This window comes from Aythya fuligula, chromosome 4 (genome assembly GCF_009819795.1).
Source record: "Aythya fuligula isolate bAytFul2 chromosome 4, bAytFul2.pri, whole genome shotgun sequence".
Classification (NCBI taxonomy): Eukaryota; Metazoa; Chordata; class Aves; order Anseriformes; family Anatidae; genus Aythya; species Aythya fuligula.
Genome location: NC_045562.1, coordinates 62,912,903 through 62,984,991, shown reverse-complemented (window position 1 = coordinate 62,984,991; position 72,089 = coordinate 62,912,903). Strand labels below are relative to the sequence as shown.

The 72,089-nt window shown below is 38.6% G+C and overlaps 1 protein-coding gene across 1 annotated transcript; it reads right to left on the bottom strand.

Annotated features, from left to right (window-relative positions):
* Nucleotides 1–47,220: 47,220 nt before the first annotated feature.
* HS3ST1 (heparan sulfate-glucosamine 3-sulfotransferase 1) lies at nt 47,221–60,198 on the bottom strand. Its single transcript, XM_032187009.1, has 2 exons — nt 60,056–60,198; nt 47,221–51,742 (listed from the first exon to the last, which is right to left on the bottom strand). The coding sequence occupies exon 2, from the start codon at nt 51,612–51,614 to the stop codon at nt 50,652–50,654; it is 963 nt and encodes a 320-aa protein (XP_032042900.1). The 5' UTR covers nt 51,615–51,742; nt 60,056–60,198; the 3' UTR covers nt 47,221–50,651.
* Nucleotides 60,199–72,089: the final 11,891 nt, after the last annotated feature.

Genomic DNA, 72,089 nt, shown 5'->3' with positions numbered 1-72,089 from the left:
AACAAATGGCCATGGACAAGAAGTGAATCCAAAGTTAATGTTTATCTGGCTTATCTGCCCAAAGACCAGATTCTGATCTGATGCCCATTTCATGGCAGTGAAACTAAAGAATTTCTTCAAAGAAATGAGTTCCAAATCAGTACCTCTGGTTGCAGGAAGGGACTGGAAGACTGGGATAAGTACAATGGGGTCCACTCTGCAGACTCTTGTTCTTAGGAAACTGGGGCTATTTTTTCATTTGATTAAAGGCAATCTCATGGACTATAGAATCCATGTTTCATTTTAGAGGATATCATGGGGAACAAACAAACCAAAAAAAAACCTGTTTCCCAAATATTTGCAAGTGTAGGCAGTTAAAAGAATGAAGGTTTTAAAAAGGAAAGGCTTTTTTTTTTTTTTTTTTTTTTTTTTTTTTTTTTTAAATGAGATTTGGAAATAGCTGGAGAGTTGGTGAGATGGAATGATAAGAAGGCTAGTTTAGAAAAGTTAGAAAAGTGCATACACAGAGTAGAGCTCCCAACCCAAAAGGGACATCAGAGAGCTATACCAGTCAAAGCAAGAAAGACCAAGTCTGTGTACATGTGTCGTGGTTCCGCTCGAGTGGGCAGCCAAGCTCCACCACAGCCGCTCTCTCACTCCCCCTCCTCAAAGAGGAATGGGGAGAAAATATGTGAAAAGGGCTCAAAGGTTGAGATAAGGATGAGAAAATCACGCAGTAATTATTGTAACGGGCAAAACAGACTCGGCATGGGGAGACAGTGAGATTTATTGCTTATTACTAACAAGCTAGAGAAGTGAGAAACAAAGGAAAGAAACCAAAAGCACCTTCCCCCCCCATTCACCCTCTTTCACCTCCTCCCCCTGAGCGGTGCAGGGGAACAGGGTAATGGGGGTTATGGTCAGTCTACAGCACTTCTTCTCTGCCACTCCTTCTCGGTCACTCTCATCCCCTGTGCTGTGGGGTCCCACCCACAGGATGCAATCCTTGATGAACTGATCCGGCGTGGGCTTCCCACAGGCAGCAGCTCTTCCAGAACTGCTCCAGATATGGGTCCGTATCACGGGGTCCATCCCTCAGGAGAAAACTGCTCCAACCTGGCTCCCCCACGGGCAGCAGCTCCTGCCAGGTCACCTGCTCCTGCGTGGTCTCCTCTCCACGGGCTACAGGTCCAGCCAGGAATCTGCTCTGGCAGGGGTCTTCCACAGGCAGCAGTCTCCATCGGTGCAGGGCCACCTGTTCCACTGTGGTCTCCTCCACAGGCTGCAGCGTGGAACCCTGCTCCACAGTGGTACTCCATGGGCTGCAGGGGGACATCCTGCTTCACCATGGTCCTCACCACAGGCCGCAGGGGACTTCTGCTCCGGTGCCTGGAGCACCTCTCCCCCTCCATCTACAATGACCTTGGCCCCTGCAATGCTGTTTCTCACTCCCTTGACTCTCCCGGCTGCTGTATGTGGTGCAGCGTTTTTTTCCCTGTCTTAAATATGCTCTCACAGAGGCGCAAAACAACATCGCTTATTGGCTCAGCTCTGGGAAACAGTGGGGCCCTTCCCAAACATGGGGTAGCTTCTAGATCTTTTTCACAGAAACCACCCCTACGGCCCCCTGCTACCAAAACCTTGCCATGTAAACCCACTACAACATGTAAGTGAGGTATTATAAAAGAAGAGATCTAAAGAGGTAAATGAGTAAGATAAAACAAAACAAAACAAACAACAACAACAACAAACAAACAAGAGTGAAACATCATGGAATGCTTTCTTCATGCATAGGCTGTACTGCAATTAACTATTGGGTCTGCACTCTTTGAAGTTTAGTTTGTTGTTGAATTCATGGTGTTTTCATAATAACAAAAACCAACCAACCAAACAAACAAAATTACTGGCCTTCCAACCAAGTTAGTTAAAGTGTGTGACTGTGCTTTTTTGCTCACTGTCAAAACAGAAAACCTGTTCTCATATTTATAAATCCTCAAGCATATGCTTACAGCTACTTTCTCCTGAGCTCCATGTCTTCCTTAAGAAAGGACCTGGAAAAATCTATTTTCTTATAATTGTAGAATAACTTAGGGTGAAAGAGATCTGACAGTTGTCTCATTCTGTTGGAAGCAGGTTCATCTAGGTCAGATTTCTCAAGGGTTGTCCAGGTATTTTCTGAATATCTCCAAGGATGGAGATTATGGGCAACCTGGTCCAGTATTTGACCACCCTTATGGTGGAAAAGCTCTCCTTTATATGTAAAGGAGTTTCCTGTTTTCCAGTATGTTTTCTTTGCCTCTTGTCCTATCAGTGGATACTCGGAGAATAATTTGGCTTTGTCCTTTCTGTATCCTATTAGATAGTTGTAGACAGTAAGATCTCTCCAGCTTTCTCTAAATGAATAAAGAGTTTTCTCAGTCTCTGTTCATACTTGTTGTAGGTCTTAGTCCAGGCTTGTGTGTGACAAGATCAGGTGTGACAAGGACTGAGTGCACTACAGCCCAAGCTGCTAAATCTGTCCTGAGTTTAACTTTTCCAAACTGTAGCTGAGGTAAGTTTCAACCAAAACTCAAAAACAATCAACAGGAAAATGGACAGAAGTATATTCTCCCATCCTCTTCTCTGTTGTTATGACATTTCCTTGGCATGTTTCTTTTAATAATACAGACATGCCTGAAGTCTGTTCCCAGAAACACAATTTAAATTTACACACTGTTAAACGGCTACAACTTTCCCTGGCAAGTTCTTGGCCCAGACCAATATTTATGTTCCCAAATATTTGCCAGGAACTAACTGTTCAGAAGTTAGCCTAGGCCAGGGACCATTATCCATAGCTAGTTAAAATATGTCAGATTTGGCAACTCCTTAAGGATGCCTTCCTTAGATCCCAAGAACTCTCTATCCCCCCTGTGTAAGAAAGTGAGCAGGAAGGGCATAAAACAAGGATGGCTGAGCAAAGACCTGTTGGTTGAACTGATTTGCAATAAAGAAATGCACAGGCAGTGGAAGCAGGGACATGTGGCCTGGGAAGAGTACAGGGATGCTGTTTGGATATGCAGGGATGGGACCAGGAAAGCACAGATGGAACTAAACTTGACAAGGGATGCAAAAAATAACAAGAAGGGTAGGTACATTGCTCAGTAAAGAAAGGCCAAGGAGAGTGTGCCCCCTCTGATGGACGATAACAGCAGGAGTGAACTGATAACAGCAGACATGGAGAGGTTGAGGTACTCAACAACTTCTTTGCCTGTGTTCACTGCCAGTCAGGCTTCCTATATCTCTGATTTCCCTGAACCCATAGGTGAGGCCTGGGGGAACAAAGTCCCTCACACTGTGAGCCTCACCTCTGTGCCTGGGAAGATCATGGAACAGATCCTCCTGGAAGCAATATCAAGGCACATGCAAGACAAGGAGGTTATTAGAGACAGCTATCACGGCTTCACCAAGGGCAAATCATGCCTGACCAATCTGGTGGCCTTCTATGCTTCAGTTGACAAGGGAAGACCAACCGATGTCATCTATCCAGACTTCTGTAAGGTCTTTGACACGGTCCCACATGACATCCTGACCTCCAAAATGAAATGATATGGATTTGATGGGTGGACCATTCAGTGGATAAGTCTTGAAGATCACACCCACAGAATGATGTTCAATGGCTCTATGTCCAGGTGGAGGCTGGTGATGACTAGTGTACCTCAGGGGTCTATACTGGGCTTGGTAATGTTTACTATCTTTATCAGTGACATAGATAATAGGTTCAAGTACACCCTCAGCAAGTTGGCATATAACACCAAGCTGTTACGCACCAAAACGGTGCAGTTGATACAACAGAAGGAAGGGATGCCATCCAAAGGGACCTCGAAAAGCTGGAGAAGTGGGCCCACATGAACCTAATGATGTTCAACAAGTCAGAGTGCAAGGTGCTACCTCTGGGTTGGGGCAATCCCAGACACAAAGATAGACTGAGAACTTATTGAGAGCAGCCCTGCAGAGAAGGGCTTAGAGAAGTTATAGTGGACAAAAAACAAAAAAGTGGACATGAGCCAGCAGTGAACACTTGCAGCCCAGAAGGCCAACTGCATCCCGGGCTGCATCAACCAGAGTGGCCAGCAAGTCTAGGGAGGTGATTGCCTGCCTCTGCTCTGCCCTTGTAAGGCCCCACCTGGAGTACTGCAGCCAGGTCTGGGGCCCCAAGCACAAGAAGGATGTGGCCTTTTAGAACAAGTCCAGAGGAGAGCCATGAAGATTATCAGAGAGCTGCAACACCTCTCCTATTTAGGCAGGCTAAGAGAGCTGAGGCTTGTTCAGCCTGAAGAAGAGAAGGCACTGGGGTGATCTTATTGCAGCTTTTCAATACTTAAAGGGGGCTTATAAAAAAAATGGAGAACACCTTTTTGTTCAGACAGACAAGGGGTAGTAGTTTTAAACTAAAAGAAGGAGATTTAGATTAGAGTTTCTGAGGAAATTCTTCACTGTAAGGGTGGTGAGGCACTGGAAGAGGTTGCCCAGGGAGGTTGTGGTTGCCCCATCCCTGGAGGTGTTCAAGGCCAGGTTATATAGCGCTTTAAGCAAGTTGATCTAGTGGGTGGTATCCCTGCCTATGGCAGGGGGATTGGAACTGGATGATCTTTAAGGTCCCTTCCAACCTGAGGTGTTCTATGATTCTATGATATCATTACCCAGTTATAGAACGATAAGTGTTTAGTGACAGACACAAAAGCTATTCTATGCCAGCTGGCCTCAGTGCTAGTGACTGGTCCCATATACAGTTTATTTGTTAGCAGAGACGTAACACTTGGCTCTGCTACATGAATTCAAGGTAGCTTCAGTCCAGTGACAGAAATCTCTGTTGAAACTGCATTTAAGGAGGGTAGTTAACAGGAGTATGTGGGAGTCGAGTGAAGTTGAATTGGCATGATTAGGAAAGTGTACTTCAAAAAGAAATTAAATACATATATATATCTTTATGCTTCCTTTAAGGCTTGTTTCCCCCCAAGAAAACTCTCTTTAGATTGGGCCAGAGGAAAACAAAAGAGAGATGGAAACAGTTGAATGTAGAAGACTTTGTGTTCAAAGGGATTTAGAGCTTTCAACTTTAGTTTCTTACTCTGTTATCAGTTTGTTAGCCATTAGGTTTCATTGCTTTTGTATTTCAAACCAACTTCATGGAAAATCATGCTCCTGCCATTGTCAATCTTGATTCTCAAAATGCTTGGGGAAAACTACATCTGATTTGCTTGCTTTTCTCGTTACATTCAGGTTATATTTTGATATTGACACTATGCAATTGAGTGTTCTACAACCCAGGCACTGATAACGAAACCATCTCATATACTATTTGCACAGAATTCTGGAAAACATTGCAAGAAACAAGCAAATATCAACCTGATATGTATCAGAGCTGATTCGGTGTTCAGTATAAAATCTGATCCCATCTCCTGGTCTGATCTGATAGCTAACCTTGCTTTGAGCAGGAGGTTGGAGTGGAGACCCCCTGAGGTCCTTTCAAGCTTGGATGATTGTTGATTATGATAATTATTAGTTGCACCAAAGGTCACACAAATAACATAACAAAGGAAAATGGCCTATCACTTGGGTTGATTTTATGAGCTGTCTCTTATGAGTGCTAAGTTCTCTTAACTCCTACTGATTTTGACAGAAGCTGAGATAACTCAGCAAGATGTGGGATAAACATGGAAGAGTTCAGTCCAGTAGACAAATCACAAACAACACTTCTTCTAATTTCAGACTGGGTCTGAAATTGCATGAAGTTTAATGAAGCATCAAGCTCTCCAGATAAGGATTTGCCTAAGAGCAGTTCCATTTGTGGTAAATGGATAACATTGTTCAGATTGATTAAGAAGAAGTTATCTGGTGGGTTGAGCATCTCATTCTCAATGAATTACCAAGCTGAGGAGGCAGGGGGTAGTGGAGAAAATATGGCTAAATAAAATGTTTGTAATGATGGGTAGGGACCACCTGATTACCATGGACAAAACAAAACTTTTCTGTACTTGTTAGATCCTGAGACAGAGATTGAAGTAACTGAGAACCAAATTTTTTATTTTTATTTTTTATTCTTTTTTTGCTACTTCCAGCTTTGTTGACAGAAGAGATATTATAACATACCCAGAAAGAATTAACCTTCCAGTATCCAGCTTTTAACTCAGAACCATTCAAAAGCTGAACTACAGGCAAGTCTGCAAAATAGCCTGGGTACTGTCTATGTCAGAAACAGTCATTTCAACTAGTAATACTTATTGATTGTAGGAATAAAATAAAGCACAGAGTTCAGTAGTTGGAGGAGGGCTGCTCTCCCTCTTCATGTTGGTTATTCTTGTCACTCTTCTTTCTCTTCTCAGTTTTGATCCTACCCCTATTTGTGCAGCTGCAGAGTGATCTGGATCAGAGAACTGATCAGATTAATTTTTTTTTTCTTTTGGCTGACTTACTTTTAACTTGGCCCATTCTCTGATTCACTGCTCAGCTGCACAAACAGATACTGGTAAAACTGAGTGAGCAGTGCTGAGATAAAGTATGAACAAGTCATTGGAGGGGGACAAAGGTGAAGCAATTAAAGATGAAGAACTGCTACAGAAAACAAAATATGGTGGAGTCACAGACTGAAAATTTGATTCCTTGGCAGTTTAAACCAAACTAAAGGTGAGCTTGCAATGTCCTACCTTCTGTTTTACAGCAAAACAGTGTGACCTGGCTTGTGACGTTAGCTTATTCTGGTGGCTCATATTGTAGTCATGCAAGGGAGGAGAAAAAATGCTACAGACCAGATTTTATCAGATATTGTAAATTCCCACGGAACCACAGTTTTTGTCATTAAAGTGACTTTTACTTGACATCAGGAGAAGGAATTGTTACCAACTGACAGAGTACAGGAAATGTCACTTTTCTATCCAAAGAGTTGACACAGTCCTTAATTCTGAGTTTCCCCCTACTAAATATCTCCTATTTAAATCTGAGAGAAGTGAAAAATAATGAAAATTTTGATTAGATAAATTCAGATCAAAAAGAGATATTTGGACTTTTGAACAAACTGCTTAGCTCTTCAGCACATCGGTCCAGTCTGTCCCAGTAGAAATGGGAATTCATAAAAACTTTAAGGACAATATTAAATCTGACATCATAGATTTTAGAAAAAAAGAATGAAAAATCTTTCAGTAATCCCCAATAACCAGTACAGCAGAGATGGCAAACCTGATTACTATAATAAAAACCACAGAAAAACTTCCAGTGCTGAGATAAGTCCAGCTGGGAACCAGGAAGTCCTGAGAATTTGAACAACCCATTTCCCCACCGGAAATGAGACAGAGCTGTCTCAGTTGTTTTAAGACGTGCAGAAAGTTGTGACCAAAGTTGAGGTTACTATTTGTTTTATCATTAAGAACATATAGAGGTTTGAGGTGGCGGTATCAGAACCTTGTTCTAATTCTGCAGCAGCTGACAAAGAAGCCAAGCTGGGGGGAGAATAGTTAGTTTCTGCAACATCTGACACACAAGATGCATCACTACAGTTGTCTGATTTCAGCAAATTGGCATTCTCCAAAGGAAAACCATTGATTCAGAACATTTCCAGTGACCACTAATTAATGGAACACTGTCTTCAAACCTAATATTTGTGCCTTCAAAAGTAGGTTGACAAACCAGGAAGATCTAAACAAATATGTCTGTGCTGAACCTTTTCATTAATCAAGGTCTGAAATATCTTACTTATCACAAGAGATTAAAACTGTAAATTTTTTTTTTGTTGTTATTTTTTTTTTTTAATTTTGTAGACAAATCAAACTGTTGAACAGTGAAGGGTGATAAATTCAAACCACAAACATAATGTGACTTTTTTCTTTTATTTTCTTTCTTTCTTTATTTTTTTTTTAAACAAGGTAAGTAATAAATCACTGTAGCAGCTTATTCTGAGTTAGAGGTTTTCTTCATCACTTGGATCCTATAAAGACTGGCTGTGTTCCCAACAGATGTTCCTGCACATCCAGTAATGCATTAGAAATATCTACAGGTGAAGGAAGATCTCCACTTACACCTCCTCCCTACCCCTAAATCCTTCACCCTTGCTAGAATGGTCTGTTTTCTATGATATGACTTTTTGATTGGGTTTACAGTGTAGCTGAAAGCTCCAGGCTGGGACACAAGCAGAGCTGCTGCTGCTTTGCTGGCACTGGATACTGGGCTGCCCCTGCAAAGTGCAGGGATGGCTGTGGCAGCAAAAGAGCAGAGCTCTTTTCAAGTTGCTTCCCTTTCCAGGATGAAAGTCAAAGGAGGAATGTGGCTCTGTGATGCTTTTTACCCCAGATGGGATCATTGTACTCCAATTGAGCCCTAAAAGTTGGTAGGAGGGTTAGTATGAAGACTTAGGGAGGAAGCTGAGACTAGCACCAAACTTGACTTTTTGTATCATAAATGATGTTTTAGTGTATGAAAAATTACTAGGTGTTGTTAACAGCCATATCTGTCAAATTCAGTAAGTTTTATTGATTTACTCTAGATGAGGAACTGTCCCTTTTGTTTGTTTGCTTCTGTGGAAACAGAAAAGCAGTATGTGTGATAAGGACATTTACAACAGTGTATCAAGTTAGGTGCAAAGACTGAATAGCTGAGACATGAGAGATCAATGCAAGGAGACTAGTCTTATTTAAACCTCTATTAATGTTCTGGGAACTTGTAGTCTCTTAATGAAACATCCAGGGAATAAATTAAAAGTGATAGGAAAAAGAGCAGAAAGAAGTAGTCTTCCTTCTAGGAGAAGATTAATCTGGAACACTGCTAGCTAAAACTTCCCAGGACGTATAGGAATATATCTAGTCAGTGCAAGAAAATTAAAAAAAAAAAAAAAAAAAAAAAAAAAAAGAAGAAAAAAAGAAAAATTGATCCTAACTAACTTGAAAAGGGAATGGGTTACAAATTATTTCTTAGTTTTCAAATAGATGAGTGTGAAAAACAAGCAATCTGTGTTAAGCCACTAGCTAAGTAAAAGTCTACCAGGCTGAATAGTGTTTTGTGCTTTCAGATTGTCAGATTGATTTATTTTATATATAATTCCAGTAATTCTACTCTTCCCCCGCTTTCTCTCAACCTCACCCCCTGCCACTCTTCATTCTAATTTTCACAAAGGTAGGACATTTCTCAGAGGCTTGAATTTCAGGCAGATTTTTTGCTGAAGTCATTATCTCTTTAATTTCATTCCTACTATTTTTCCAGGGAAGTATATCTAAATTTGTAATGTCGCATGTGGTATTCTGTTTGCTGAAGGCAATCATTCTCGTGATGAATTTGTATGTGTGGGATGAAAATATGCACATCAGCTTCATCAAGTATTCCATTAAAATTGGGCCACAGAGCTCAGCAAAACACAGCAAGGTATGGTGGTGAATTTATGTAGGATTGCACAAATATTTGGGTTTAGATGCATGTTGGCAAGCAATCAATTAATTTTATAAACTGTAAGCCTCTTTGTATGAAAGGAATAGAAAAGAATCTCTCCTCTCAACAGACTTTTGGAGAGTTATACAGTGAGCCTGTGAAAGTGGAAGTAGTTTTGTAACTACTAGCCCTAAGACTGAGGTGTTAGTGGACAACAATGCTGTTTTGTAGCAGCTCATTAGATTGCAAAAATTGTTTTCATTCCATTTTAGAATCAACTTTATATTTTATTTTATTTTATTTTATTTTATTTTATTTTATTTTATTTTATTTTATTTTATTTTATTTTATTTTATTTTGAGAAGGGAATAGCATATAATATTATTTATTTATTTATTTATGAATTAGACAGGTTGGTTTTTGTTTTATTCCTTCTCCTCTGTGGTATGAGACCCTGGATCACAGAAACCTCCAGCTGACAACTTTGTTGAAACAGATTTGTCAGGTTTTCATTTTCTTACAACATTCCAGCAGCTGCACTATGTGGGTGGATGGTTATTAAATGTACCTCTCCTACATGGATGCTCCAAGGAGACTTCAACAGTTCACTTAAAAGGAGGGGACTCTCTTCTGCTGTGTCTTCTTCAGAGACTGTCAACATGAGAAGAAGCAGCTACCACACTTACAAAAAGAGATAAAAAGGAAGTGGATAGATTGCTGTCCAAAAGTCTCAGATGGAAATATTTGATTCTTCACTTTTTAAAATAATTATCCATGCTGTGTTTGCAGGTTGAATGTTCCAATGTAGCTGTTAGAAATGTCATCATATTTTAATATGCAGAACCGTATTAATTTTCATGGGCTGAAGTTCAGTACGCTTCTTTGCCTTTCCTGTGTTTTGACCGTGTCTGCCTTGTCTTTCTCTTTTCTTTCTCTGGGCTTCAGTTCCTCTTCTTTCCCCTTCCTGCTCTCTTTCTTCCACCTCATATCCCATATTTCAGGTTGCCTTTGGCCATCTGTATTTTCTTGCATTCCCAAATGTGGCATTCTCCCTGGAAATGTGGAAATCCTGCATGCTGTGTTCTGAGTACTGGCAACAAAAAAGAATTTACTCAAATTCTGCTCACTGAAGCACCAGCTCCACACAGTCATTAGGATTTGAGTAAATTTCACTTTGCTGCCAGCACTCAGAGCAAAAAGCTGCATCAAGAGAAAACAAAAATAGCGGTAAGCTCTAAAAGGATTTTCTGAACAAAAATTAGTTCATTTATATAGTGTACCTTATATAATTTCAAAAGACACATTATAGCTGCCGGGCTGTTAGGTTCATGATTCTTCTTATTCCTCATCAGCATTGTGGAAGTTATTATCCTGACTGTACCTCAGACCATTTTATTTTATGAAACAATGCTATTTATAAGATTAGAGCTCTAAAACCTTTTTCTACTATAGTTCTTCTGTGACACTAGCTAAGTTAATTAGCAACTTGGCTTCATTTTTTCCTTATGTAGATGAACACACCTAATTTTAATACAATGATAACATTCAAAATATGTTTAAAGGTTTTGCTGTACTGGTGTAGATGTGTCAGAAGTGAAATAACCAGCTCTGGTTGCAACAAAGAACTATGGTGAGAGCATGATCCTGTGTGGAGCCCTGGGAAATACTTAGTGGTATAAATCTACATTATATAGCTGAAGTACTGTCTGTACAGGACTGACTGAATGGGAAACTGACCTACCTGGTTCACACATCCCTTGGAATCTCCTCTAACAAGTAAAATCTCTAATTCTGCCTTATAAATCAGGAATCTTGATCAGGATTTGTCATGTCACTCAGATAATATTCTATCCTGTAATTGAATAACTGCAGCTACTTCTGGCACAAATATGGAATCTGTTGGGCTATATAGAAAATTCATTCTCCCCTTATGCTCCTCAAAATCTTCTAAGACCCACTATCTGTACCAAAATTTCACATACTGCAACTGAGGAACAAACCATATCCAAAGCAAATTTGTTTTCCCAAATCAAATGAAAATCCATGTAAATACTTTTGTGATATTTGCTAGTCTTCATCATGTGAGTGACTCTCTGATAGATATGCAGTTTGCAGTAGGACAATTTGGGAACATGTCATATAGGCAGGATATAAAAGTAATTGGCAGAAAGATTCTCTGCAGACTTATGCACAACTATGGCAACAGCTGCTTCAATTTTCAGCTTGTTTTTCCATTCATTGCTTCAAAGCAACAGAAGAAATAACCTCTTCTGTGTAGTTTCAGTGATATAATTCTGCCATGGTGACAAAAGAGAAGAGAAATCAAATTGGTCTAACCTAAGAAATGCAATTCTTGAATTAGTTAATAACCATTGTGTGGGCTTTACAATGAGTATGAACTATTTTTTTTTATTTTTTTTTTTTGGCTGTATGATACCTGAAAAAAGATATGTAGTGTTTTGAAATGGTGTCTTTTCAGATTCATTAGCACACACATAGTCATATATGTGAGGATGAAGCAATGATATAAATTATGAATTTTCCTACTGCATAGCTCACAGAATACCCTTGCCCCATCCTCCAATGGGGTATCATTCAATAAGTCACTGCAATGAAGGAAAAAAAGTCCCCTCTAGCAAAATCAAAATTGCAAGATGAATAAGATTTGAAAGGAATGAATAATGACTGTCCCCGTTTAGCTATAGGGCTAAGAGGCACAAGTCCCAAAGCACTGTTTGAGCAGAATTTAGGTAATGGGTTCAGAAGAGTGGCCAAAAAGCTTCTTTCAATCCCCATTCCGTGTATCTGATTCACTGCAGGAATTTAAGCTGCTGAGGTTGTCCACAGGGGCTTTGCTGAGCAAAGGATTAAGGTGCTTGTGCAACCACTGAACCAGTTTGAATCCAGTTTGACTCCTAATCTGTGGTCACAATTTACTGATAATATCAAAAGTTCAAATAGAACAAAGAGTATCTTTTGAATAATCACCTTGTGGAGACCTGTGCTGTGAGCCTGCTTCAAACTTGGGGTGCCTGAACTGACACTCCAAACAATCCATGTGGCAAGCTTCAGACATTAGAGGAGGAGCCCAAATCTAAATTGCTGAGGAAGTGGGGAACACCACCATACTGTGTGACTGGCAACATCTACTATCATATTGGGACTAATATGTCAGTGCTTGGCCATGGCCAAAGAAACACAATATCCTTGTTGTACAAAGGATGTTGAGACTGATTTACGTGGACAAAGATTTTCTAGCAGGGTCCATAGCTGAGGACAGATATTGGCTAAAATTGTAAAAGTAACTTTTGGGAGAAAAAGAAAACAAACCCTCCAAAAAGCAAAGGAGGACAGGGAGTAAAGTTTTCCTTTCCATTCTTGTCAATCCAGGGAAAGACAAATGTGTGGGAGGAGGTGTTCCTAGGTAGGCATCCTCTCCTGGGTGTCACCTCCAGTGCTGTAGGGTGCCCACTTAGTACTTACCCCTTATTAACTGTGTAGTTTTCGTTATGACACAGTGATTCCCTTTTGGGAATTCCTTTTTGTGATGCAGTTAGCACTGACTGGAGCATGCTTTGTTCAGGGCAACTGCTGCATAATAGTTAATATTTCAGAACAGTGAAGGCAAGGTAATGGGTGCCCTAGTGTGGAACAAAAGCTACAATTGAAAGGTAGGAAAATGGGGGTGAGGAGGAGGTGATTCTCAGCCAGTGGACCAGTTCTCTTCCAGCAGTATCCAAACACTATGCTGCAGAGTTAGACCCCAGCTTGTTGACTGTGTTAACTGCAGCCACTCACAGAACTTTGGCAAAATGGTCATTTAGTTGTCTATACAGGAGCTGTGTTGTTTTGGCCTCATTACAGGCACACATAATGCATGGGTTGTATGCATGCCATGGAAGTCCTGAAACCTTTCCAAATGAGTTCAGATGAAAAGCAGATGGATAAGGTAAAGGCAACCACTAAATTTTGTCAGGATCTGTCATGAAGAATTAAATGATGCGGAATGACAACATCATAAATGGCAGCAGGTACTTAGAGCCATGTGAATATAAAGAAAGGCATCCATAATTATTATCATAAGGGTACAAAAAATAGTGATAAATTAGGCAAAAAATATTTTTTTCTTTATACAATTAATTGTGAAAACAATAATTCCAACAATCCCAATGGCATTAAAATCCTACTTAAATTTCCCTTGAGATTGATTCCTTTCTTCTCTTCTCTGAACCTGATTTGTTTAGAACTTCCAGTCCCTGGTATTTTAAGCTTTTCCATTTTTAAATTTGTTCAACCAGTGAGAAATGTCCTTACTGCTATAAGAGCCTCAAAGACTGTGGATAGGGAATCAGGGGAAAATAAAACTATTGAATTATTGAGCAGGGGAAGCAGTCTACAGCACCTATTAAAGGCAGTAGAAAACATACAGAGACAAAATTACATTCCTTACAAAATATTACCTGTGTTTTTAGTCAAAATACCCAAATATAATATTTTCAAAATATTAGATGGAGTAAAGACTATGCATTTTCTTAAAGATACATGATTGATGGAAAGATTTATTAAGCCATTTTCAATATTACCTGTCAAAAGTTTAATTTTTTACATCTCATGCTTTACTCAACATCACAAATAAGAGCACTTCCACCTATGCAATTGATTACTGGATCTTAATGTGAGGGAATTTTCCTTTAGACATAGCCTAGACTTTCTTTTTACTCCTTGTTTTTTCTCTTTGTATCCCCCAAGCCCATCACTTTATTTACTTCCTGTGTTATTATAGTTATTATTATGTAATTCTTGTTCATCCTCATTACAAATGTTTCATGTTGGGATGTCTTCCTAAATTAGACTGGAAATTGTTATTGGGATTGTGCAATTAAAAATCCTGATACTTTTTATTTCTCTTCCTATTCTTTTCCCTAAGTGTACTCAACCCAACACCAAGAGGGATCAAAACCACAGTACAAAACCAGTCAGTACAACAGCTGAGCCTGAGTCTTTCCAAAAAGTCACTGTTGTGGTTCCACTCGAGTGGGCAGCCAAGCTCCACCACAGCCGCTCTCTCACTCCCCCTCCTCAAAGAGGAATGGGGAGAAAATATGTGAAAAGGGCTCAAAGGTTGAGATAAGGATGAGAAAATCATGCAGTAATTATTGTAACGGGCAAAACAGACTCGGCATGGGGAGACAATGAGATTTATTGCTTATTACTAACAAGCTAGAGAAGTGAGAAACAAAGGAAAGAAACCAAAAGCACCTTCCCCCCTCATCCACCCTCTTCCACCTCTTCCACCCAAGCAGCGCAGGGGAACGGGGGAATGGGGGTTATGGTCAGTCTACAGCACTTCTTCTCTGCCGCTCCTTCTTGGTCATTCTCGTCCCCTGTGCTATGGGGTCCCACCCACGGGATACAGTCCTTGATGAACTGATCCGGCGTGGGCTTCCCACAGGCAGCAGCTCTTCCAGAACTGCTCCAGATATGGGTCCGTACCACGGGGTCCATCCCTCAGGAGAAAACTGCTCCAACCTGGCTCCCCCACGGGCAGCAGCTCCTGCCAGGTCACCTGCTCCTGCGTGGTCTCCTCTCCACGGGCTACAGGTCCAGCCAGGAATCTGCTCTGGCAGGGGTCTTCCACAGGCAGCAGTCTCCATCGGTGCAGGGCCACCTGTTCCACTGTGGTCTCCTCCACAGGCTGCAGCGTGGAACCCTGCTCCACAGTGGTACTCCATGGGCTGCAGGGGGACATCCTGCTTCACCATGGTCCTCACCACAGGCCGCAGGGGACTTCTGCTCCGGTGCCTGGAGCACCTCTCCCCCTCCATCTACAATGACCTTGGCCCCTGCAATGCTGTTTCTCACTCCCTTGACTCTCCCGGCTGCTGTATGTGGTGCAGCGTTTTTTTCCCTGTCTTAAATATGCTCTCACAGAGGCGCAAAACAACATCGCTTATTGGCTCAGCTCTGGGAAACAGTGGGGCCCTTACCAAACACGGGCCAGCTTCTAGATCCTTCTCAGAGAAACCACCCGTATTAAACCACCCTGCTACCAAAACCTTGCCACGTAAACCCACTACAGTCACACTTATGTCTGATATGAACAACTTGCCAGGAGAGAGCAATTATTTATCAACGTTTCATAATTCTCACAGGCACATTTTAGCAACCTGCACTTTCCTCTCACAGTCCATTTCTAGCCTCACTCCAAATGCAGTTTGGAGTCACTTCGACTCCTAACTCAACTCCTATATCTCTAGGTATAATTTGAATGGGGCTGGGAAGGGGCTGCCAAAGAAAGTAGCAGGCTTCAGAGTTCTGAGAATGTTTTCACCTTGATTTGGCTTGGGTCTTGGGCTAAGGCCAAGCCACAACCACAGATCTAGGTTCAAGTTTTGGTTTAATGTTATGGTTATGGTTAGGTTAGGATTAGTTCTATAAGAGAAGGAAAACAGAGCAAGTGGAGTTATGATAACGCTTCTAGAGGAAAGGCACTTGGAGGAATTCAGAAAATGTATGAAAAACATGGAGATATTTGATGAAATATTTATAGTTCTTTGTACCCAAGGCCCTGGGACTTGTATTTGGCTATAGATCTTTATTTATTTATTTATTTATTTATTTTTTTAGCTGGATATGCATTGTGTTTTGTTTGAAAGATGCATCTTAAATATAAGAGGCATCCCTGTTTATGTTGTCTTGGTGTCTTGAACTGCAAGACATAGCTGTCTCACTAGCAGTCTCCTACTGAAACAAACAGGGTATATATCAATACATATGTTCCTGACAGAAAAAATAATAAATGTAATGGAAGTAGTTTATATCCCAAAAGAGATCTTTCTGTTTGAGAGATTCCAGACCATGGTAATGGACGTTTATCATTTTTCCAGAAGCTTTGAAATATTTCTTATTGCAGTCTTTTTGCTTTTATTTTTCTCATCTCTCTCTCTCTTTCTCTCTCTCTCTCTTCTCTAGTCATGTCTCTTATTGAATGTGCATCTAATCAGGAAGAGATTTTGCAATATAATGAGATGCAGTGCCACCAATAATTAATGCTATTCAACTTTTCAGCCATGATTTTCTGTTTCCTTTCATCTTTGGTAGTTATTTACCCCTGCACAAAGTGAGTATAACACTAACAAATCAGATTGCTTCTTAATTTACATATATACAATGTCATTGCTTGAGAAAACAGTACTTACATGAGTAAATGAACAGTTAAACATCTGACTTACCATTTGCATCTGCAATCATAATAATGGTTTGTATAAACTCTGCAATTGTATGTGCGTTTTACTTTATGCACCTGGCTTATGGTTCTCTTCTGACCCTCTGTTGCACTGTTCTCTTCTGGCACCTCTGTTGCACATATACTTACGAAAAGTTAGTATCTAATGTGTTTTGGTCCCCATAAAAAAAAAAATAAATGACACTGCACCTCCATCAACACCATTATTTTGGGTAATTTATTGAATAGATGTATAGTCTGAAATAAAGACAATGTCTAAGAGCTTACTACATCTTTTGAAGGAAAAGGAAAAAGAAACAACAAAAAAAAGAGAAAAAATAATAGAAGAAAAAAAAAAGGAAAGGAAAAAGAAGAGAAAAGAGAAAGAGAAAGAGAAAGAAAAAGAAAAAAAAAAGAAAAAGAAAAAGAAAAAGAAAAAGAAAAAGAAAAAGAAAAAGAAAAAGAAAAAGAAAAAGAAAAAGAAAAAGAAAAAGAAAAAGAAAAAGAAAAAGAAAAAGAAAAAAAGAAAAAGAGGTGGAATTTTGTTGATTTTGTTGGATGTCCCTCAGCCAATTATTGGAAGGGATCAAAGTATGACCATATGTAAAGCATAACTAGCTGGAAAAATTGTACTGAAATCGATAATTGACACAGAACTATGTTATTGTACATGAGCTCATGTACTGATTCTCACTTAGTTGTAGACTGTTCCATAATCTGCCAGTTACATATTTAAGTGGGATCATTCCATGCAGTCACTCTGTGAGTTGTTTGAATTAGTGAAAAAAATACTACTTTTCCTGTATATATCAGCACATATACATGTATGTATGCTATATATATGTATATATGTGCTACATATATATGCACGTTATATACATGTAATACATGTTAATACACGCATATATAATCTATGGGCTTTTTTTAGCAGCCATGATCTTAAACATGAACACTGTTAACTGTGCAAAACACATACATCGTTGACTAAACGCCATCTGTTTATCTGGACTTAAGAAATAAAGTCAGTGGAAGAAATTGACCTTTTAAGAGGTCTTCTATTTTTCATCTAAGTCTGTTATGCATTGCAAAGCAATTGTCAGGATGAATGTTGCCTTCTGTCCCTGAATCTAAGCATGTGTGCTAAATCAGTTTAAAGATATAAATTTGTTCCAAAATCTGTATCCTTGCTTTTGTCTTCCTGACTAAAAAGCAACTCAAGTAACACAGATTTTTGGATTTATGTAGGGATTACATGGTATGTTAACTTTGTTCTTGTCCTCTGCAGCAAGGTGATTTTAATCCTTTAGGGTGTATACAAGGGATGCTTTTTGATCTACATGTTGCTTCATTATTGTTGCTAACAATGTTATCTAGAGTAGGTAGATGGTCACTTTAAATCTTGTGCATCTAGTTTCCTGTGGCAATGGAGCTTAAAAATATGTTTTAGATATTTAATTCCCACAAGATTCCATCAAACTCAGCATATCTTAATACTACTGTGATTCTAGCCATGAAAGGTACTTTAGTAATTAAATTTACTTTGGATTGATCTGGGCTTAAAGCAGTTCTGCAAAGGGGAGTCAAAGGTAGACCTGGCATTCTCCTCTATTTCACACATTATTGTTCTGATAGCACTGTTCAGTCAGCACTGATGTCATCATTCATAATGGCAAAACATAAAACTAGTTAACATCACAAAATTTCCATTATGTGATAACAGATGTAGTGTCATTTTAAGCCACATCTGATTACTTTAATTGTGGTAACATTTTTTTCCTAAAAGGTTGTAAAGACTAAATTCTAACACAGTATATTTTCTTTATGCAGATGATATTGAATATGAACACCACTTTAATGATGTCATATGCTGCTTTCTTTTACCAAATAGACAAGCTAATTCAATATGAATTACTCTTACTGCAGATGCCTTCCCATTGAGAAATTAAACATATTGCATTTTACAGTTCTGTGGACTGTTCTAGTTTAAAATTAATTATAAAGGGGGAAAAAGAAGTCCAACCACAGCAAAAAAAAAATTGCTCAGTAATATGAAGACTTTCTTCAGTGTAGTAACAGATCCATTTGAAAGAGTAATCATTGATTATTTTGGGAATATAGTAACTCATGCCAAGCAAGATATGTAGCAGGCCTCAAGGAATCTGACAGGACAAACTGTGAATGAAGTACAGTGGCTGCTTATATAAATAGGAAAGTCTTGAGACTTATTCAGTTATATGAATAGACAATTTAATAAAGATGTGATCATTCGATTTGAATACACCTTAGAACACAATCTGACCATATTTATTTTTCCACAAGAAGAAGAAGAAGAAGAGGAAGAGGAAGAAGAAGAAGAAGAAATAAAAAACAAACAACAAACTTATTTTAAATGCCGAATGTACGCAGCTACACACTGGCATGCTCGGAACATATTTGCCAGGCGATTGGAAACAGTGTTGGTTAGAGGCTTGGGCAATGGACTGATACTTAGAGAACTCTGGTCTAAGTCCAAGATAAATTGGTGACTTGCCAGGTCATTTAGCAATTGGTGTCTCAGTTTCTTCAGCTTCAAAGGCAGAAATAGTGTTTATCTTGTAAAGCTCTCTGGACCCCTGAAAGCAAGCAAACTATCCATGAGGTAAGTATTATTACTGAGTCTTTGTGTGCAGTTCTTACTATTTTGTTTTATTATCAAGCACAGCTTGACAAACTGTTCAGTGAGATGGTTCTTTTAAAGCAAAGGGATTTCATCCTCACTGAATCCCCGACAATACAAAGTGGTTAATAATGTTAGACTGAAGACTGTTCTTATACCACATCTGATTCTCCAGACCTCAATTTGTGCAGCTTTTAGTAGGGAAATTCTTTCCTCCTAGGACATCTTTATTGCTTCCAGTTAAGGCTGTTGCAACTTCATCGCTGTTGGATCTTACCTCCTTGTTTGTCTTGATACACTTGAAAATTCATGCTCTTCAACAATCATTAAACACTTGTAACTTCTCAGTTCCTCATCTCTACATAGGTGGTTGTCTGGGATAGATTGTGGAGTACTCATATCTCAGTGTGAAAATGGGAACTTTTAAAGAATTTAAATTGTAAAAACAGCAAGGTAGTTCTTCTTTTTGAAATTGAGAAATTTGTAGTTCTTCTTTCTGGGCAATATATGACAATATCTGAGAATGCAAGATTCCCACTCACATATGAAAGTGTCTATTTCCTCTTGTCCTTTCAGTGTGCACCTTTGGGAGAGGACTGTGCCTCCACTTTCTTTACTTCTTTCCATTATTAAGATCTCCTCTGAGTCTTCTTCTAAGGCTCGTAAACTATGTGCTCTAATTCCCTATCTTAGTGGACTTCTCCTGTACTTGTTGTGGCACATCAGCATCTTTCAGGGAACCCGAAACGGGACATGGTATTTCAGATTTGGGCTCATAAATGCCAAATAAATGAGAACTTAAAATTGACCTGACCTGTTGGCTACGCTCCTGCTAGCACACCCTAGCATGTGGTTGGCTGCCTTCTCTGCAAGGGCACATTTTTTATTCTTTTCATGTTCGTGTTGTGTTACAGAACTGAAGCTGTATCAACATCCCATAAACTGTATATTTATCGCAGCATAAACTCAAAAAATAAATTAGCAATCTGCAATCTCTTATTTGATAAACCCTAGCCTGAAGGGTGGCTGCTGTGTAGGGATTCCATGATATCTTGCTATTTCAAAATCAAGAGATGAGGCAGAGGGAGAAGAGAAGCTGCAAACCATTTGAAATGACTGGGTATGTTTTAAAAACTTCAGATAAAATTTGATATAACTGGGAGATTGCTTTTCATTAAATGTTGATAATTTCAAAACAAAATATTACCTGTTTATTATTAAGAATAGCTGAAATAAAATCTCTAGGTTAATGTCAATCCAACATGATATTCCACTCCTGACCAAAGCACTAGCTTCACTTTTGAGATGCAGTTTGAAACTGAAAACCTGAGTAGCTACAATGCCACATGAACATTTTCAGCCCTGTATTTTATAATACTGCTGAAGCAGTTACGACTCTAAAATGTCAAATATTTAGTCAAGCCTAAATGGAGAGTTGGTCTTGACATAACTCAAGGAATGTGGCAACCAGAAATAAATTATATTTTTGGATTGCCTGTCTATGAGTGAAGTATTTAAATTCAATATTTTAACAACTTTAGAATTTACTGTTCAACTTTCAGTACAAATAACATTTAGAATATCTTGCCAGCTTTTTATCACAGATGCCTGATTCACATGGCTACTCTAGTCTGGTCTTTAAATAACTGCCTTGTGACTACATTCTTGGCCACTTTTCGTTTGTTATTTAAATTCTGTCCAAGAGACAATATAATCCTAATACCCACTATGCTTGTATAGCTCTGAACACTTATTTATTTTTTATATTTTTATATTTTTATATTTATATTGTTTACACTAGCATATATTCATCAGATCAGATGAGAAGTCCATCTCATGAAGTATTTTTCATCTAAATAACTACATATTACACAGAGAGGTGTAAAGGAGAATTATATAGCATATTGCTCTGGGCATTTTTTTTTTCTTAAATCTGGGCAGGAAACTATAATAAAATTTTATAGTATCAAGGATCATATATTATGCTATCCAATTTTGTGGTAATATGATCCTGAATTTTTATTGTCCTTTTGGCTACCATTTTAAAACTATCTAAATTTTCTTAATTTTTAACTTGTCTAAATCTAATTAATGAAATTTTTTGCTTTCTGCAAGATTTGTTTTTCATTCCCTTTATACAATATTTGTAAATAGATTAAATTACATTATTGAATTTTTTGAACTATAGTAACCATTAACCGTTACTGTACACAATTTGTTTTATTTCCATCGTTACAGCCAAATGAGAAAGCTGTATCTATCATTCAAGATACTATCATTTCCTGAAAATCTTCTCCTAGACTTTTCAAAAATCCAAGTGGATTTTTTTCCATTCCTTTTTGTACCTTCAGCTGATAACTCGTCAGAAATTCTAAATAATTAAAAGACATATTGGCTTCTACTAACAAAGCCTTCTGACTTCAGGACGAGTTATCTTATTCTACATAGTTAATAGTTAGAAACATCATGTCAAATATTAATACTGAAGTAACAGGTATAGTTCTGTAATTCTAGAAATCAGCCACATCGTGGTTGCAGGATGGATGTTACTATGCTTTAGATCTCTGATGTGGTCTTTGGAACCTTTGGAACATAACTCTGGTAACAAGTTTGTGGGCTTCAGTTTTAATTTAATTTCATTTGGGGTTCATGTATTCACAACAACGGACAGTAGATTGGCTTCTTGTAGCAAGGCATGTTCATATATGTATCTTTCCCTTCTGCACCATATACAAGCATCTACATTTTAATCATATATGTAGCCCAGTTAAAATATTTTTTTTGTCATTACTAGTAAATATATATATATATGTATTAAAATATATATATATATATATTTTTATATATATATATTTATATATATATTTATATACATATATATTTATATACATATATATATATATATATTTATTTTTTTTTTCATTGACCTAGCAGTTAAAACTTGTCTGGCCTGGCCAATTTTAGCTTGTTTTAGAAATGTGTAATTGTAATTAGTAACAAACCTCAGCTTTTTCTATTAATCAGGGCTAAGAATCAAAGTTGCTTTCAAGTTATTGTAAGGACCCCCAGCATCCCCATTCTTTCAGAAGCCTGAAGAAGTTAACTTTAGGACCTAGAAGAGCATTAAAAGTGAAAGAAGCTTCAGATAAAAGGCATAGGTACTTGAAAGTTAACATGTAATTTCCTGTTGTATTTAGAGGATACTTCTGGAATACTTAGATAAATCAAGCCATATGGATTAGTGTTATTGTACCTAGACAAAATAACATCTGGCTACTTTATTTTGATTAGATGATAAATTATTAATTTTACTAACAATAAATTCTTGGCTATGTACCCTTAGGTGATCCCCTTTTTATGATAACAAGATGTTGGTATAAAGCACGAACAAGACTGTCAAAGCCTCAACACTAAGTACACGACAACCTTTGAAAACACAAGTAATTTCATTGACATTAAAAAGGACACTTCCTGTTCAGTTACACAGGTGCTTAATTTATTGTTATTATTATTTTTCTACTGAATCTTAAGAGAATGTATTTTCATTCTTGATGCTAACTCTTAATGGAAAATTAAAGCCGGAATCTCCCTAATGAGTAGTATCTAAGCTTAATCACCTGATAAATTGCAAGTGCTGTTTTTCTTCTAATGCCCTAGCAACTCTATCAGTGTGGTTGCCTCTTTTTATCTTTATTTCTTTATTCTACTCTCTTTGTTTCAGTTATTATAGTCTCATTTGCACTCTCTCCCCTGACATCCTTTGATAAATAATCATAATAAATCATGGGCAGTTTTATAAAGTTCAGAAGTTTGTTTTTTTTCTTTTCTTTTTTTTTTTTCTTTTTCTTTTTACAATTATACTATAGTTAATACCTCATTACAAATGTTATATCAGATCCCTTGTGTTTGCAAAGGGTAACCTCACTCAGTACTATGGAAATGGTAGCAGCAGAAGGGACTTTTCATCGTCAGTCAGAAGGAGCCCAAACCAATTACATCATGATATTCTATCAGTATGCAAAACTGACTTACTCTTGTGAAGACTGTGGCTTTTATTTTGTTGTGGTGACTGAATCCCACATGAGGATCAGGGTGAAGTTATGTGAAGTGCCATACCAACATATAGCAGATGTTTAGATATTTCATATAATATACTGTGACCCAATGGCAAAATATGCACAAATATGCACAGATCTTTCCATAAATTCATGGGGAAGGAGGGCTTGACACTTCAGCTTTTTTTTTTTTTTTTTTTTCTTAATTAATTAAAGGGGAACATATCACTATGAAGAATTTCAACAGTGATTTTTTTTCATTCTAAGGATGTTCAATATTTTATATATACCCAATTTCATCCTTGTTTGTGAACTATTTCTTAATTAGATTATTTGTCAGGCAGATGTAAATATTCAAAAAGACAAGCAGGAAATACGATGATGAACCTCAGGTCAAATTAAAAAGACATCAAGTATCTTACATGTTGTATTTAGAATTGTTAAATAGCCTATTGACCATGCTGTGATTGTCATGATGGTTTTTGTCTATGTAAATTGTTTCTACTGTAAGGGAATCCAGTGACGCTGTCAGATATTATAACATCCTCTTTTTATCACTACTCTGTGCACATTGTGTTTATACTGCTGACACAAATCACACTGAACTTAAACAAAGGAAATACGGCAGTGTACAGAGCAGTGTCTCCAGTAGATGGGTGAGCACTGTTACCTAATCAGCCAGGAACAGCTGCTTGTGTTACTGAATGTTTTGGTCTCCAGCTGTTTTAGAAAACTCCTACCAGTACTGAAGATTAACTCCCTTTTATGCACAAGTACATCTCATGACTTCAGAGTTCCTGAATAACAGCAATGCTTTTTTTTTTTTTTTTTCGGTAAATCCTTCATAACATTAATGAATATACTTTGTTATAGTAATGGAAGTTGTCAAAATGTAGTGAAAATTTTGTCTTCAAAATTCTGACCAAAACCAAAATCTCCATGCAACATCATCCAGATAGTCAGTCTCATGTTTGCTCCTCCACATGGGTGTTAAATCTCTTTGTTTTCATACTGTGGTGCAGATTTCTCTTCTTGTTCAGTGCTTTTGGGTCTGATCAGCTTGACTAGCTGTTGGTATGTTTTGTGGTTCCTAGCAGCTGTTACTCTCATGTGGTTTATTTGCTAATTTCTCCTTTGATTAAGTTGCTGGTTTCCAAAAGCCTATGGATTTCAGCAGTTTTTTGTTTTGTGAAAAACTTCAAGTAAAAGACAGCAAATAAGGTAAAATATGCCTAAAAATGCTATTGATGCATTCAGCATACAGACTTTAGGAACTTTAATTTTAGATTTGAAAGTACATTCCTAATATTAGGCCCCCAAAGCAATCCTATGATGAAAGTAAGCCATGAGAAGTAAGCACTTTCTAAGCATGATATTTTTGTTTGTTTGTTTATAATGGAAGACTTCAGGGGATAAATTTTTGCACCTATTTAAATAATGGCAGAGCTTGAGTATCTGTTCCCAGTGAAAGGGTTTCAGAACTGGAAATAAAGTTTAAAAGTAACTTAGTGCAGAAGATTACATATTTGCCCCCCAGGACCTTTCCCTTTTTTAATGTTCTTCCTAACTTGAACAGAAAACTGGAAATATGAGATTTCCTGTGCAGCAGAAGTATGTGAAAGATTGCATTTTGGGAAACTGACACAGAACTTTTAAAGTATTTCTGACCACTCTCTGTCAGTCTTGTTACAAACCTACCTGGAAGGTGGCTGGCATCTGCAGGCATCTTCCGCTCAGGACACAGGAAGCCTAGCAGGGAGCCCTCACAGCCAAGGGAAATGTGCAGGTAAATCAAAAATTAGAAGAGCTCTGCTTTTCTGGTGGGTTGCCAAGGGAAGAAGGAAATTGCATCCTGGCAGCACTAGTCTCTGAGCTGTCCCCTAGTTGGACTGATGTAAGATGGAGATCTTAGTAGTGGAATGACTTGAATATCTGCAACACACCTTTCTGCTGGGAAAATAACAATTTAATCAATTGTACTCTTGAAGGAAGTATACAATTTTGAGCAAGGTTTGTTAGTTTTTCCCCCCAGGGAATATTTTTCTGCTCCACAATAAAGTTTTGCATTGGAAAAGTCAAACCTTCTGTACACACAAATGTATGCACAACACAGTGGACTATTTAGTCCAAAGTGCAATAACTACTTAGATGTTTATATAGAGCAGAGGATCTTTATGTGGTGTTGGTAAGAGATAACCATTCAAAAACTTCCAGTGCCCAGGGACAGGAAGGAAGCAGCTGTCATATTCATGAAAGGAAGAATAGGAAATCAAATATTTGAAATGAAGTAGGATCCTCAGTAGGCCCCCTAACTTCAATGCTCTCAGCAATGCCAAGCAACTCTTGTTCATTTCTCTGGGTTTATTTTATTTATACAGAGAGGGTTTTTAAACTTTGTTTCCAGGTTTTTGTTTTGTTTTGTTTTGTTTTCCTGAAGTCTTTTGTTTTGTTTTCTCTAGAGAAATAAAAATATTTATGTAAACTTTGCAAACATTAAAAAAATAAATGTTTTATATCCTATCACCTAGTTCCAGCAACTCAAGCTTGTAAATATTCTCTGCATGGTGGCCAGTTCATATCTTGCAAATTCTCAGATGTCAGAGGAAGAAGAAATATGGAAGAGAAAAATTGCAATTGCTGTCATACGTAATACTAGCTACCTTATAGATAGTAGAGAACACTATAGTCATGCTCTCTTCTGAACCTGCCTGTTGCACTGGTGACTATATCTTACACAACAGGAAGCATCTTACAGATAGCTTTCTCCTCCTAGCCATCCTTGGACTGCAGAAGACATAGATGTTAGTGGGGGAGGTTGGTGCTCTGCATCATATACAATCCAGAATTCTTGACCCAGTCCTAAAACTTTGTCTTTGTTGTACAAAAGTTCCCATTGAAACAGGAAAGCTGATTATATATATTAACTTCTGCAGGTTAATAATTTGCCAGTTTGTACTTTCTGTAGCCCTTTCTAAAAGATTAATTTTTAAAGGTATTTTAGTGCCCAGACCTACAAAGACATTGAAGCCTCACAGATTCTCAGGATGCCTAATGATACGGTTGGGTGCCTATGTACTGAAGCTCATTGCAATATATAATTACATTCAGTAGGAGATCCGGAAGCTTTAAAAATGTTTATGCATTTGAAAAAAAATCATGACATTTCTGTTAGAAAGTAATGAATTGAACTTCTGTCTGTATGAAGAAAATATAATGCAAAGTTTTAGCTGGGTACTTCCAGCTAGCATGGCAGCGTTAGCTTCACTAAGTGCCTTTCACAAAAGGTTTCCAGATCTCCAGCAGGGAGCCTAAAGCCCTGCAACTGTGGCTTTAGGTGGCATTTTGGAGTTTATGGCTCTGTGTGGATTTTCTGAAACTCTAGGGAAGACAGGTGACCTTCCAGTAACCTGGTCTTCATTCCACGAAGACCTACCTGGTTCTGTCAAATTGCTAATTGCATTCACTTGTTCTTGTAGAACAGTTCTCTACTGGCATAACATTCCAATTGAAAAAAAAAATAAAACAATCTAGCTAACTATCAGGATAGTTAGTAACTATCAGGATAGATAGTGACTGAATATCACTGAAAGCTGTGTTTTGTCAGTGGGAAGGGCAGAGATTCAACTCAGCTCACTCTTCCAGTGAGCTGAGGGACAGACATGAAGTCAGGGTTTCTCCTTGGGCCAAGCCAAAAAGAAAGAAATGAAACTTCTGTGCAGAACCATTAGTGTGGGACCACAGTTACAATGAGTGTTCAGCCAAGCAAGAGTCAGCAGACTTCAGGAATATATTTAAGTGTTGTGTAAACTTTGGCTTTTCTAAATATGTTTGCGTTTTTTGGATATTTGGACAGGAGCGGTTCTTCCTTAGTGGAGAAGTACTCGTTGTATGCATGTAAAAACATTAGTGATATTATTATCAGTGGTATTGCTCTGGCAAGAATGAAGTGCTATTTGTCATAAAATGAACATCTTCCAGCTGTTCTGCAGAGCTTGTTTCACCTACTACTTTCTGAGCTGCAACAGTCATGAGTTATTTTAAATTTGTCACAAATAAACACGAGGAATTGTGCTCTCCCTTGTTAGTATGGAAACTAATGGATCCAGCCAGGTTCTGTGCTGGTGTTAATTGTTCCATCTCTATTTGAAGTCAGTGGGACTAAACAGTTTCCTGCTAACAGAGGATTCAACCTTTCATTTTTTTCTTTTGGCTCACAGAAACTGGTTATACTGAATTGGAAATCTCATTTATGAAGTTTATAGATTTTGGCTGAGACGCTTTATATGCTAACACTAGAGCTCTTATCTTGTATCCTTTCCCATTGCTTTCACTGCAAATTTTAATCTCCTATTTCTATTCCAGCCTGATAGTTTTTGGAAAAAAAAAAAACATCAGCAAGTCTTTTAGCAAGGAGGGGGTGCCTGTTTCCTTCATCTTTTGTCTCCAACATTCATAAGATTTCCCCCATCACAACTCTATTTCTAGTGTGTAATATTTTATACTCCTATTCAAATTTTCTATTCTCTTTATTTTTTCTTTCTCTGATTCTGTTTCAGGAATCTTACCAGCAGCCACATTCCCTGTATTTTGTTGCTGTACAATTAGAGTTTTATTTCTAGTTATTATCTTGCTATGTGTGTTTCTGAGGATATCTATCATCTAGAAATGCATCTAGTCATTTAAGATATGTCAATTTCTGTTCCCTCCTCTCCACACTCTCTCCATCCATCCTTGCCATAAAAATTCAGAATAGCTTGTTTGTAATATTTTATTCTTTTTTTTTTTTTTTTTTTTTTTTTTTTTTCTATTTATGCATAATCGGTTAGAAGACCTTGTCTTCTAAATAGGTCAGACATTTCACTGATAATTGATTATTTAAGGTATTTTTTATTTTTATATGTCTATAAATTCATGAAGAATATATTACTCTGCTATTGTCCTGGTTTCAGCTAGGATAAAGTTAATTTTCCTCCTAGTAGCTGGTATAGTGCTGTGTTTCGGATTTAAGATGAGAATAATGTTGATAACACGCTGGTGTTTTAATTGGAGAGCAGTGCTTACACTAAGCCAAAGACTTTGCAGCTTCTTGCACTGTCCTGCCAGCGAGGAGGCTGGGGGTGCACAAGGAGCTGGGAGGGGACTGAACTAGGAAATCTGACCTGAACTCACCAAAGGGATCATAGAATCATAGAATATCCTGAGTTGGAAGGGACCCTTAAGGATCATCAAGTCCAACTCTTGACACCGCACAGGTCTACCCAAAAGTTCAGACCATGTGCCTAAGTTCACAGTCCAATCTCTTCTTAAATTCAGACAGGCTCGGTGCAGTGACCACTTCCCTGGGGAGCCTGTTCCAGTGTGCAACCACCCTCTCTGTGAAGAACCCCCTCCTGACGTCCAGCCTAAATTTCCCCTGCCTCAGCTTAACCCCGTTCCCGCGGGTCCTGTCACTAGTGTTAATGGAGAAAAGGTCTCCTGCCTCTCGACACCCCCTTACGAGGAAGTTGTAGACTGTGATGAGGTCTCCCCTCAGCCTCCTCTTCTCCAGGCTGAACAGGCCCAGTGACCTCAGCCGCTCCTCGTACGTCTTCCCCTCCAGGCCTTTCACCATCTTCGTAGCCCTCCTCTGGACACTCTCCAACAGTTTCATGTCCTTTTTATACTGTGGTGCCCAGAACTGCACACAGTACTCGAGGTGAGGCCGCACCAGCGCAGAGTAGAGCGGGACAATCACCTCCCTTGACCTACTAGCGATGCCGTGCTTGATGCACCCCAGCATACCATATGACATCATGCTGAGTAATTAATATGGGGTGGCTTGCCAGGGTCAGAGGGAGACTGCTGCTCAGGGCTGGGTTGGACATCTGTCAGTGGGTGGTGAGCAATTGCATTGTGCATCACTTCTTTTGTACACATTATTATTATTATTATTACCATTATTTATTTATTTATTTTCTGTCCTCATAAACTGTCTTTATCTCAATTTTTATGATTCTTTCCCCCATCCCACTGGGGAGTTGGGTTGGGGGGGCGGGGGGGGGGGGGAGAGAATGTGAATGAAGAGCTGTGTGGTGCTGAGCTGCTGGCTCGGTTCAACCACAACAGCTTTCTACACGTGGACCTTTCTACCTTTAAACCTTTGGTTTAATTGTGAAATTCCATTTTATCTGACAAATCCTTGTTCTTTTAGACGTCTTTAAAGATTAATAGCTGGCTAATTACAGGAATATAATACTAATGTTAATACATATGTTTTTCTAAAGACAGTGTCAAAAGATCTTTGTAATAGTTTGGCTAGAAAAGCCTTATCTAGAGTGCTAAAATGTCACTTGACTCACAAAAATGTTCTGGGTTTAAGAAACATGATAGAAAAGATAGAAAAGATACATTCAAGGGAAGATAAAAATGTTAACCTCAATCATTTTAGTGATATATTTCATAAAAAATCCTGCAACCAATTTTACTGACACATACTATAGAATGGTACAATGTACTATGGGATTCGAGCAGGAGGTCACTAAATGGCGAATACACTGGAGTGCTGACGTAGAGTCAAGAGCTTTAAACGGCAGGGGAGACAGGCATGTACATTTCTTAAGCTTGCATAATTTTCAGCACAGCATATAAACATATTCTGAAACTGTATACATGCTCCTGGCACTGCTGTACTTTGTAGAGCAGTTGGTGACTGGCATACTGAAGCACTCTGGGTACCTTAAGACACCACCATGCATATCCATACTGCATGGCTGCAGTGTGGTTCAAGAGGTGAACTATGACAAGTTCATGATTTGCTTTGAACACTGTGCTAAGAACGTAAGGATCACGACTTCTCCAGAAGCAGTGAGAAGCTGGGAGCAGTTTTTATTATAATACCCCTGAACTGTTGAGTGCTGCAGCAGGACTCCTGCCTTGTCCTAGAGGGGAAAAAAAGAAAAAAGAAAAAAAGAAAAAAAGAAAAAAAAAAAAAGGCAGAAATTCCTACCTACAAAACCAGAGAAATGTTTCTTGTACACATGACAGAATAAAACATACTGTATAGGTAGCATATCAGCGTTTGTATCAAATATTATTGTATTGGGTTTACGTGGCCTCTGACCAGATCCCAGCAGCTGCCCCATGTTAGATAAGACCCAGTTCCAGCTGGCTCCAAAGACACCTGCTGTGGCCCAGAGCCCAGGCAGTGAGCAACGCTGGTTGGGCCTAAGGAAGAGCATATTTAAGAAAGAGAGAGGCTGCTATGACACAACAGCGGGGAGACAGGAGGGAGAAAATGTGAGAGAACCAGCCATGCAGGCCCTAAGGTCAGTGCAGCAGGAGGGCAGGAGGTGCTCCAGGCAGGCAGCAGCACTTCCCCTGTGGCCTGTGGAGAGGCCCCTGGTGGAGCAGGCTGTCCCCCCGCAGCCCATGGGTCCCACATGGAGCAGATCTCCACACTGCAGCCTGTGGAAGAGCCCCCAGTGGAGTAGCACCTATTCCCTGTTCCCCTGTGCCGCTTGGGAACAGGAGATAGAAGACAGTGAATGTGGGGGTGTCTTCAGTTTGTTTTCAGTTTCTCTCTGTTCTAGTCTGCTGGTGATAAATTATATTAATCTCCCTATGCTGAGTCTGTTTTGCCTGTGTTGATAATCATTGAGTGATCTCCCTGTCCATATCTCAACCCTTGAGCACTTTCCATCATCTTTTCTCCTTCTTCTCTGAAGAGGGTTCTTGCATTCTTAAACTTCTTGCATTTTAATGGTGTTTAAATAATAACCAAACCAGCTGAACTAAGCACCAGAAAACAATTCTCCCTGAAATCGAGCCATAAAAATGGTCTACTCAATGATATCTATGTTTTCTTCGGATAAAATGTTTGGCCAGATAATCTTAATCTTATCTCTTCTGAAGATACAGAAAATTTGTAAAGAACATGGGTGAATACATGGTGAAGAAATCAAACTTGTTACTCAGCAGCCCTGGTTACATGAACAAGTTAAAAAGTGGAACATTATACTGAAGGAATAGCACAATGTGCAAAGAGGGGTAACCCTGTCCCAATAATGACAATTTCATCCCTAGGTGAGCATGTCTTCCTAAGGGAATCATATAGATTTTCCCCCTTATTATTTAATTTATAGATTTATGACTTCCTTGTTAATTTTCAAGTAATATTCATAGTCCAGATTACTGCTTCAAGTTTTACTTTGCCATTTATGGTGTAATTTTAAAGGAAAAATCTGTCTTCTAGCAGTGATTAGAGAGTATTTCATATTTATTTATTTATTCATAGTTTTTGATCCAAGAAATATGTGCGTCAGTGATGTTGGTCATGGGTTCCCAAAAAGAGGAAAAATGACTATGCCAAACCTTCCATTTTGTAACCCTAAAAAAGAGATGGAGTTGCAAATAGAGCAGTAAATTTGTAGAAGTTGAGTTCTAGCTATTATACAGCGCTGAGAACAGAACAGTCTTTAGTGGAATATTGTGCTTAGGGTAGGGAAAAAGTGTATTTTCAACAATTTATGCTTCTGCTCTATTTAAATACTTTTTTTTTTTTTTTTTTTTTTTTTCTTTGAGTTGTCTCCTTTCTTCATTATTTTCTTATTCACTCTCTTTTTGCTCTTTTTTTCTTCTCTGGAATTCAAAAAATTTAGAGACGCAGGAGGGGAAAAATGACCTGGTGAAATGAATTTTGTCAATGATTGTGATATAACATCAACTGTAATACAAAAGTAAAGGTAATAAAAGGTAGCCAATATGATACCAAACTTTCAGAAGAAACAGAGAGGATCCTAATAAGCTAAGTGCCAATGAATCTGGGTCTTATACTAGATAAACATGTAGGTTTGTTCCCCATTTTTGGCTACTTAACTAAATAACCATGTAAGTTCCAATATGTTTATATACATTAAATACAGGTTAAGGATTCTTCTAGAGAGAATGCAGAACTATTAAGTTCATAGCCAGCTAAGCACACTTTATATTGAGTGATGAGTATCCTATGAATTAAAGTTTATCAGGAAATGATTATATGTTATCTGAAGGAAGACTCACTGTGTAGAGGGAACTCCTATTTCATATATCTACTAGGGGCCTTCTAAAGTCAAAAGCATATCAGTAGGGATGATCAAGCTAATATTGTAGAAGAAATAAAGCTTTCACAGGAAACAAAAAAAAAAAAAAAAAAAAAAAAGTCCCCTCCTGGGTCAGCAAATGTTTAAAATATATGTAACAAAGGGCTGGAGTATATGCTTGGTTGTGACAATAGAAGACAGTTAGAAATGAGATCCAACTGCTATGTAGTGTATTAAAAAATCTGCAGATGGGAGAAATAAGGAAATAAAAAAGTTTTTATATGATTAAAATTATTTAAAACAAATCTAAAGCTGACTGTCAAGAGTTGCAGAAAATCCTCCTGCAACTAACTGATAGAATGGTGAAACTGACATGAAGCTCTCTGTCATAAATGCAAAGTAATGCAAATGGATAAAAATAGTCTATGTTAGTATACAAGTAGCTAGGGCTAAAGACCTATTTTTTAGTATATATGTATATGTATATTAAGGAAAGCCTAGCAGTGGAAAGAAATGAAACACAAATACTCATTAAATCTTTCAGTGCTTAAAAGAATCTGAAGTGAAACTCAAGTTTCAACTGCATATCTTTAACTAATCTTAAACAAGAGTATGCAGCATCTCATAGATTGTCAGTTACTTTTCACTGATACAGCTTCTAATGATAGTTCAGCTCCAAGGACAGAGAAGATTTTCAAAGCTGCATAAGCAGCAGCTGGGCTCCAAACCTCACTGACTTCCAGTAGAGATGAAGTGCCATATAAACATATGTGTCTTTATTTACCTCCACCTCTCCACCACCCACACGCAAACTAGCCTAGTTTCTTATCCATACTGTGTGGGCAGAGAATGGGAAAATAGCTCCTGGGAGCTGATCCTGCTCTCTTCTTGCAAGAAAGGGGGAAGTGTTGATTGTTCCTAAGGTGCCCTGACTGCATGTGCTGAACAGCAAAATTCTGCCCTGCAAAGAGACTTGCACATCCTGCTTCTGTAACAGGGGAAAAGCTGGGTCAGGTGCCTGGGTGCCAGCACACCCACAGGTATTATACTCTCTCCTGATGAGACTTGTTATCCTCACTTAACAAAAGAGTATAGATTAGGTTTAGCATTTTGTCTCTTCCTACCTTATCCTGACACCATCAGGCTTCAAATGGATGAATTAGCTGCCCCTAGTAAATGAACTTGGCAATTTGAGTTGAGCATTATCAAAACCTTATTAAAAGCTATTCACTAGCTTTCCATAATATGAAAGCATGTTTATATCTATCAAAATGTATATACACCTATCTAATGCTGATTGAATAACAGCTTTGGTGGTTATTTAGAACTTCTAGAAAATAAACATTTCATTTATTCTAAAACAATTGTATTCAAAACCAATTACTTTATCTTTATTTAAATTATTATTTTTTAATGTTGATATGTTATCAGCGAGATATAAGGACAAAAGCCCCCAAAATATTTTATGAAAGTCAGTGTTTTAATTTTTAAAAATTACTTTGCAATTTTTACCAGATATTTTAAGAGTGTAAAAATGAAATAACTATTCAATGTTATTAAATATTTTTCTCAGGAAAAGAAAGCAGTGGTTGTAAAATCTCACTATATTTCAAACAGTCTCTCTCATCCTCAGAATCTACTATTAATATTTTTTAGAAGGTGAGACTTTATTCCAAGTTTCCACCTTGAGGGAGTTTTCTTTTTATCTTGGCATTACAAACCTTTGAAAGGAAGCATTTAGAATGGAAGGCATGACAGATCTTTTAAATGGAATATGCAGCTACTGAGCTCCACACTATAATTACTGTCATACTGAAGAAGGTTAAATATTTATGAAGAATGTGCTTTTTATCATTCAGTCTAATTTTTAAACCTGAATTCTGTAATTGCATTGAAATGCCAATAATCAAGGGGGGGTTCTTTCTTGGCAGGCATAAGATTTTTACCAGTTTCATTTATTTGTGAAGCATGGCCAATGGAGGTATAAAAACAAAGTCTATGGAGTTTTGTCATTTTGGACCAAAAAGTAAGTTGAAAATAGTTCTGCCAAATAACTTTTTATGCACTGTCTAACTGGCTTTTCTCAAACATTAAAAATTGGGCTCCCCTCCTTTTTGAGATTTATATTGGGTCTCTCTGTGTATTATTTTCACCAAATTTGGTTAGGGTAAATATCAACGTGAACATTAATCTTACATTCTTACTTGCATAGATTGACATACTGAAATCACACTATAAACTTTTAGAGGGTTTCAAGCCAAAACCTACTTCCTGACCCAAATTTGTCTGATGCTTGCACTTTAATAAGTGTTTTTGAAAACCTCATCCAAATTCTGTTTTTAACAATGTTATTACAGAAAAATTTCATATCCTTTCACGGTTCTATAATCAAACTACTAATAAATAGGGAAAAATAGTTTTGCTTAATAATTTTATTGATGCATATCAATCAAGTATAGTTTTATGTAAACTAAGCTAGAAATATTATCCAAAGAGATTTACCAGAAAACTTAACCTAAAGAATGTATTGACTGTGATCCTATAATCATATATATATATATTTTAAATAATCTTGAATTTCAAATGCATTGTTTTGTCTTTGGGAAACAGGGAAAAATATCACTACCACTTAAAATGGGCTCTAGACAGAAATCAGACACCTAAATATAAATAGTCATCCAAATCCTGCTAGCACAGTATCTTCTTAAACCAATAAATATTTAAGTGTTTTGTTATCATCTGATAGCTCCTCATGTGAGGTTCCTAAAGTCCTCTCATTTGTACAGACACAGAATGGAAAATGTAGTTCCCACCTATGCTAGGAGGGCAGAAGTTGCACAGAGCAATACCAAAATCTTTGGCTTGACAGAGGAAGACATTCTTGCTGAATGTCATTGCAGCAAAGAGAAATCGGAGAAATCTAAACTTGGTCCGGTCCCTGTCAGCCTTGCTTTCTAGCTATTTTCCTTTCATATATAGCTACTGGAGGAGAAAATGATGGCTGTGTGATCATTTTTTATTTTATAGACTTGTGGCTAATACACTTACCTGGGAGCTGATGCTTACCTAAGAGAAAAGGAGTCCTGGACTTGATTCTTGATTCAAGAACTATTTATGTGTTAACATTAAGCAGGTTTTATTAAATTATTATTATTATTATTAAATATTGAAATAATAATACTGAAAAAGAATAAGAGAAACAAAAGATAGGCAAATCATAGAATCGTAGAATATTGTGAGTTGTAAGGGACCCACAAGGATCATCGAATACAACACCTGGCTACACACAGGACCACCAAAGAACCATGTGTCTGAGAGCATTGTCCAAACGCTTCTTTAACAGCTCTGTGCCATGACCACTGCCCTGAGGAGCCTGTCCCAGGGCCCGACCACCCTCTGGGTGCAGAACCGTTCCCTATCACCCAGCCTGACCCTCCCCTGTCCCAGCTCCATGCAGTTCCCTCAGGTCCTGGTGCTGTCCCCAGAGAGCAGAGCTCAGCGCCTGCCCCTCCGCTCCCCTCGTGAGGGAGGTACAGGCCGCCATGAGGCCTCCCCTCAGCCTGCTCTGCTATGGGCTGAGCAAACCAAGGGACCTTAGTCCTCTCCTCAGACGTCTTCCCCTACAGAACCTTCACCATCATTGTAACCTTCCTTTGGACACTCTCTAGTAGTTTTATGTCCTACTTATGCTGTGGTGTACCAAACTGCACACAGTACTTGAAGTGAGGCCGCACCAGCGCAGAACAAAGCAGGACAATCCCTTCCCTTGACCAGCTAGCAGTGCTGTGCCTGATGCAATGCACCCCAGGGTATGGCTGGCTCTCCTGGCTGCCAGGGCACACTGCTGGCTCATATTCAACTTGCCATCAACCAGAATGCCCAGATCTTTTTCCATGGGGCTGTTCTGCAGCTCTCCAAATGCATAGATCAGAATGTGGTACAAACCTACTTTCGCTGGAGTCCTTCAGATCACTGGCCTGTACATTCTGTATGCTTCTATACAGAGCAGCACAGTTTCCATCAGAGGTGTGGAGGTGTGCAGCCCTCTGGTAGGGGACCTCTCCAAACGTGGCTTTGAATGCACTCGGGCTAGAGGAGGCACTTACTGCTTCACAGAGTATTGAAGTCATTGAGAGAGGTTGGGGACCTAGTTTAATTGAACTAGCTGCCTACTTTTAAGGTAGAACATCTCAACTATTTTAGCAGTTGATGGATAGTGTATTTAGGATGTTGCTCATCTTATCCAAGAACAGATGTCTGAAAAAAGGTCAGGTCAGTCAATCTCTACAAATGTCTATTTCTTTCAGTTGTCTGGAAATGGACCCTGACACAATTACCTCAGCCATAGCCATTTAAAGCTATATGGATGAATACTATGTGCTGGTATTCATAGGAACACCACCAGGATATGCAGCTTTGTTCTAAAAGCAACAAAGTCCTCCTCAGCTGTGCAAGAGGTATGCCCCTGCCCTGAAGAGGAGATTTTGGGCCCTGGTTCCAGGACAGCTGGAAGGGCTGTCCCCACACTCACAGAATTGAGCACCCCATAGTGCAGTGTATTCTGCTGGGTACTCTATGCAACTCTCTACCAGATGTGCAGTACAGCCTTTCTGAGAGATCTGAGATTCTTCTGTGATAGACACATAATATAGAGCTCCAGTTTCTGGTGTGAGTTCTACTCTGGGAAATGAAGTAAAGTAAGCATTTACATCCAAAGTTGACCTGGCTTTTCACAACATACTGAAAATATTCCAAAGGGTATAAGCATCTTATTGGTGTCAGTGAATTTGAATCACAGAGCATCTTGCATTTAAAATTAATTTAGCTCTGCTTCTTTTGATTGCAATTTAAATAACTACTGAGAATTGAAAAATATATATTAAATGACATTTATGGAATGCAGTTGCTTCTTTTAAGGCCATAAATCTGGGAATATATACTTTCAGAATTTGTTATGTATCTAATGTTCTCTCTTTTTTTTTTTTTTTTTTTTTTTTTTTCTGCTGCCAACCTGAATGCATAGAGTTAAATCATCGGAAGTGGCAACAAGGTTGTTAAAGAACTAAGCAGTGATGGTAGAACAATGACACAGATAAGGCAGCCTCAGGTATATAACTTCAAAGACTTAGATATGAGTGTCTGCTAGGCTATTGGGAGAAAAACTGACTCTGTGTAGGCTGGAATGGGGTAGTCTTCCTAGGGCTATGCCTGGTTAGCAGAGATCTGAAACTTCAAACACTTTAGAAAAGGAGAGGGGGCATGAATAGATTAGGAAAGGCTATGGGGATGAAACAATGAAAAACTGACAGTCAGACTACAAGAGATACGGAAAACACCAGGTATAGTGAGCTGAGTGAGGTTTTTTTGTTTTGTTTTGTTTTGTTTTTCCTTTTTTTGTTTTGTCTTACCTTCAGGAGTGAGGTTAGTTCAATTCAGGGGAATATACAAAGAATCAAAGCTTTCACACAGCTCTGTAGATGTTCTTGCCTTTCAGGAATTCATGTTCTGCTTCTTGTTTTGCAGGTGTGACCACTGTGTCATCATATAGATACAAATCTGCAGGCATATTTGTGAAAATAGTCATGACCAACATCTTATTGTCACTCATATCAAGGCTGGGGAAGGGTAAGCTGTGGAATCCCACCCTGGAGAGCAGGAACTAGCTAGAAGATCTAGCAACTTTGAAGTATATTTAAGAAAATCCAAAAGAGAGTTTTAGATATTTATAAGCTGTGACACTGACATTCATTATTTCTTCTTTAGCATTAAATTAAAAAAAATATATAGTTTATAAATCTTGATTATTCTAGAGTTCAGGCTCAAAAAAAGGCAGACTGTAGACTGGCGAGATGATGATAGATGACTTGGATTGTGTCTGTTTCAACCAGTGTTACCTTGTACAGAAGTTGTCCTTGTTGGGTAAGATAAAACTAAAAGCATGTATAACCTTTGTTATCCATTCTCTATTCACTTTATTTTTCCTCTGTTCTTTATCCAGCAAAGGAGGATTTCATGCAAAGCTATTCTTCTGCACCCTTTGCTGATTTATATTCACAAGTGCATACAGGATTAACTTTGAATTCTGTTTACAATGTGTTAACAGCATCGCATTACGATTATTGATGATTAGGCTATGGAAAGTGGAAGTGCCTTTAAATTAACACTTTTGTCTCCTTTTGTCTCCCTTAAGTTTGAGAACGACAAGAGCTGAAGGGACAATAAGTGATGAACCAGGTTTCTAGATTCAGAACAATATACTTAGGATAAAATAGGTTATAGTTACTATAGTAAGCCAATAATTGTTCTGCTTAAAATGTGCTACATAGTCTCTTTGTTCTTCAGAATAACTTCATTGTCCTTGAAAGCCTAGGCATCAGATATGAACTGTAGAATATTTGACGATTTAAGAATAGATAAACCTCTAACTATGAGTTTTAGCACTTAAGAGGAGTCCCGTTTACATCTCTAGCATAGCTTTTTCAGGGCTCTCTAACTCCAGTTACATTCCTTCAAAACTCACTAATTTGAAAGACATTGGCAGGTGGGGGTGAATTGGAGTAGTGATAAGCATTAGAAAGATAGAATTTAAAGTGTCTAATTTATGTGGTCTTGCTAACAAAACTGTTTAGGGAAAAGCTGTTTGCTTACAAAATCTTCATAGTGAATGTTATATAAAATCCTAGGATGTCACTTTCCAGAATCCCAATCTGATTCCACACTTAAGTACTCATATAGTTTTAAAGAAAGATGGTGAGTTACCTATAGCTTTATTATTCTATTTTGGAATCTTGCCTAAAAACTGTGATGCAAGCATGTTCTAAATTACACTTAGCTGAAAGTATAGCACAAAATATTCAGTATTGCATGACTGGTTTTGCAAGTAAAGCTGTGAAGATTTTTGTTATACATCATCTGGACGTCTGAAGTAATGTTGCCAAGGACTTTCAGAAGTTGTTTAAATCCTGTACATGTTTTTTTACAGCCAGCCAGGGAGAACGGTGATGGAACATAACTTTTGCAAACAGTACAGTAAACGGTATGACAAGCTGCACTGGTTATTTTTTGCAAGAAGACAATGAAGTACATCATGCTACCAAGTGTATAAACTTTTAAATGATTTGATGCCGGTTTATTTAGAGGAAATATTAATTTTCGTTCTGATATTCACCCACAAAAGTCAAGCAGAAAAATACTTTGTTTATTTTATGGGCCCATTAACTATAGAACGATGACTTACCTTTCCTGTATTTAATCCTCAGAACAGCAAACGGTCTACAGCCAGATCTGTTCAATTACACTCAGTGATTTAAAGGAACTTTGTTACCTCCTACAAATAAAATATCAATATAAGCACTTCAAAAATATTGAAGAGCTCGATCCTTTTAGAAATTTATTATTTTATTTACAAACATTTTAAATTGCTGTATTTGTATTTTTTTGCAAATGCAAATTGCCCATTTGTATTTTTATTGGCTTTATTAGAAGTAGTAGTATAGTGCTATCTTTAGCTTAACTTAGTTAAATCTATAAATCTAATAAGAATAATCACTGTAGGAGATCTTATCCTTGACCTCACTGCTGCAGCACTTCTGCTTGCCTTTTTCTGCTGCTATTCATGATTCCTACAGAAGCAGCCAGAAGCAAGGCAGTGACCCCCTTTTGTCCTTATTTCAAGGTTCACCTAAAGCTACACTTTGCTTTCCTGAATCCTTTTTTTTTTTTTTCTTTTTCCCCAGCTGGCAATCAAGTCAAGTGGCCTTAGTACACACTCAGCAAGAATAGCACCATCATGTCTTAGTGATACCACTCCCCAGTGATTTTGAGAGAAAACATCTATTGTGTGAGGTATGCAAGTAAATAAAGACACCTCATGAAAGAAATGAATTAAAACATCACTTTGTTACAGGTTGGCTACTAACAACTATCTCTCAAGTTCTACTAACAACTACCTCTCAAGTGTGTGCTAACTTTCACCTTTTCCCCTTGAGCTGATCTATAATGATAACATCATGTGTCAGGAGAGAGCCCTTTAGAGGACAATTCTCGATCTAGACCTAATTGAGGAAAAATAGATTCCACATTATTCCTGTGGGGATGATACAGACAGAGCTATTTTCCCTTTTTTCCGTGAGCATTTATATAAATTATATAGTAAGAAAAAAGATTAAAAAAAGGTTAGCAACTTCACATTTATATATCCTGTTGTCTAAACATCTAAGCATAGTTGGGGCCTTGCTCTCCAGTTTATGGAAGACTTTGGTCACCATATCCATCATGTTAGAGACTTCTCTTATCAGATCAGCATGGTCCTCCAGACATGTTTTGTTCAATAAAAGACAGTGGCTGTGGTTGCTTCTGCTTTTTATTATTTTTATTAATTTAACCTGGACAGTCAGAGATTGTCTGTGGAGGCTAAAAAGCTGTTAAGAGGCGATTAATAGATGCCTTGCAACAGAATGATGGCTGCTCTCACAGTCCACATTTCAATCTGCAGTTGTCTGCTTTGTCTTTTTGCTGTATTGCTTTCTTGCATAAGCTAATTGCCTTTTCTCTTTGTAGAAACTTGTGCATATTCTTTTTGTTTTGTTTTTAAATATGAACTGGAGAGAAGAAAACTGGCACTTCCCTTGCATAAAGCTCAATACACTAGAACAGAATAAAAAAAACAAACAAACAAACAAACAAAAAACACCTTCTTTACTGATAGACAAGCTCCAACAAAGCCAGAAGAAAAATCTGTTTTCATTTGTACGCTGTCTCTCCATCATGCTTGAGTTACAGCTGTCAAAATACAGGTAATTTAGTAGACTTTTCTAGGGATAAAAAAGAAAAATAACTTGATCCACTACAAATCTTTAGTTTGGGCTGAAGAACACAAAACCCATGAACCATAACTGCTGGGACTGTCTGCATCCTTTTGCTGCATTTAACTTCATTGTCTTTTCTGTGATAAACTGTAAAGCGATGTATCAAGTTAGCAGATTATTGACTGTCCTGCTGGAAAATTTTAGGCATGGTTTTAAATTAGCTCTGTAAAAGAGGAACAAGTCAAATTTGTGCAAGTTGCATAGCACGCTTTGAATTGACAGTCAGTGCCTAAAAACTGAAATGTGGTTTTTGAGTGGAAGGGATTTTATGAGACACAAGTTGCTTCATGAACACCAGGATTCTAGCTAATTTATACATGATTGTTCTTGTTCTTTGAAAGATATCTGGCTATGGCCAACTCTGCTATGGAATTTTATTCTATTTTTTCCTATTACATGGTTCTAGCAGACAGTTTAGGATTCTTTTCTGAGATCAGGTAGGGAAGACTTCAGTCTCATTTTAATACAGTCCTTTACACCATTTCAGAAGTGCAGAGGGACTATGGATCATCTATAAATTGTTTCTGCAAGTCCCCTTTCCACAGAAGAAAAGTACAAAGTATATGAGAACCAAGTGTGTTGGCTTTAATGAATTTGTGTTGATTTAAATGAGTTTAGAATCTTGTTTGTTATCTGCAAAAGTTTAGTGTATGTATAATTTCTGTATATTTGAATTGATGGTTTGGGTTTCTGCTAGTATTTCACTTCCTATAATGCTGAATTCCTATGCAACTATTCCAAAGAAAATAGAGCTGAGGTAGGTTTCCCCAGCAGTATGTTTTTTTTTTTTTTCTTTTTTCCTTTTTTAACTTTTGCTTAAAGAAAAAGCAAGACTTTTCAGAAAAAGTTTGTCTAAGCTACAGAGGGCTTATCACTGGCGACATCATAGACAGAAAAATGATACTCCTTACACTGAAATGACCTTTCTTTAAGTATTAGGCATCTTTAAAGATCAGCAGATTTTATTTTCATCACTTTAGTTTGTAGATATCTTAAATGTAGCATTTTTGTATCAGCTATGGAGTATTTTATTTTATTTTATTTTATTTTATTTTATTTTATTTTATTTTATTTTATTTTATTTTATTTTATTTTATTTTATTTTATTTTATTTTATTTTATTTTTTATTTTTTGTTCCCAGGAGGTAGAGCCCATTTCCCAGTAAGAATATTCACAAAGCCTTCACAAGGCTATCAGAGACACAGTATTCAAGCACCTACATATAACCTGGTATTTACTTGCTTTTGAAATTTTTGAAAGTTGCTTTTTTAAAATCCCAGTGGTTACTTTTCTGCATTTCTAGATACATAAATTCTTTACGCTCTTACCTACCAACTCCTGACATGACCAATTTGCAATGTAGTGTCCTCACAGACAGGTTTGGAGGTCATGCTGCTTCTCACCTAGGGTGTTTGAATACTATTATGTCTAACATCAATAAAGATGTAAAAATGAGCTATGGGCATTCACTCCATTTAAACATTTTTATCAAATGCATTTGTCAGTTCACAGGTTGATCTGCACAAGGTCTAGTGGATGAAAATAACTGCTGAAATGTAGACACCAGGGCAGTGGAGTCATAGCACAAAGCTATGTGTGTATGCTCAGTGGCTAAAGGGGTTTTATATTAGCCTGTACATTGGCCACAGTGTGCCACTCCTCTAGTTGCCTCTGCATGGCCAACACTTTAAAGCAAAGGTATTAAAAATATCCTGATGTAATGCACAGGATAACTGCCCACAATGTTGTACCACCCCAAAGAACTGGCAGTACAAGTAGGAGGTAAAGAGATGGAAGGATAGGAATATCTCAAGGCACTGTAATACCTGAAGATTTCTGTAGTTTAATTGGCTAATTTTTGGTGGCAATGTTTGTAGGAAAAGTTGTTGCACACTCAGGTCTAATCAGAGTTGCATGTGTTTACAGAACTGAATGATGACCTGAACCAGGGACCTGATGCAGATGAAAATAATTTTGTTTGTGTTCTCTTTTGTCTGAAAACACTTTTGTTCTGGCACAGCTCTCACAGCTAGCCAAAGCTGTTTGACTAGCTTGAGCAGTATCTTTGAAGGCCTAGCCATGGCCAGTGTCTGCTGAAACCACCTGCTGCATCACTGGTTTGGGGACAAAGAAATTTAGAGGGTGATATCCCCCAGCAAGCAGTTATTACTAGACAGTCAAACACAAGAGATGATAGTTGGTCTGCAAAGAAATGGCTGCAACTGGAAAGGTCCTTTGGTTAGTAGCAGCAATGCCAAAACTATCTCCCGAATAAGGTAATCAAGAGTTTAGCAGCAATATCAGTGTAATGTATTCCTGCTGTCTGCACTGGGCATGCTGTCCTCCCAGCTGGTTCAGCAAACTGTAGGACAAGCATTTATATAGGCAGAGAGCTCATTGTAGTAAGCCACATTCTCCTTTATGTTTAAAACATTATTTCCAGTATATTCACAGATGAACAGACCAGTTCAAGGCTGGTAATGTGGGGTGCAGGAGAAGAAAAAAAAGTACAACACAGTGACAGTAAAAACTCTCCTGCTTGTGATAAGGTAGAGGAACCATACTCTGCAGATCCTCATAGCATTTGTGACACTACTTTCACCCTTGCAATGAGAACAGTAAAAGCTCTTCCCTTTCCTAAGCTGTCAATCCTTGTTCCATTTCATGATATAAAACCATGAAAATCCATTTTTTATGCATTACTGTATTTGTGAGTAATAGTAAATCCTTTCCTTTATTTACCATGCTTGAAATTTAACTTTCTTCCATAAGGCTGTGGAAATGAAGTTCTTGTATGAGTCACAGAAAAGGAGTGTTTGAAGCAGTTTAGCATTTACATTTTTTTTTCCAGTTTATGAATGTCTGAGCATTAGCTGACTCAAGTTTATTAAGTATGAAAAAGCACTAGGATTTTATCATCACTTGATGTTAAATAATTAACTTAGCAAACGAGTGCCAACATCATAAAACACGATATGTATGATATTGAATCTATATCTATGTTCAATAATAAATATCTTATGGCATTCATATAACTGAAGCCCACACAAGAATAAGGAAGCTGCCAAAATAGTATCATATCCAGTTGGCTTATTCAGCAAGAAACCAACTGGTCCACAGATGCTCTTTTTTCTATGAGAAAATATCCTCTTTTGCAAGTCTCCTGTCTGAAGAATATTTAATATGAACTCTTCTCCTCCTGCAGGCTGTAAATCATTTATTCATCAAACCCTTTTATTTGTAGCAGATGGAAAACTTGCTACAAGTTTGAAAACAAAAAAGGGAAAGATTAGACAGTTAGGTGAATAATAAGACTAATTGCATTATACTGCACTGACTTTCTAAAAGGCCTTATGGCACGGGAATGAACTGATACTCAGATGAATTTGGATGCCTTTTCTCTGTTTGGGTGGCACAAATGAGAGCTGGGCAATAAGCATTTTTTTCCTGAAAGCCCTTCATCATATGCAAGGGTGTGAACAGAGGGAATGAAGCTATGATAAGATGTTCCCCCATATCCACTTCTAGTGTCCTTGTCACAATGTGGCTGTCTAGCCCTGGTCCCAGCTAGTGTGATGTGCAAAATGGACCAGTTGTTCTCTTTCTGCAGAGTGTCCTTTTTCCCTCCCTTATTCTCCTTGCATGGGAACACACATATTCAGGCAAGAGAATGATAAGACACTAAAAAAAGATACAGTATGATTCCAATTCTTTTTTTCTGCAGCACTTGCACACTTCTTATTTTAGTATGGTCTGGCTACATTTCAGTAAACTCTTGTTATGTGACTATATAAGATAACTTGCATTTCTGCTCAGACTTCTTTGTACTTTACATGAGGGGAAAAAAAAAGACCCTGTTCCTACATGGATCAAGAGAATGATTCTCAGATTACTTCCACTCTTTCAAAAGAAATATTGCTACCACTTGTAGTGACACCATGGGTAAGTGTCACGCTATCGCCAATAACATAACTGCTACACTAGCAATAAGAACAATATGTTCCTTTGATTATACATTTCTATTTACCAAGTACAATAGATAGCTACTCACATATGATGGTGTTACAATAGTTCCTGCTGTAATGCAATGATGCAGACCAAATAAGACAAATTTTATTAAAGTTAAAAACATATCCGAGCAAACATATGCAAAGTGCATTTTGTACTTCATAATGCTATGCTTTCCCATTCATTTGACCAGTATTCTTTAAAAATACTTTCAGATCATGAATTTACTTTCTTACAGTGTTAATTGAATAGTTATAGGACAGATATGACACAGCAGCAGACTGGGGAGGAGAAAAGAATTTCACAAAATCCAGTAGTAAGAGATTCCCTGAGAACTCTGTCTGGTGTAAAAAATACTGCAAGAACTCTGCCGTTTGATAGTTATCTGATCTCAACTGCACTAAGTCCTAGAGGCTGGCCTGTTCATTTTGAGGAAATATGACTACAGATTGTTATTATTATTATTGTTGAAATACTGTTGACCAAGAACTCAGGAAGGGAGGGCATGTTATTTGTTCTGCTGTTTTTCTGTGTATACATAGAGGTTCCTGTTTCTGTAACCTGCATTCAAATTAAGTTGTGAAGAATATTGCCATTCATTTCAGAACAGCTTTTTGTTTTAGCCACTGTGCCTTCATAATTGAAGCTGTGTATCTGAGTTGTATTACAATTGTTTTTTTATATTAAGGGATTCCTCTTCCACCTGCTCTTTGGGGTTGGAATCTTAGACCGTGTTTTGGCAGAGCACAATATCTACAGAAAGTAAAAAGATGATGTCACTATGACAGTATTATTGACTTAGGAGTTAATTGAAGGCATTGCTTTCATAGACAACATAAAGTGATATCCAAGTCAAAAATTTAATGTCCCATATCATTAAACAAAAATGTTTTCAGCCCAATGAGACCAGCTGTTCCTGCGCATCCAGCTGCTCCCCACCCTGACTTGCATATTTTATATATCCCAGAAGGCATTTAAAATCTGCAGCATCACTGTTGAGATTATTGCACTATTGACTTAAAAACTGCAACAACTGTTGTGTGGGAGTTAAGCAGAAAATTTACCATAGGTGGGTTATTGTTGCAAGAAAAGAGACTACTGCTCTCCTTTACTAATAATCTGATATACACTTTCTTTTATTTTTGGTAAGCATCTTTAATTTTTAAAAATCTTTAATTTTTTTCCCCACTCAGATAAGATCTTTGCATAGCTTCCATCTGTAACTGGCCTTGCCAAAGCAACTGAAACATGGAGGAATTAATACTGAACGTACAGTCTTTCCAACGTAACTGGAAACTCAGGCAGAGTCATGAATACAAGTTATTGGAGTAAGAATGAGAAAAGAATAATGCTACTTACAGCTGTAGAGGAAATACTTGCAAATATTTCAGCTGGTATGTACCTACTAGCAAGTTCAATACACTCTGTTTACATATGTTAACCTATCACTTTTTCCTGTGCAAAGTAATAAAAATATTACTTTATTATTGTATCAGATAACATCTATTACTATACTCCTTTAAAATTTTATTCACAATGTGAGCCGAATTGGGACTTGGTTGTTGCAGACTTTGAAAAAGAGAAAGGAGAAGGGATATTCCCCAGAGTAGCAGTTTTGATATGCAACCTCTTACTTGTGGGGTGGAAATGTAAACTTTCTTAAATGCCTAGTCAGCCATGCTAGATAAAGCAGAAGAAAAACATATGGAAATATGCACTACCCCATCTTACTTTCCTTTACACATTTGAAATCTGTGTGCATGACAAGAAGGAATAGGAATCCTGTTTTTCTGCTGAACCTGATCCTGAAAATGCATATAGACAAGGAAATGTGAAATGATCAGATCTGAGTTCCAAAGCAAGAAAAGATATTCAATGGTGGTAAGCGTCTCACACATTCATCAATGAATGTAGCACTGCCCTACTGGTACAAATAGACTCAAACAAGATTTAAAAAAGGATGATTTTTTTTAATGACGTGTTCCAAAACAATGTAGATTTACTCAAGCACAGTAGATGTTATTTCACCCATAAGAAAAAAAGGTGTAAGGAACAGCAAAGGACATACGAAAGTATCATGCAGCACCAACAGTAGTTGTATCAATATTCTTGCTGAAGTTTTATATATATATATATATATATACACACGTATATATACACGTGCGTGTGTGTATATATATTTACCTAGGAGACTTCTTTCATTTCCCATACTCTAGAAATGTTCATGGAATAATCAATATAGTTTAAACTTTGTCCTCTGCAAATATACTATCTGCTTTCAAAGACTCGCACTAATCCACGTTGTGAAGCAAAGGGCAAGGCTTAGTCTTGGAGTGCCACCCTGATTAATGTCTTGATTGGCTTTTCTTCTTCTTAGTCAAGGGGAGTGGTAAACTTTGAATTGAACATTGGATTATCATAAAAATGTTGTATGTATTTAATATTTGTAAGAGTGATTACAGAGTTGGCTAGCAGCCCTGAGGAGACAGGCCTCCAGAGCTACACCCAAGTAGTTGTACTTTAGACCTGAGAGGGCAAAGTTTAACAAGAATAAATACCTGTACTGCTTAACAGCGGAAAGGTATTTTCAGAGATTTCCTTTAATATGAATAAATATGGCATGACTTCAAAGTGTTTGAAGACTGTGTTTCTACAGTCTCAACCAGAATGTGCATCAGCCTCTTTCATTATCTCTTCACTTTCTTCTGTTTGATTTTTTTGTTGTTGTTTAGCACATTTTTAGAAAATACAGCGACATGTGCACAAAGTGAATGCAGCTGTAAATTCTGTAAAACAGAATTCACACTCAGAACCATAGCTTTTAGCATTGCGACCCTTGAATATAGGGCATCTATGGCCAATAAATTTTACCTGTGACCTGATGGTTCATAGAATCACAGAATCATAGAATATCCCGAGTTGGAAGGGACCCAGAAGGATCATCGAGTCCAACTCGATGGTTCATACTCTACTTCTTCTACAGAGGTAAACCCATACAGAGGTGGGGAGTGAGAGGATGTGTCCTGGTTAGTTTCAGGCAAGATAATGGTATCAAATAGCATTATACATTTAAAAACATTCTCAATTCTAACATCAGGCATCAATACTACTGTGGCATTCACAATTACACACATCATATGCTGTATTGCCCTGTATGTGTGACCTGCTGTAGGTGAGCTTGATGCATCCCTGTCTTCTTGCATTCAGCTGACTCTTTGACCGAAAAGGTACTACCGACATGGCCACAAACCCTGGCAGCATTTCTTTCTTTCCCAGCAAAAAGTTAGTAAACGTAGTGGGCTCAGTCTGGGGCTCTAAGAAGGTGAAATTGAAGGTGGGACTGTACTAAGGTGGGACGTTTTTCTTGTGGGCCAAAATCTCTTAGGTCCAGATGGTTCCTACAGAGTTAGCAAGGAAATGGGATAATAGTAAGTGGACAAGAATATACTGCCCCTCCTTACACCAAACCTGCAGTATTTCTATTTTCAAACTGTAATAGGAGCGTCCTGGTACTTTAAGCCTGTTGTTTTTTTTTGTATCCATCTCTTGCAATAGATTCAACATTATTGCCACCAGAAGATGTATTCCTTTTTTGTATATTCTGGATCAGCAATGGACCATGTAGGCAACAACCCAGTAGCCAACAACTGATTTCCACTGAATCCACTAGGCTACAGCTGAATTCTTATGTAAAATTTAACTGGAGTCTAAACTGAAGTTGAATCCTAACATCCGGCCTTCCAAACTAGAGACTGATGAATAAACAAGAAAGGAAAGATGCAATTCAGAAAATATTTTATTGAGTACAATACCATTTCATTTTAGGCTTTCATCAAAGGTCTACTTTATAAAACAACACCAACAACCTCTCTGAGGTTGAATACAGCTTGGGCAGGTGCACAAGGAGCAGGAGAGGGGCAGCATCTTCAAATTTTCATGCAAGCAGCGTAATATAGGATAATTGCATCCAGACAGTACCTTGTCACAGTGCCCAAGTTTGCACCATCTCACCAGGAAAATTTAATGCATCTACATTTAAATTTTATAAAGGATTGTAATAATCAGTAGCAAATTCAAATATACAGGGTGTTGCCACTGAATGTTCAATGGATATACTCTAGATCATAACAGGAGAATTAGGAGCTCATAAAGAAAGTATTGTAGTAAGCACTGTGTGGAAATAAGATTAACTCTAACTCTGGAGAATGGTGGCTAACAGGACAGCAGAACTAGTGTAGATAAGGAGAGCTGTAATTTTACAAATGTACTAACATCTAACTTCTATTTTTAGCAGATGGAAGACCATAAAAGTTCCTGGGACTGGGGTTAATTCCATGACACACAGGCTGGAATGAGGACTTGGCTTCATGTTTCCTGAAGGGAGACTAATTGAACAGTTGTCCATGAGCACTTTCCAGTTGCATGAAGCAGCTGCTCATCTCATAGAAAATAGCCTTCACTAGGGTACAAGTGTGTTAATATTTATAAGAATGAAGCTGCTGCTTGCTAGAACATAGACCAGCTAATTTTTTTCTGGTGTAAGCATTGATTTTCAGTGATAGGAAATCATAAGTGTGCTATAACATTCAGGAACAGTCATAAGCAACCATTAAAATTTCCCCATATTGCTTAAATTCTTCTCTCAAACCTCTTTCTTTCATTATGAAGTATACGTACATTCATCGACTGTAGAAAATTTTCAGGTTGACTATTTTTCTGCACTTAATTCTGTGTTTTTATGAGCTGGTCCCCACAGAATCTTTAAAAAATTGCAATGAAACTAGCATGGTACTGCCAAAGAATTTGAGGAGCAACTGTTATAGCATTAACTATAAAAGTAAGTACAGCTGTTAGCATGTTTTATGATACAGAGCCTTCCATCATCCTTTGGCTGTGCATGTCCCAACATGTGCAAGAAGTACCACTTTATCCGGAAATATTTTTATGAAGCAGGATGGAACAATTTTCAAATTACAATATTTTCAGATAAGAAAAGAAATTAGACCACATTTTAAAGCAAGAAAAATGGAAATGTAAAGCTAAGCATATTCATTAGCAATTAGAGGAGAAAGTCCAGAATAGTCCAGAAAGACTGAAGTATTCAAATAATTTTGAAGGGTTTTGTTGAAATGAACTTCTTATTTATTAAAAAGACAACACATTCTCGAGAGCATCTTCTGCAGTGAAATAATTTAGTTTCTTCATATAGACACATCATACACAATGTTAACAACCATGAAAAACAATACAAAATGCTTTCAAATTTAACAAGTAGAAAAATATAACTAGTATATATGGCAATTGTGAATCTAATACTGTACAGAAGTATTTACGTATTTTTACAAATAAATTATAGCGTAAATGCCCTTTTAAAAATTTCTAGATGTACACTGGAGCATAGGTTCTGAAGCTCACCACTAACTTGCAACAAATGAGTGCCAGTCAAATGTTCTGTCGACAAGCTCAAAAAATTTTTTGTTGGGTTCATGGAAATACTCATGCAGTTTCTCAAGTAACCAGGTATCTACTTGTGGGTGTGCTCGTCCTTTTGACTCATGTAAACAACGCTCCCTCCCACTGTCCCTTAGGCAGTAGAAGCCTTTAGTTTTATTGAAATAAAAGTTTGAAGCATTTATCTGCGGTGATAATTTCAAAAATCTCTCTACCTTCTCTATTTCTGGAAAGGGATCTTTGATTAGCTTATCCCCGTCTACAATGTGGATATGGTCAAGGGGAAAATACTTCAACCAGTTTTGCATGTGAATGTAGTACAAGCTTCTGTTTATTGCCTTGTAGTCCACATTGAGTTCACCATCTTTAATCAGGAATTGTTCAATGGATGGATACGGCTTGTGCTTCTGCATGTGGTTATAGAACACTTGGGTGTAATCTGATAGTACTCTCTCACTTGGGTCTCTTAAAATAAGGAGTAGTCTCATAGATTGGTTCATGTTATAAACTCTTTCAGGCACTTTAGGTGATGTGAAATACGCTGGAGTTTTTTCCACTGTGATCTGATGCGGATAAGAGAACGGCATTTGATTAATATACCACTGCAATCCATTTCTGTAATGATCTTCCCAGTCAAAGAAGTGAACTTCACTTTCTGCTGCTGCAATATCTGGATGAAGACTCAACATCTCTAACAAAGCTCTTGTTCCACCTTTTCTCACTCCAATAATGATAGTCTGTGGCAGCTGCCGGCATGTTCCATTAGAATGAATGTTTTCCTTGAAGTCATTTTTTTGAGATGTTTTCTTTAAAAGCTCTCTCTGAACAGACTGAGCAGAAGTCTCAGCCTTTGAATTGATAGCCGGTCTGGAAGGCACTATCTGAGGTTGAACAATAAGCAACACAGCTCCCAGCAGAAAAGCTGCCATGACAGAAGTTCTTAGTCTGGTTTCACTCAAGCAGGTAATGGGGCATGGAGTGATTTCCACCGAGAACAACCTTTAAAATTTGTTTTTGTTTTGCTGAGTGGATGCGTATTTCTCAAACGGAAACTTAGCTGAGAGAAAAAAAGAAGAGAAGCACATTATTTTATACTCTGATATATCACTACTAAAGCCACACTGCAAGTATCTTTTGATTTTCACAACTGAACAAACTTCTTTAGCTTTCCCAATTCTAGGCTCATAAATCATTGGATAGAATTAAATTCTTTAAAGACAGGCACATAAAATAATGCCACGAGAAAATGATTTCCAGTCACTAGGAGACATGAACATTCTGAATCTTTTTTTTTTTCCACCCAAGATTCATTCTGAGGTAACTTTTTTATTTTTTTAAATCTGATTTCAGTGGAATTGAACCACTACTGCAAGAGATTTTTTTTTTTGGTATTTGTTTTTAAATCTGCAAGAATAGGTCTATTTTAGAAGCAAAACCTAAAAAGAAAAAGGTATGGGCTTGAACAAGATAGCTTCCTTAAAGATGGTCTTGTAGTCTCCTAAGGGATCACATGATGGCAATCTGAAAGTAAAGCCTCCTGGGGAAAAAAAGGCTAACAATATATGAAGAGAACTTTCTACAAAAATGTGACCTTCCCATAGAAGTTAAGAAGAGCTCTGGGTGAATAGTAGACCAAGGAAAAGGCAAATTTTTTTATAACTTTTAAATGAAGTACTCGTTTGCTGTGCTTAGGGTCTCTGAGGAAAGTCAGGTGCTATGTACTCTGCTGCTGCTATAGTACTGCAGACTACAGGAGGACTGCATCAACAAAATGCAAAAAGAGCTGCGGTCCCAGTCCAAGTACTCAGGAAAGAAGATACACAATGGATATTGTTGAAGATCACTTCCAGAGTCTGACAGCAAGCTGCTGTGATGTGAACATCTTTACTCTTTATTTATCAAAAGGCTACTAAATACTACAACTAAAAAGATTTTCAAAAGCCACCTGGACATGGGCCTAGCTACCTGCTCTAGGTGTCCCTGCTTGAGCAGGTGTGTTGGACCAGATGACCTCCAGGGATACCTTCCAGCCTTAACCATTCTGTGATTCTGTAAATTCAAGGTAAAGGTCAGGTTTCTTAACACAGTGTTCGAAATGAAATGGTAATGGCCTCATATATAGCAAACCTGTTAGATTGTCATGTTATGAGCTAGCTGTGTATACAAACTCCATAAATTTGGAGGCTTTCTGAAGTCCTGTAAGCTCAGCAGAGGCTGGTGTAAGCATGATTGTGGTATTGTCTAACTCCATGTAGAAGTAGAAGCCACAATGGCAGAGCATCTGACTGCTTTGCCTTACCAGGTTACTGTAATTATAAATTTAAGCTCAGAACAATGCATACTGTAGTAACTACCAAGGGCTGAAATATGAGATTACATATGAACAACCTGAGGAAATGCAAGGGCTAGGTTTTGGAAATTCTCCAGAGAATCTGAAAAGATACTAATGACTTTTCCACAATAAGCTAAGTCCCTGTGCGACAAGGACTAATGATGTGTTTCCAAGTGATGTAGAAAGTTGTTTGATAGCTTTGCATTTACAGAGGTCATGACTTCATCCTGAATGAAGCAGGCTTGCTTCCTGATGTTTGCTACTGATTATTACTTTTCTGCTTTCCCTTTTCTAATTACTTTTAAATGTCTGCAAGGCAGTGGTATTGTTAGGAAGCAGAAATTAAGGCTGGGAGGAGAGGGAAGCAAAGGGCCATGATATGCCTATGATACACCTGAAATCAAGAAGCATGTGCCTGCAGGCTTTGGGTTCATGACCATGCTCTGTCCTGGACACAAAGTTGTGCCCTAGGCTGTTCTGTGATGTCTGATATGAGAAAACTTTGCAAAGGAATTTGTTCTCCCATTTTTGGTCACTGCTAAGAGTTTTATCTGGTTGGAGGAGCTTCATTTTGGCTGTCATTAATTTTCTATTATTTCCCTGTCTTCACCATTCTCAACTAAATCTACGTCAGTTTCAAGAATAAAATCTCACTAATGGTGTTGTGCAGGGGTGGATTGGGTGACAGACAATTAAGAATAGGTACATTTTTGCTTTGTGCTGGATGTCTGCATTGAGCCATGCTGCCACCATATTTTAGAAGCAATGTGAGCAAGTGGTTTAATTAGATCAGTGAATGATGGGCAGCTCAGAACATAAAAGCAACAAAACATCAACTCTTCCTGAATTTTAAGGTCACAGATTAAAGGAATAGCCACTTACTGCAGAGTATATTTTAAGAGTTACAAGCTCCATAAATAGTAAGCCTGAGTCGTTGTCCTAACACCTTAATGGAAAAGCATAATAGGATTTCAGTGAGGAACAGGTTGAATTGATGTTGAAGGGAGTTAAGTAAAAGCCCAATAGTAAGAACCCTTATTTCTTAGCAGTCAGATTGAAATATACTATGCTAGTAGCCAAGTTGCATACTAGGCAGTCTTCCTCTGGAAACATTAACTTAGAGCTACTAGTCTCAGATATTAATGACAACACACTGCTGGGAACACTTTTTTTTTTTTTTTTTTTTTTTTTTTAAATTTTATGAGCTACATATACCAATTCATTGGGATTTTTTGTTTTTAAATTCATAGTTTGCATAGTACTCAGCTGCCAACTTTTTTTATTCAAGCCTCCCCATGGCAGAGTACAGCATGGGAATGTTTGAGGGAAATAAGACCAAAGGTTTCTTCTAACTGTAGCTCTACTCTTATTTTGGCTGGCATCACTCTTCAAAATCAGACTTGCAGGATATTACAGGTGTGATACCAAGGGACTGATGTCAGGTAGTCTTCTTAACTGAAGTACTTTTGGGGGGGAAATATTATTTTCTAAGTAAACAAAACAACTGTCTTCAGTTGCAGTGTGAGCCCTCAGAATAACATGGAAGTACCCTCTAATTCAGACATACAGAATTTGATTTTTTTCCTCCTCCCCAACTATTTGTTCAGGTGCATATCATGCATGCATCAGGATCTGTAGCATTTACTGTCTTTATGCACACCCAATGAACCATGTCAGTAATTATGCCATTCAAAGTACCTCCGTGCTATTGTTGCTTTACTTGCTAGCAATAAAGCTTTGTTTGTCATCTCTTTCTGTTCCTCTCATTTCTTTCAGACTGTGTAGGTCTGATACCTGGACCAATTATTGTGTTGTGTTAGACTAATGCAACACAATGGACATGAGTGTTCCTCTAAATTCAGCACAAAACATGTGTTGTGTAGGCAAAGTGGTGTCCAGGAATAAAACTGCTTATAAATTGGTTGCTGTTCAGCTTTCTTCTCTTCTGCCCTCTTTAATGCTTTATGCAGATCTACAATTTGGTGGCTGGAATTACAGCAGTTTATATAAAATGATGCAAATGTGTATTCCAAAGCTTTATAATTTGTAGGTCTGAAAAACTGTTTCAACAATAATAAGCATGCACTGAAGATTTGATAGCAGCCACTCTGCCAAATTACTTTTCTGCTTTAAGAATTCTCTTAACTGCCTCCACGAGTCATGCAGAGCATACATGACTGCACTCAGTGACTTTGTATTCCAGATTAATACAGAAATTTAACTGACAGTCATTACTATTGTATTTGCTACAAGTAAACGAACAAGTTGGTAAAAGAAGCACAGTTTATGCTAAATGGCGCTTTGAAGATTACACCAAGACTATTCAAAAAGTCTGATTGCTTTTTCTTAATCTTTTCTTCAGCTTTCTCCAATTAATTAGCTAAATGTGACATACTGTTTATTCAACAAGATTCAGTGTGGACATTGCCAATCAAATCAGCTTTCATTAAGGTTATAACCACTTCAAAACTAATAGTAATTTAGAAATAAATGGAACCTTTTCTCACTAAATGCAGTATGAGGGGTACAGCTGTCATACTTCAGTGACTTTTAAGTATATCACAGTGCTCTTTGAAAGATGTGTTGCTATTTTATCGCTTTTGACCATCTCTCAACACACACACACCACACACACGCACAGCTGCTGCCAGGACACAGACTACAAAAACGACTATATCCTTACCATTCACATGCAGGTGTCTTCATCTTCACTAAACAAAAGCTGTACCTTTTTATGGTCCTCCAGGGAGTGAGGAAGACCCCCAATAAATTTCAGGTAATCTCACTTTCTCTCATTGCAGAGCTGAAGCCCTTCGCTGGGGGGATCTTTGCACAGACATCTACGAAAACCCAGTCTGGCCCAATTGAGAACTACAGGTCAGTTGCTAAGATTTGTCTCTAGAGGGAGATCAGAGCTGAAAACTGGAGGGAGAAATTTTGCTCTTCACAGGATGATGGCACTGTAGACATGACAGAACCTCAGTACAGTTTGTGGGGTTTATTTTCCTTTACTCTAGAAGTGCATGTTTGGGCACTCAATAGTCAGATTAACATTACCGGTTAAAAGTAGTCAGATTGACATTTCTGGTTAAAAGTAGCTGTGAGGTACAACTCACAGATCTACTTCACTGGCTTCTTATAACAGGAAAAAGAAATCCAAAATCAAGTTAACCAACCCTACAAACAACCTTCTACACTGATGAAGAGTCAGTGAACTGAACATTTGTATTCAGGGTCACATTTGTAAAAAAAATCTGAACTAGATTAACTGAACTTGAAATTTGTCAAGTCATTGATATGAACAGTATATATTCCTACCCTCCCAGGATAGATGGTGTCTGCCATAATATATATTCTTCAGTTGTTTATATGAGCTCTTTCAAGTGACATTTTGTCTCCAGTTAGCATAAAACACACGGCAATCACTTACAGCTTAGTCAAGAGCTTTTCCTGAATTGAAAAGGCGCAATTTTATTTTTTTTCCCCATCTGATCTAGTTTATAAACCAGCAAAATGCAGAATATATTTCAAAGGAAAAAAAAATGTTTTTAACTATTAAACTCCCTCATAATGTCCTCTTCATGAAGAAATGCTTCCCACACTTACTCCACACTGTTGTCAAATCACATTTTAAAAAAGTTTTAAGAAACATCTGCCAATGAAATGTTTAAACTTAGTTTCTATTAATTAATAATATGCAATTGCCTACTTTAGTGAGTGTTATAGAGAAAATTATAACAAGTCAAATAGCACTGTATACTACTGAAGCCATAGATCTCTAGGTGCATAAACTATTGATCTCATTATATATTAAAAAGCCATCTGTGCATTAAGAGGGGAGGTGAAAAGATAAGAAATTGTATTAATCTGTATTAAAGTGCCTAAACAATACTGCCTAGCTACTTAAACTACATTTCATAAATTATATTAAAAAATACTGCTTAACCAGAAGAGATAAAACCATGGATTTAACTTTTATAGTCAGCATGTTATGAAATCTAATCATAATTTCAGTGTGGTTATGATGATATAACGTCTACGGGCTTTAAGACTTCAGAAATATTCCTTAAAAAGTCTCTAAATTTTGGTTAGGAGAACTTAGCAAGCTGAGAAAGGTTGACTTGGTAGGAAGTATTTTTGGCTGAGATGTGCTATATTTCTGCACCTGCTGTGATAAATAGAGTTTATACAAATTAGCTAGGTCACTGGTTCGTGCCTTCTAAAGGAGGAGTTCAGCTCCAGTGTGAGCAATAGAGTAGCAAATTTATAATAGACTGTAGTTATATATAACATGCACTCTTTCTTTTTTTTTTTAAAAAAAGGTCAGAAGGGACCACTGCAATGTTTCATGCCAGGAAATCATAGACATTTTTAGACGAGAGAATACCCTACATTTCAGAGAACCTCATGCAGGTAAAAGGAAAATGGGACATTACAGCAGAATAAAAATAAACCTGAGAAGCTCAGGATGCACAGATATTTTTTGTACTGAATGCTTGTATGGAATCCCCTTACCACCTTCTTCTAGCAATTGCTTAATATCTTGCAGGACTCAAATGTTGTCCTTCATAAAGGGAGCGGGAAGTCCACTGTATCAGTGCCTTCTCTGTACCCTCATAAACCCAAACATTAAATTCAAAATCTGGAAGTTTTCCCACTTCCCAAGCAAAATGGGTCACAATCTGACTGGGAAGCAGAGATCTATTGCACAGTTAATAAAGTTGATTTCTAGTTCATTGAAACCTTCCCCAGGAAATCAACCTGCATGAAAAGATAGCTCTGTCGTACCTTGTTCCCGTTCCATACAAAGGCTCACCTGAACTGAATGGATTGAAAAAGGGAACACAGCATATTCAACAATCCCAGTTTCATTACCCCTGCCAAGCAACTTCTTACCACTCTCTGTCAATGTGGGCCCTATCTCAAATGCAGCAAGTCATTGAAACCAACAATAAAAACTAAAAGAATGAACAAACAAATAAACCTCTAAGTAACCTTAGAGATCATACTCCAAGCTGATTTATGTCTGCCACCCTCCTGCTACTTGACTTTAGATTAATACTGGAGCAGAGTACTGGTGAGGTCGCCACTGCATTAGACTTAACTAAACCAATCCATTTACTGAGTGAAGCACTGTTTGGTGACCTGGAGGGAACCCTGATACTCTGGAGTAAGAAGTGAAGTGACCCAGAAGGATCTTCCATTTTGGGCTGCCCAGGGATATTCTCAGTTTTCTTGCTCTCTTTAATTATCAAAACTTTTCAGGGAAATGCATCAATCTGGGGCTTTGGTAGCTTCTTGGCACTGGGCAGCATTTCTGGAAGAGGGAGGAAGAGACCCCCTTGTGAGACTAAAAAGCATTTCTGTCTTCCTCTCTGTATCTACACATGTATGTATTCTTATGCATTGGAAAACTGTTTTTCATTTACTCTGCTTTTCAGTAAAGTCTGTGTAATCACATGGTTAATTTGGAATAACCAAGGTAGTATCCTCAAAAGGAGGGGACATGGTTCAGAGACTGGCAATTCGAGGGTCAGAATTTGCTCTTCTAAATTATTGCCTTTCCACTGCAGCAGCTGGCTTTGCTTCACATGTGTAATCTGCTGCCGACCGGAGACGTAATATCAAAAACCTCTGCATTTTCCAAAAAAACAGGGAGGAAAAAAGAAAGGTGGGTGCGGACTGGGTGGATAGGAAAGAGCTAACTGAAGCTGATGTTAGTAGCTGCACTCTTAAAAGGCACTCTTTTCTGAGCAACGTGGGAAATACACTTGTTCAAGAAATGCTAGCAAATAAAATATAGTAGTAATTTATAATTTGCATATTAAGTTTGAAAGGCCATTTTAGCAAGACAATTTATGGGTTGAGATTCCTCTTGCCACATAACACTGCAGAGGCTTGCAGTGGGAGTGGGCAATGAATGGCTCTCCTGTGCCAGAACGATGGTCCCTGCGTGCACCCCATCCCCATGCCATTTAAGCCTGGTATTTATGAGACTTCCCAGATATTGGATAATTTTTTTTTTGCTCCCCAGTGTCCAAAAGGAAGTCTAGGAACAGGGAAAGCCTTGAACTCAAAAGCCTTGAACTCACTGCACTAACAGAGAGGAAGGAGTCATACACTTTAATTCGCAGTCAGCTGAGGTGATTGAATTGCCTGTACCTAGCTGGGTGCCCTTCCCTAATCTTTTGTATGACTAAAAGACAAGACCAAACCAAGACAATGCCCTGCCAGCACTCCTCCAGCTGGGAACTACCACCCCTGCCTCATGGCATCCTTTTACCCCCCATAGCCTTGAACCTCTCCTAGCCTTAACCCTGAAAAACACACAGAGAACTACAGTGCCCCCGTGCCTGTCCTGTGCTAGTCCAGGCAGCTTGCCTATTCCAGGCAAAACAAGGGTGAGCTCGAGTTCACGTCTGTGCCCTCCAGCCTAGCACAGCTTGGCAGGCTGCAGCCGAGCACGCTGCACCTGGCCAGCTTCGGCACTCAGCATGGGAGCAGATCAAAGACGCTCGGGGGAGCTTTTGCAAGTTGCTCTGCTGTCAGGTAGGAGCCCTGCGCTCCGCCACGCCGTTTCCACACCCTGCCATTCTGGCTTTGCATGCCCTTGTCATTTAGCTACAAGAAAAACAAGGCGGTAAGGAAAGAGAGTGCCTAGGGGCCAAATCTGGATGGATCTGCAATTCAGGTCCTGCTGACCGCTTCCCCCACTTTCTCCCCATTCTTTTTTTTTTTTTTTTTCCTCCTTCCCACGACAAGCGAAACCTGCCGGCTCCTGACTCAGTGAGCAAGTGCAAGCACCGCGGTGCTGCAAGCGGGGCAGGTTTCTCCGCGCCGCTCCCCGGGAGCAGGTGCCGCGGGCAGCTCAGCCCCGGCAGCGGCCAACCCCCGGGTGCCAACGACCGGACACCCCCCCAGGGGGCACCGCTCCTCAATTCCCCCATTACCCCAATACCGCCGCCCCAATCCCCCCTCCCCGTTCCCCGGGGCAGCTCCGGCCGCTCTCTGCGGGACCCCCTCCAGCGCATCACTCACCGCGGGGGCGCGGAGCCGTGGGGCAGAGCCCTCCGCGCCGTGCCATGGGCGCCTGTGGGTGCCGGTACCGGCGGAGGAGACGGTGGCGGAGCCGTGGGAAGCGCTCCCGGTGCCGGCGGGGCGGGCGGTGTAACGAGCGCCCGCTGCCGCCCGCTCCGCTCCTCCTGCGAGCAGCGCCCGGCGCCAGCCCGTTTGTACGGCCCCCGCTCCGCCCCGCTGCCGCGTCAAGCACGGCACCGCCCCCGGCCCCAAAACACGGCCCCGGCCCCAAACACGGCCCCGGTCCCGGTGCCGGTCCCCTGCCGGCTGCGCTCGCTCAGCCGCCGGGCGCCGCCGGTCCCCTCGGGGCCAGATCCGGCGCCCTGGTGGCGGGGTGCGGGGAGCAGGAGCAGCGCGGGGGGGGCCGGCTGTGTGCACGGATCGGCACCCAGCGCACTGCCGTGTGCGGGGATGGGCTCGGGGGATGCGGCACCGGGGGAGTACCTCGCCACGGAAAGCACCCCCCGACTGCCTCCTTCTGTACCCATAAAAATAACACCCGTATATATATGGAATAATACCCCCTGTCCGCTTTCGGTTTTATATACTTCGTGAGCACCTCCTGGATGTGTTTTCTGGGCTTCAGAAGGTGGCTTCGATTTTACTTATTTATTTATTTTTCCATTGAAATGCTTTTTGTGCAGCTAGAACGTAAAGCAGGATGGATGTCTCGAACGTAAGAAATGTGGCTTCCTACGGGGAGTGGAACAAAAGGCTTTCCGTGGATTTTAAAGTCACAGGGTTAATCCACTGAAATAGGTCTCTATTTGCCAAAACGTGGTACATATATATTTTTCAAGTCAATGTATGTTAGAAGTATCATTATCATACTGCATCTCTATCCATTTATTCAGCAAACTCTCTTGAAATTTACTGGTAATTAAAAGCATATATATATATATATATATATATATATATATATATATATATATATATATATATAAATATATGGTGGGGTAGCTCATTTCTCAGCGGGGAGCTTATTTCTCAGTTGATTTTGGTCAATTTAGCTCCCCACCCTCCTGAGGGGTTTCATGCAGGCTGACAGATCTGTCGGAAAGTGGTGGTCTCTTCCTAACGATGCTCAACTTGTACTGCTTGTATGCAGGGCTCAGGGCGGTTTGCCCAACGAGGTAACTTGCATAATAATGGCTCAGCACTCCCCTAACATGCTTGGATGGCAGCCCAGAATCTCTCTGCAGCTGAGGGTCAGTGTGAGATTCCCTGATTCACACTTTTTAAAAAACATTTTCTGTTCCAAACTCTTGCTCCTGTTCTGGAGTTTTACTACCGCAGCTTTCCTTTGCAAAGAGTGGCCGCTTGTTCACCAGTGTGGCTGGAGAGCTGTTCCCCAATGGCACGTCATTTTATTGATTCAGGGTTTGGTGTTTAAAGTTCCGTCTGTGTTGGTGGAGCTGTTTGCACAGGCATCGCAGGGCTGGGCTCACACTGCACGTGTGTGCCAGGCAGGAGGCTGGCATGAGCCGAACCTACGCATCTGAGAGGGTTCATACGGGCACGTAAGTTATTGGGTGAGGAAGGTTTAAATTGCCTCTCGCATTTCTGATTAAATTAGGCTAACGGCCTACTTTTTGCAGGATACCTTGACCATTGGTGGTGACGTGTTTGCTGTTTGCGCACTCCTTGAGTTGTGGTCAGTGGAAATGTCAGGTTACACAAGCTTTTGGCACCAAAAAAACAGCTTAGTGTACTACTTCTATGTAAAAATTGCACCATGTGGATTTTCTTAAATCCTTTTCCTGCAGTCTTAGTGTGTAGTGGTATTGTAACAGGAGTCACAGCAATCAGTTACGGAACTCTGTTTTCTAGTTCTGGCTCTTACTGAGGAATGCAGAACAAAGGTGCTGTGTTTGTTTAAGTATCACCAGCAATTTCAAATGGATTAAAGGACGTAGGAGTGCGTGGGGAGCTGTTTTGTTTATAACTGTTTGTCTGCTTCAGCCCTGAATAGGCATACTTTTGCAGGGCCAAATTAATTAGTAAAATAAACAAGTGAAAATCTGAGGAATAAAAATCACTCAGTTCTGTTTGGTATCTCTAAACAGAATTTTGACAAATGTTTTCAGGAAATAAGTACAAGAAAAGATAGGATACTGTAACTATGAATTTATTTTATTCAATGTTTTTTGCATATTTAGCAGTTAAGATATTTCCTGTATTTCACCTTCCTCAATCATTTCACTATAATTTCTTTAACAGCAATAGACATCTGTTAATACTGACCTTCTAATTTTTAATATGTAAAGAGAATATTTCACTACTGTGTTTACTATCCAAAAAAAAACACACAAGCACCCACCACCAACAGTAATAGTCTTTTTACTTGTATTTTAATATATTCCTTTATGTTTCAGTATAAACATGAGAGTCTGAGAGTCCAGTAGAGAAACAGTAGAGAAATTTCATTTGAGATTAACTTTGCTGATTAATTGTGCTATTTATGGCATGATAGTGCGTTTTGGTCTTCTTGCAGGCAGGTGAAATCCAAAATGCTTAGGTACTGTTCAACTGCTTCAGCACATGATTTAGTCATAAAGGATCACTGTTTCTTCCATGTAATCTCTAGATCAGATGGTGTGATACCTATTTCACGTGTAATATCCTGTCTTAATATAGAAGAATGAAAAGGTAAAAAAATCACCATTTCTTTAGGTAGCTTGTTCCAATTGTGGACCATCTTCAGTATCAAAATAACAACAGAAAGTATCTTTACCTTTTAATCTGGCAGTATCTAACTGTAGCTCCAAGACATTGCTTTATATGATCACCTTCCTAGGTAGATTAAAGATATATTTTGCCCCAAAATGTACTTTCTTATTCCAATTAAGTACCTTCTCAGTATTATTATTATAATTTTGTTTTTTATTATTAGTTTTTTTTGGGGGGGAGCAGGGGATAAGCTAAAGAAAATGATCTCTTACAGCATCTCACTGAAAGGTATTTTGTCTAGGCACAAGTAACTTCAGTTTAATTTTTTTTCTTCACTTTTCACAGATTTTCATGAGTGCAATACTGATCCTTAACATTCATATTGGAAACATTTTCACAGTGCTTTGATAAGGAACCCCAGTTGCCAATATGGTTTCAAGATCTATCAGTTCACCAGCTGTTAAGCTATTTCAAGTGCCCTTGACATATAGTCCTTACTTTTTCAATTCAAATGTTCTGGTTACTAGATCTGATGCCTTATGAAAGTCTTGATCTGTTCTGACTGCATATTTCTCTTTATCAAGCAAATTTGTAATTTCCTCAAAGCAGACTTGTTTAACGTGATTGTGGCAGTGTCTCTTCAACTGTGGGAAAACTGGTAGAAGTGATACAGTAACTATACACGTGCTGTATTTTTATTCTGTCGATTGAATAATGACTAATCTAGAAAAAGGAAATGAGAATTCTTAAAGCCAAAAGAATAAGAAAGGAAATTAAAATTATAAGTGCAATGTTGCCAATATTCATTTACGCTTCCCTCGTTAGTCTGAAAAGGAGGATGTGAAAAATGGGGCCTCTGATAATACCGAAATTCCATTATATCCTGGATGACTGGCATGTGTCATACACTGTAAAGAAAGAGGTGTTCTGCCCATGCAATAAATGAAACTGGAGCCTGCTTGGAGAAAGCAATTCTGAGATACCAACTCATTCAAAGCCAGGGTCAGAAAATCTGGGGACAGGGCTGGAGACAGGAAGGCACCAGACTTCCCTGAGCAGATGTGGGATGCCTCTGCAGTGGTGAAGGAGGAGATGATGACTCACGGGAAGCAATGCAGCTTCCAGGAGGGGCTGCAGCGTGGATGGAGCTGGAGGTGTGCTTTGCAGCTGGCTTAACAGCTCTGGGACTGTCTGAAGCTGTTTCAAATACAGCCTGGAGAGCAATGGATTCGTGCTGCCATAAGCACCAGTGATCAAACTACTTAACCGGGTTTGAAAACTTTCTTTCAAACCCTGTGCCACCACTCCACTGTTTGTCACAGTGTTTTGGAAAGGCAGAGGTGGAAGACAGCTGAAGAAGAAAGCATAGGCATGAAAATTACTTAATTGAGCAATACTTAAAATTTTCTCTGTGTGGTCTCCATTGGTGCTGCCTGTTACATAACAAAGTGTACATTTGTCAGATCGAAGGAATGCAGTTATGATTTAAGCAATTTAAGACAATTCAAGCTCACGGATTTCTAGGTTTGTCACTGGGAAACACTTGGGAAAGCAGGAAGTAGTGTAATGTAGGAAGCTAAGGGGATTCAGAGGATGAGTTATAAAATACATTTAAACAGACATATTCTAAAGTTATTTTAAATTTAAGAAATAACAGATATGTTAATTCATGTCTAAAATCTCAAGAAGACAGGTCGAATTCAGGGCTAGAATGAAGAAATGACATTGAGACATCTAGACATGAGAAATGCACTATTTTGGTGTGAAAAGCAAAGGACATGAGAAGCAAAGGAAAGTATGGAACAATGTTGTATGTGGTTGGGAGTGTGAGGTTATAAGCCAGCCCTTGCTCAGTTGAAATACATGTACATTTTTCCCTTTTCCTACAAATTTTGGTTTTCTGTTATCCCCAGTGGCAAGAACTTATGAGGTGTTGAGGTTGGATATGACAGCATTACTTGCTGTATAGGTGCATTTCTGAAAGCAAGGTGGAAGGTGAGGCATGCAGAAGGGAACTCTTAAAGTAAAAAGGGAAAATGAATGGTAATTCAGTGATAATATTGAATTTTCCAGTGAAATAAATAAAGGATTAGTTTGAAGATTCCACATAGCACAGCTGAGAATTTGATTTGAAATGGTCTCTCTTAAACACGCAGTAATGCCATTGCCTGCTAATACATTTTCTCTAGACAAAACATTCTCAAGTTTGTACTTCAAGATCCAGGAGCCAAGGACTGTGGAGCACTGAGGTTTATACTGCTATAAGTAAGAGGACTGCCAAAATCCTGTCTTTCAATATAAACATATAAGACCCATCTTTTCCTTTCCATAACTGAAGTGCTGCTTGTAATAAGAAATAGGGATTATTACTTAGTGAGGCAAGACTACGGATGATGGCTTCTACATGATATGAAGAATGTTTGGTTTAACAAAGTAAAGGGAAAATAAAAGATTAGTAGTAAATTGACAATGGATGAGATCCAAGTTCCAGAAGACGTGTCAGACTTATTACAGCTCTGCAAGCAATTAAGCCTTTGCCTTTGAGAATGTACCCCTTTATGGTATGGGATTGCTATGTAAAGAGAAAGAGGATAGATACAGAGTGATAACTGGTACAGGGTAGTCTGTGTGGGTGACGAGAGCTCTGGGCAAGAGAGGAGTGTGGAGTAGTTGCTGCAGTGCAGATTTTCCCATCCTTCTGTTGAGGGTGACATCTGAAGGCAAGCAGGGCTTACAGGTGCTGAAGAGGGCTGGTCTGTCCTTTTCTCTCTCCATCTTCATGGTGCCAGACCCTTTTTTCTGGGTGTCTGAGTTTGCCAAAGCAGCAGAAAACCACCAGTGCCACCAGCAAAGAGAACTGTTTCCTGCTGCTTTCATTCTTCACTGAGGCTTTGCTCCAGCTAGATCCTGCTTGTGGCCGAGAGCTGGTGAGAAAGGGTTAGGATCCCTGTTTTCAGCAGTGCCTAACCATGTCAAAGTGTCAATATCAAAAAGCCAATCGTGCTATTTAGATTTATTATATGTTCAGCCTGAGAGACATACGTTTTTCTAGTCACAGCCATGTTCAAATATAAGGAAAGAGCCAGGTGGTTTCAAAAAGACAAGTTAATTCTTCGCTCAGTCTTCTGGCTACTCTCAGTTAGGAAATCCTGGCCTTGAATTATGTTAAGAGCAAGATTTTAATGCTCTTCAGAATTACAGTATTACATTATTTCCATCTCAGTTTTTAGAGAGTGTTACTGTGATTGAGAATAGTGTTCTGCATTTGTGCTGTCCCCTTTTGTTTTCCTGTACCTGCCACCTGCTGGAATATATTTTACTAATTTTTTTTCTTTTTGTATCATTGCTACTTGCTTTAGAAGCAAATCCCTGTCTCGCCAGTGTTGCATGATCTCTGAGAACTTAATGGTAATAGGAAAGAACTAATTTGCATATTCTAATTGAAGCATACTCTACTGTTTTTCTTGCTTAGGTGAAGGAAAGGATTCGAGATGAATGTTTATTCTGTGACTCAAATACAAACCTGCATAAGGTAGGTTATTTCTTCTACCTGTTTCTTCTAGTATTTCTTTTATTGTTATGGGCTATATAGACTTTGCCTAGCCTCCAGTGTGTGACATGGGTAGGGCACAGAGAGCAGAAAACTGTGCCACAGTTGTCTAGGAGCCTGATAGCACTGTGGTTATGAAGGCACTTTGCTCCCCGTTGAATTGTCTGGGATGTCTGCCAGCTTTAAAGGGACTAAAAGTGGGTAAGGAGATGGCCCACTTTCCTTTCACACAGTTGGCAGGAGGTGAAGCATACTGTGTGTTTTCATAAGCACTGGGGAGCGATGGGACACTTTCTAGCCATCCGTTCCCTACGCAGCATGATGTGTTATCTGCTCAGGACCAAGACAGGGACCCGGAGTGCAGTCATCTGTCCCCTGGGTTAACACTGCAGGGAACAAAAAAAAAAAAAAAAAAAGTGTGTGGCCTTTGCTTATTTCAAATAGAACATAACATCACTAGATGGACTGGAAGCTTAAAGCAAGCTGTTATTGCTCTTAACACTAGAAATCATTTAAGGTGTTGCAATAGCTACAGCACAGCAGAGGTATGGTTACCTTAGATGCAAAGAACATGCCCAGGCACCTGTATGCTTTGTAGTCTTTATCAGACACTGTTCAAGGTTGAATGCTTTCACCTAGCAGATTATATCAAGCATAACTGTGTTCCTTTAAGGACACTGTTGTGTGTAAAAGATTTTTTTTTTCTTTTCTTTTTTCTGTGATGGTCTCTAACCCTTAAGGCTCAACTCTGCCTCTCTGATTTAGATTGTTACCTAAGTTTGCAAGGGATTCCACAGAAATCCACTGACCTTGCAGAGAAAGATATGTTCAACAGAGAAAAAGAAAGCTTGATCCGGGCTCTTATTAAATACAACTCGTATATAACGTAGGCTGGTCTATCATTGCATATAGCTAGCTGCCTCTAACATCATTAGGATTTCCAGGCACAGACCAACTAGGTTATGAGTTCCAGATACAGAGTGAAGTCCAAGGAAATTACATGACCCAAGTTGCAGACATAAGACAAGTTCTGTGTAAAATATTTATTGCTCCAAATTATCGTTGTAAGGGTAATAAAATGAAGCCGTATTTGTAAGTTTCACAGTGATATATTTTTATGAGTTTAGAGCTGCTGTTTGTATAAATTCAATAGAAAAGCTGTTTGGACTTGTTTCAAATTTCTTTAGCTACAGGGGAAGAACATTTATTCCCTATTTCACTTGTTAGAAAGAATGAAAAGCAAATCTTTTATCTGCTTACTAGAAACTACAGCTTTAATGAAACTCATTACCTTTCTCAGTATGGCTGTTTGAGTTGTACAGAGATGGAATCAAGTTTCCTAGACATTGAGGGACAGGGCTGACACCAGCTCTTTGCAGTCCTTTTTAGAAGGCACAAACTAAAAATGGTTAGACAGATTCAGCTGAAATATCTACCCAAATCATATAGTCATGTCAGAATACTTCAGCTGAGAATAGCTTTTGCTGGAGATTGAAGGAAACCAATTTGTTTGTGAAATCCTGCCTAGAGCTTCCTAAGTTTCTGGGCTTGATTCTTTTGCTGCTTACTTAACATCCTGGGGGCTGGTTGAATTTGTGGGGTCCTTAGATCATCCTGGCTCCCTGTTTGCAAAAGTGTCCACTAGCAGCCCTCAGACTTGTTAAATGCTGAACAGAAAACAAAACAAAACAAAACAAAACAAACAAACAAACAAGCAAGCAAAAAACACAAAAAAACACACCATCACCAAAATTTTGCAATATCGAAATCATCAGAAAAATCATGATCGCCGTCTGCTTAGCCATAGTGTAATGTGTCTTTCATAGGGCCACCCTGCCTGAAAGGCAGCTGGACTGGACTGAATGAAAGAAGTTTTACTATATCCTTAGGACTGGTATCACTGCAAAGTTCCTTTATAGAGCTGGGGAGGAACCCCAAACAACTACCTTTTCATACTCACTGTTAGAGTTAACATTTGGTTGTTCTGGTCTCATCCAGGTCTTGATCTGATTCCATATTTAAAGGTGGTTTGGGTTGTAAAAGGTGGTAGTACCTTTAAGGTGTGCACTGGCTGTAGGAGGAGTCAGTGTTCCTGGGATCCTTACTGGAGATGTCCCAAAGCTTTTGGAGAAGCCATATATAGCTGGTAATTTTTTTTCAGTGACAGAAAAGAAAGTTGATTGCAACTTTATCCTTAAGGAGAAAAGGTGAAAAAGGTAAAGTCTGTTTTTATTATTATTATTATTATTATTATTATTATTATTATTATTATTATTATTACTATTATTATTAATTTATTTTTAAATTATAGATTTGATCTAGTGTTGTATTGATTAAAAACATAAGATATCAAAAATGTCATTTAATACAACAGTAACCCAGAGCTGTTCTTGAAGACTGTCTTCCTGCCCTACAGTTTTTGTCCATGCTTCTCTAGCAGTGATATGTTTCATTATGATGACCAGTACAGAAAAAAAGGGGAAAGAAATACATTTTTTTTTTTTTTTGGATGAAGCTGTTTTTTGTGTGTGTCCTCCACCACTATCCAAGGAAAAATGGATTGTTTTGTCTCTCCATCTTTTCCTCCTCCTTCTCTCCCTTAATGAGAGATGTGTTTGATACATCGCATTTACTACTAGATTGACTTCTCAAATAGCTCTGTATATATGAATAATAACAGGTTTGCTCTGGGGCAGTGTTTCATAAAAACTGTCAGTTTTAAAATTCAAACCCCTTTTTAGGCTGATGTGTCTGTGTGTAAACACCTTTTTTACCTCTCCTTCCACCCCCTTTTTCTCCACTGCAGATAAGATAGCAACATCCCAATTCATCTAGTTCAGTAAAATGAGAAGTGACCAGAATTACAAGCTGTAAGTGCTACACCAGGGAGGGAATAGCTAACTAGCTTTAATTGTGGGCACTGTTCTGCTACTGTTTGGCAGAGTCATCATAAGCCTGCTTTAGCAGCTACTAGCAATTAAAGGTATCTATGGCTAACCAATAAAAACTTTTATCTCTCTCTTAACGCAGTTACAGACTCACAGTTAGAAAAATTGTGTTAGAATAATTGTTTCATCTGCTTTTATGCTCCAGTTTTGTAGCCCAAATTAAGAAACTCATTTTGTCCTTACATTGCAACAAAGCCATAGTAAAGGTGAGATGTAGTCATATCTCTGCCATGGATTCATATATTTCTATCCTTTATTATAGATTCTTCTGCCTTTATTGTAGGAAACATTTCTGTCACATTAGTCAGTCATGTTTCTCTATTAAAAACCCATTTAGACATTTTTTCAACAGAGAAGTCTTTCATGCTTAAAAATTCGTTATTAGGATGGGTAGGTCTTTACCCACAGAGTTAAAACCTACTTCCATTTCCCACTTAGAAAGTCTGAGATTTTGTAAAACATAGATCTAATTACTTCTAATTTCTCACAAGAATAGATTTTAGTGTTTAAATTTGCAAGGCTGGTGTTTCTGTCTGTGTATACTTGTATATACTGGAGTATATTTCATTACTAAAATATGCCTAGCTAATATATTTGTATATAAATATTTGCACATATGAATATTTACATTTTATGTAAATATCTACATAGTGGATAATGCAGTTTTCTAGCTTCATTTTTTAAATGTTTTTTTTTTCTTCTTTTTGTTACAAAGATTAAATCTCATTTGTTTAAAATGTTATCATAAAATAATTCTTCCTGTTTGTGAACATCAGCTCACGCAGTCTTTGCTCTAAATCAAATGAAGAGAAGTGTAAGCAAAAATGAACTGGAGTTAATTAAAGGGTATTTTTAAGCAGTCTCACTATAAAAAACTATTAAAAAATAGACTCCATTAATGAGCTGCAGCTTGATTAGAAAGTCACTTTAAACCCCTGGCCTGTTCTCAGTTCTCTGGGAGAACAGCAAAAAGAATTGTGCAGTTTTATTGTGTAGAACTCATTAATAAAAGAGTGCTAATGTGCACTGGCTACCCTGGTAAACTGTCTTATATAAGCCTGATTCAACTAGACAAATGACCTGTTTTTAAAAAGAGATGGAAACATTTGCAGTAAACCTCTGGGCAGACAGATGTGCAGAGGGGATATAGCTACTACAGAAAAGATGTTCATTCAAATTCTTCAGACACAGAAGGTCAAACATGCTTAGTTAAAAGTCAAAAGAAAATCAGTATTTGGGACTAAATACTTTTCTGAATGCATAGGCTGAAGGCCTCAGCCACGGTCTTGAGATGTCAGTGGACTCTGGGCAGCATTGTTCCCTCACTCCTGGAGCGGAGCAGAAGTAATCTGTGCTGACTACTCCTGATGTTTTTTGTCCTTTCATCTGCCTGGAAATGATTTCCAGGTTTAGCTCCACCATCTTCCCAGGGAAGATGTGGCCTGCCGTTCCCCAGGTCCTCATTCTTGCCTTTCTTGAAGATAGGAGTGAAACCTGTTTTCTTTCAGTCTTTGGGCACTTCTGGTCACCATGGCCAATCAAAGATTATTGAGTGTCCTAGCAGCTTCTTCAGTGCTCGTGAGAGCATTCCACCTGAGTCCGTCAACTTATGTATGTCCAGTTTGGTGAAATATGTCCTGACCTGATTCTCTTCCACCAAGGGTACATCCTCCTTGCTCCAGTTTTTCTTCCTGGTCTCTGGGACCTGGGATTCCTGAAGTCTGGTCTTCCTAGCAAAGACTGAGGCAAAAAAAAGACATTGACCCTCATCTTTTCCCTGTCCTGTGAGGCTAGGTTTCCTGTTTCACTCAGCAGTGGTCCCACATTATTTCCCATAGCCTTCCTTTCATCACCTATGTACTTAGAGAAGCCCTTCCTGTTGCCTTTGCCATCCTGCACCAGATTCAACTTCAGTTGGGTTTTGGCTTTTGTAAATGCATCTCTACATGCTTGGATGGTGTTTTTCTGCTGGGTTCCCTGCTTCCACATTCTGCATACTTCCTTTTAATGTTTTGGTTTTGCCAGGAGCTCCCTGCTCATCCACACAGACCTCCTGGCATAGTTGCCTGACGTCTTTCTCATTGGGGTACTCTACTTCTGAGCTTGGTGATCCATGAATATTCACCAGCTTTCTTGCATCCCTCAAGGCCCTTATCCCATGAGACTCTCCCAAGAAGATGTCTGATTAAGCCAAAATCTGCTGTCCTGAAGTCACCAGTGTGACTTTCGGGTGGTTCTGTGTGGAACCAGGAGTTGGACTTGTTGGTCCTTGTGGGTCACCAAGTACATTTTTCCTAAAAAGCCTGAATCCCTGCATTGCAACACCACAGTCATGTAAGCCATCCACCATGTCTCTATGATCCCAGCAAGATCATAGCCCTGCAACCGCATGCAGATCTAGCCAACATTATACTCATCTACAAAAGGGGCATGAGAGAAGATGCAGGAAACTACAGACCTGTTAGTACAGCCTCAGTCCCTGGAAAAGTTATGGAGAAGATTGTCCTGGGGGTTACTGAAAGGCAGGTAAAGAAAAAAGCTATTATCAGGTATAGTCAAGAAGGCTTCATCAAAGGAAAGTCCTGCCTTAGTAATTTGATCTCCTTCTATGATGTCACCTGCTGCATGAAGGAAGGGATGGCAGTAGATGTAATCTTTTTGAATTTCAATAAGGCATCTGTCCTGGTTTCAGTTAGAACAGAATTAATTTTCTTCCTAGTAGCTGGTGGAATGCTGGGTTAAACCACGACAGCATCTGATAATGTCCCCTTGCAGCATCCTTCCAGACAAACTGTCCAACTGTGAGATAAACAGGTTCATATTATGC

Bases quoted from the DNA above. Each gene is read 5' to 3' on its own strand.
- HS3ST1 (XM_032187009.1), bottom strand. From the start codon at position 51,614: ATGGCAGCTTTTCTGCTGGGAGCTGTGTTGCTTATTGTTCAACCTCAG.